This window comes from Lithobates pipiens, unplaced genomic scaffold, assembly GCF_037356315.1.
Source record: "Lithobates pipiens isolate NorthernLeopardFrog02 unplaced genomic scaffold, aLitPip1_a1.2 Scaffold_30, whole genome shotgun sequence".
NCBI lineage: Eukaryota > Metazoa > Chordata > Amphibia > Anura > Ranidae > Lithobates > Lithobates pipiens.
This window is the reverse complement of record NW_027507791.1, coordinates 40301786-40373874: the sequence shown is the minus strand read 5'-3', so window position 1 is coordinate 40373874 and position 72089 is coordinate 40301786. Positions and strand designations below refer to the sequence as shown.

The 72089-nt window shown below is 44.7% G+C and overlaps 1 protein-coding gene across 1 annotated transcript; it reads right to left on the bottom strand.

Moving 5' to 3' along the window:
- Nucleotides 1–14356: 14356 nt before the first annotated feature.
- Nucleotides 14357–63255, bottom strand: LOC143942675 (uncharacterized). The gene is made up of 5 exons (XM_077464054.1): nucleotides 63111–63255; nucleotides 28828–29160; nucleotides 27831–27860; nucleotides 18983–19297; nucleotides 14357–14519 (listed from the first exon to the last, which is right to left on the bottom strand). The coding sequence occupies exons 1-5, from the start codon at nucleotides 63160–63162 to the stop codon at nucleotides 14407–14409; spliced, it is 843 nt and encodes a 280-aa protein (XP_077320180.1). The 5' UTR covers nucleotides 63163–63255; the 3' UTR covers nucleotides 14357–14406.
- Nucleotides 63256–72089: the final 8834 nt, after the last annotated feature.

The following is a 72089-nucleotide window of genomic DNA, read 5'->3' as shown; positions in this document are numbered from 1 at the left end:
TTGTTTATTTAGCAAAAAATAAAAAAATACATTTTATTTGGGTACAGAATTTGGATGACTGAGTAATTGTCATTCAAAGTGTGACAGCGCTGAAAGCTGAAAATTGGTCTGGGGGGTGGGTGAAAGTGCCCGGTATTGATGTGGTTAACCATTAGTAATACAATACATGCTGTATACATTTTCTGTACTCTTAATAAACTTGAAAGAACACATTTTGGGTCGAGAATGGATACTAATTGACAAAAATTAAAAAATAACTTATTTAAAAAATGGTCAGGAACACTTTATGTTTCTTAAGATAAATAAGAAGGTGTCGGCAGACGAAAGTGTGCGCTCTTATCTTTCCTTGTGACATTCTGCGTGCCAGGAACGGGTGAGATTTTCACACTTCCCCTTATTGGATGGTGGCCACAATCTAAAACCAGCAACTCCTGCAATCTTCTCACACGCATGGGGCATCCTCTTCATTTCAAAGCGTTCACACTCACTTATCTAGATTTTTCTCCTATGATATTTGACTCACGCAATGGTCCATATATAGTCTATGTGTAGGCAAGTTGCCAATTACAGAAGTATTCATGAAAGTCAATATTTGACGTTTGCAATCATTCAGCTTAGATTCGGTCTGTTTTAAGAAGCTGTGTGTGTTATATCTACTTTATCTATCTATCTATCTATCTATCTATCTATCTATCTATCTGTGACAGACCTAGCTGGGACCGAGGCTCTTGGAGGGGACAGAATGCGAGCCTCTTGCCTTGTGATTATGGGCCCTGGCATTTGGGGGAATGGTGCTCTTTGTGAGCTGTATGCCTGGGGACCCCTGAGGTGGTGTTACTTGGATTCAGGTCCGTGCCCCCCTGAAGACACACAGACTCTGGATATGTAAATGCCATGTTAGCAATAGACTGAATCACACTATTGGGACACAAACTCTTATGCCGCGTACACACGACCGGACTTTTCGACATCAAAGGTCCGACGGAACGATTGCGGCGGACCATTCGATCGTGTGTGGGCTGCAGCGGACTTTTGATTTGCAAAAATCCATCAGACTTTAGAAATGGAACATGTTTCAAATTTTTCCGCCGGAACTCCGCCGGACCCAGTTCCTACCGAGAAATGCGCTCGTGTGTATGCTAGTCCGACGGACAAAAACCGACGTGAGGGCAGCTATTGGCTACTGGCTACGAACTTCCTTATTCTAGTCTGGTCATACGTCATCACGTTCGAATCCGTCGGACTTTGGTGTGATTGTGTATGGCCAAGTCCGTTCATTCGGAAAGTCCGTCAGAACTCTGTCAGAACTCTGTCAGAACTCCGCTGAAAGTCCGTCGGACCTAGTCCCTCGAAAAGTCCGGTCGTATGTACGCGGCATTAGATGCCAATATCATCACCTCCAGCCACCTGTCTGTGTCTTGTATAATGTAAATGAGTCTAGTCTGGCTTGAAACAGATTCTAAGGGCCGGTTCACACTGCAGGCGAGGCGAGGCGACTCCGACTTGCCTCGCCGCGACCTGTAGCGGCCTCGGCGGCGACTTGCAAATGACTTCTGTATAGAAGTCAATGCAAGTCGCCCCGAGGTCGCCCGAAAGTAGTACAGGAACCTTTTTTCTGAGTCGGAGCGACTCGAGTCGCTCCTCTCAGAACGGTTCCATTGTACAGAACGGGGGCGACTTGCGGGAGCGAGGCGAGGCGAGTCGTGTCGCCTCGCATCGCCCGCTGTGTGAACCGGCCCTAAAGAGTATTTCACCTATTGTTGTTTGTGCTAATTAACCTGCAATTGAAACGTTAGTGAGCTAGGAGCCAAAAAGTCTTATCCCTCAGTCAACTAGTCTGAGTGTTGATTTAGATAATTAGCTCATGCTAATTAGGTTAGGTTTTAGTCTTCTACTGTATTATAAATACTTGGCATTTTGGTTCTAATAAATCAGTCCATGTTGAGCAGCTAAGCAAGTTTTGGGCTTGTAAGCGGTTGGAATATCTTATTGGAGTCAGATTGGAGGAAGCGGGATATACTGAAGGAAGCACTCAATCGGAGTGTGGGATCGGTTCCGTCACACTATCTATCTACACTATATTTCCCAAAGCATTGGGACGCCGGCCTGTACACGCACATGAACTTTAATGCCTTGTACATACAGTTGGACATTCAACCACAAAATCCGTCGGATTTTTTCCGACGGATTTTGTCCGAAACTGGTGTTGCATACACACGGTCGGACAAAGTTGCTGGAAAATCCGATCGTTCGGAACGTGATGACGTTCGTTCGTTACGACGGGGCTACGTTTAGGCTGGTAGCCAATAGCTTTGGTCTCGTAATTTGATCGGAGCATGCGTGGCACTTTGTCCGATCGGAATTCTCTACAAGCGATCAGAAAAAGTCCGATCAGATTTTTTTTTGTCGGATTCTGCTCTCAAATTTTTTTTCCGCCGGAATTTCCCACGGAAAAAGTCCGATAGAGCCCACATACACAATCGGATTTTCCGACAATATAATCTGATCGGACCTTTTCCGTTGGAATTTTCGACCGTGTGTACAGGGCATATTGGCATCCCAGTCTTAGCCCTTGTACACACGGTTGGACATTCCGATGGACAATGTCTGATAGGACCGCGTTGTCGAATAATCCGACAGTGTAAGGGCTCCATTGGACTGTTTCCGTCGGAGTATCCGACGGACCAAGTTTTCCAGCTGGGCTATAAAATTTTCCGACAACATGATCCAATCGAACTTTGTCCGATCATGTGTAGAGAATTCCGATCGGACAAAGTGCCACGCCTGCTCAGATCAAATTCCTAGACCAAAGCTATTGGCTACTAGCCTGAACGTAATCCCGTCCTAACGAAATAACGTCATCACGTTAAGTACGATCGGATTTTCTGACAACTTTGTCCGACCGTGTGTATGCAACAGTTTTCGGATGGATTTGGTTGTCGGAATGTCCGACCGTGTGTACAAGGGCTTAGACCGTAGGGTTCAATATTGAGGTTGGCCCACCCTTTGCAGCTATAACAGCTTCAACTCTTCTGGGAAGGCCGTCCACAAGGTTTAGGAGTGTGTCTATGGGAATGTTTGACCATTCTCCCCGAAGTGCATTCATGAGATCAGGCACTAATGTTGGATGAGAAGGCCTGGCTCCCAGTCTCCGCTCTAATTCATCCCAAAGGTGTTCTATCGGGTTGAGGTCAAGAAGCCAGCCAAGTTCCTCCACCCCAAACTCGCTCATCCATGTCTTTATAAATCTTGCTTTGTGCACTGGTTTGCAGTCATGTTGGAACAGGAAGGGGCTGTCCCCAAACCCACAAAGTTGGAAGCATGAAATTGCTTTAAACAGGAGGGTGGTGCTTGAAATCATTGTTCTTCTTCATGGTTAACCATGATTACCTGCAAGAAAACATGTGCAGTCCTCATTGCTTTGCAATAAAAGGGAAGGATATTGCTGCTACTAAGATTGCACCTAAATCAATCTTCAAGTAGAGAGGTTCAATTGTTGTGAAGAAGGCTTCAGGGTGCCCACGAAAGTCCAGCAAGCACAAAAGACCATCTCCTACAGTCTATTCAGCTGTGGGATCGGATTACCACCTGTGCAGAGCTTGCTCAGGAATGGCAGCAGGCAGGTGTGAGTACGTCTACACCAGGGGTCTCAAACTGGTGGCCCTCCAGCTGCTGCCAAACTACAAGTCCCATGAGGCATTGCAAGGCTGACAGTTACAAGCATGATGGGACTTGTAGTTTTGTAAAAGCTGGAGGGCTGCCAGTTTGAGACCTCTGGTCTACACACACAGTGAGAAGAAGAAGGGCAGCAAAGAAGCCACTTCTCAGGAAAAACATCAGGGACAGACTGATATTCTGAAAAAGATCCGGGGATTGAACTGCTGAGGACTGGGGTAAAGTCATTTTCTCTGATGAATCCCCTTTCTGATTATTTGGGGCATCCGGAAAAAACCTTGTCCGCAGAAGAAAAGGTGAGCGCTACCTCCATTCCTATGTCATGCCAACAGGGCAGCCATCAGAAATTTTGGGGCCCCTTACACAGCTTCAGGCTGCCCCCCCCCCCCCCAGGCCTGACCATCAACATTTCATAGAGCCTACCCACTGGCTGTACCACTGAATTTGCTCACTGACATCCCATACCAAGTCCCACTCCTCCTTCCCTTGTCCTCTTCCTCCTCCTCCTCCTCCTTAAAGCCACTTTCACACTGAGGCGCTGGCTGCATTGACGGTAAAGTCCCACTACGGTGCTTTACCGTGTTTTAGCAGTGCTTTTCGGCCACTAGTGGGGCACTTTTAACCCTTTTACAGCTGCTAGAGGGGGGGATTAAAAGTGCCCCGCTAGTGGCCGAAAAGCTCCGCTAAAACGGCAGTAAAGCGCAGCTTAAACTAGTAGTGCTTTACCGTCAATGCGGCCAGCTCCTCAGCGTGAAAGTGGCTTTATTGCTTTTTGTCTCTGGTCTTCATGCTCACAGCTTCGACAGCGCTGGCCATTGTTTTCAATGGCAGGGGCGGGTTAGGAGCGGTGTATTCACTGCTCCCGCACCGCCGCAAAGATGCTTCTTGCAGGACTTTTTCCCCCCGTTCCCGCAAGCGCACCGCCCCGGTGTGAAAGCACTCAGGCTTTCACACCGGGTACTGCAGAAGAGGAAGTTTATAGGCCCTTTTCAGGTGCTATTTTTAGCACAAAACGCCCGTAAAATGTCTCCAGTGTGAAAGTGGCCTAACAGGACAAATTCTATAATTAGCAGACCCACATGAAAAGTTACCTGGGGGGAGATACATAAATTGTGAGATATCAAAGTATTTCACACACAACCTGTAACATAACATTTCACTTCACACAGGTACTCACCAGCATCTGCAGGGGGAGCCAGGACATTGTTGCAGAAAAGGGGTAGAAAGGAGCACGCTGATGACTGGAGGGGCGTGTCAGGGAAAGCTCTTCTTGCCAATCACCTCTGATCCCTCCCCAGCACCCCCCTCCCCATCTCCATCTGCTGCAGGGAGCTCTGTTGAATGTAAGCAATCTGTCTTCTCCTCCTGCCGCCTGATCTCCTCAATGTCTGCAGCTCTGCCACTTGTGATGTGAAGGAGATCAGGCAGTGGGGGAGCAGCGGGAGGAGAACATCAGATGACACCAGCAGGTGCCCCCCCCCCCCAGGTTTCAGTCCTGTTCCTGGTCACAAGAAGCTGTCCCACTATGGCTGTGAGACCCTCTATACTTTTGGCCGTCCTGCCACACTTCTTGGTTACCGGGGCAACGGCAAGCTCACTCCTCACAGGCGCCGCCGATTAGTAGCCTCCGAGTACAGCTCTGCTGCGATTGGTGGAGGAGGAGGTGGGCGGAAACTTTTCCACCCACCTCCCCCTCCACCAATCCCAGCAGAAGTACATCCCGAGGTGTCTAATCAGCGGCACTGTGAGAAGTGATCTTGGCGTTGTCCGGGCAACCAGGAAGTGTGGCGGAATGGCCGAAAGTGGCTGTCAATCATCCATCCTTCCAGGCAGCGGGTGAAAATACCTTGGGGGCCCGAGTCGCTTGGGACATCCGGGCCCCTTGGGATGCCAGGGCCCCTTACATGAGTGTGGGCTGTACCCCCCCTGAATGCGGCCCTGCATGCCAACAGTAAAGCATCTTGAGACCAGTCATGTGTGGGGTTGCTTCTCAGCCAAGGGTGTGGGCTCAATCACAATTTTACCTAAGAACACAGCCATGAATAAAGAATGGTACAAAAACATCCTCCAAAGGAAAAGTGATAACTAAGTGAGTGGCTTGGGGAGCAAAATATAAAAATTTTGGGTCCATGACCAGGAAACTCCTCAGACCTTAATCCCATTGAGAACTTGTGGTCAATCCTCAAGAGGAGGGTGAACACCCCCCCCCACACACACACACACACACACACACACACAAATTCAGAGAAAAGGATGCTCTCCTATAGCGTTAACAGGAGAGTGAAGAAGTCGAGTGGAGTTCTGCCATCTCAAGCAACTACATGTTATCAGAGTCTTTAGGGGCACAAATAGGGGCATCTATACTTCTCCTACTAACCCTGCTAACACATACATTGGTCCAAGCTGAAACAATGTGTAGTTGGTCCCAGGTATTTGGTATCCAAGTTGGAGTATATGCTCTAGGGGTAGTTCAACTGGGGAGATCCATAGTGGAGAAGGATCTGGGGATTTTGGTAGATCATAAGTGTAATAATAGCATGCAATGCCAAGATGTGGTTTCCAAAGTGAGCAAAGTCCTTTCCTGTATTAAGAGAGGTATGGACTCCAGAGAGAGAGATATAATTTTGCCCCCCTGTACAAATCATTAGTAAGACCTCATCTGGAATATGCAGTTCAGTTTTGGGCACCAGCTCACAAAAAGGATATCAGGGAACTGGAGAAAGCGCAGAGAAGGGCAACCAAACTGATAAGAGGCATGGAGGAGCTCAGCTATGAGGAAAGATTAGAGGAACTGAATGTATTCCCTATTGATAAGAGGAGATTAAGGGGGGATATGATCAACAAGTACAAATACATAAGGGGTCCATATACAGTAGTGAACTTGGTGCTGAGTTATTCACGTTACAGTCATCACAGGGGACAAGGGGGCTCTCTCTAGAGGAAAGTAGATTTCATCTCCAAATACGGAAAGGTTTCTTCACAAGAAGAGATGTGGAATAGACTCCCTGCAGAGGTGGGTCTGCTCAGCTTGGTAGATTGCTTTGAGAAAGGACTTGGATTCTTTCCTAAATGTACATAATATAACTGGGTACTGACGTTTATAGGTATAGCTGATCCAGGGAAAATCTGATTGCCTCTCGGGGGAACAGAAAGGATTTTTTCCCCTGCTGTAGCAAATTGAATCGTGCTTTTCACCTTCCTCTGGATCAACTGTGGGTATAGGATTGGGTATATGGGATTGTATGATATTATTTTTTATTTATTTATTTTTATGGTTGAACTAGATGGACTTGTGTATTTTTTCAACCTGACGAACTACCGTATTTATCGGTGTATAACACACACTTTTTCCCCCTTAAAATAGGGGGGTGTCATGGTTATGCAGTGATCTTCCTGTGTTTGCTTACCTCCCCTCATGTGTTCAGACTAAAGCCCCATACACACTATAAGTTTTTCTGCTGAGTTTTTCCTTCAGGTTTACCAAAACCATATAATATGAGGTCAAACCTTAGGAGTTTCAATTTGTATGCAATCAAGCAGGTCCTTCTACTACATGGTTTTGGTAAATCTGAAGGAAAAACTCAGCAGAAAAACTGATAGTGTGTATGGGGCTTAAGAGGCCAGCCACTTCCACCTGGTGGTTTTTATAACCTCTCCTCTAAGCATGGCTCCACCCCAGGCCCTATCAGGGAACCCTATATTAACCTGTGCACTGCAAGCCATTGGGGCTGACCAACCATTGTGTATTCATTGTATGTTTGGCTTCCTTGTTCCTGCTTGCCGTGTGCTCTATGTTTGACTCTGTTACCGACCTTGGCGTGTTCTCAACGATTCCTGTCTGCTTGCGACCTTGACCTTTTGCATGTTCCCGACCATCCCTGTCTGCCTGTGACCCTGAACCTTTGGTGTGTACTCTGTTGTTCCCGTCTGCTAGTTGCCCTGACCTCTGCTGTATCCCCTTACTATTCTTGTCGTCCCAGCCTGCTGCTTCCTTCTCCTGTAGTCTACTGTGAGCGTGAGCTGTGAGACCTTAGGGGCCACGACCTGGAGCCAGACTGCAGCGAAGTCCATCCTCACCACTGGAGGCTCTGGCGAACACCTGCTGGCTCTTAGACTCCGTGCCCTGGGGAATCTATGCTCCAGCTCCCATTAGGATCTGTGTTAGTGATCCTGTAGACCTGTGTCCTGAATCTCCCTGGGTACAATCCGCAGCAGTCAGTCCTAAGGTCCATTACCTAGCGGTGCACTTCTGACTCCTACGGAGTGCATCTGTCATCTGGTCTCAGGTGACCTGACAGGGGGAAATCGTGTGTGCGTGTTATATGTTGATATAGGCTGCCTCGGAGGGGAAGGAGGGAATGAGCGCGGCCGCAATCTCCTGTGTACTCGGCTCTGCTCAGCTCGCAGTCACACCCTGTCCTGCCCTCTGGACGGCTCCTATTGTTGATGTCCCAGCATTGGACCACTGTTATGTTCATCATAGGGGTTGAGCTAAGGGGCGGGACTGGTCGGGACTGGGCGTGACTGCGAGCCGAGCCAGGTACACAGGAGATCCGGCTATGTCTATCCCAGTATAGATAAGGCTACAGATGGGCATGAATCAGCCTGCAATTAGGGACAAGGCTGCAGATGTGCACTGATTAAGCTGCAATGATGAGCAAGGCTGCAGATGGGCACTGTTCTGGTTGCAATGACGGGCAGGGCTGCAGATGGGCACTGATCAGGCTGCAATTATGGGCAAGGCTGTAGCTGGGCACTGATTAGGCTGTAATGATGAGCAAGGATGCAGATGGGCACTGATCAGGCTGCAATTATGGGCAAGGCTGTAGCTGGGCACTGATTAGGCTGTAATGATGCGCAAGGCTGCAGATGGGCACTGATTAGGCTGCAGTGATGAGCACTGCTGCAGATGGACACTGTTCAGGTTGCAATGATGGGCAAGGCTGCAGATGGGCACTGATCAGGCTGCAATTATGGGCAAGGCTGCAGATGGGCAATGATCAGGTTGCAATTATGGGCAAGGCTGTAGCTGGGCACTGATTAGGCTGTAATGATGAGCAAGGATGCAGATGGGCACTGATTAGGCTGTAATGATGGGCAAGGCTGTAGCTGGGCACTGATTAGGCTGTAACGATGAGCAAGGCATCAGATGGGCACTGATTAGGCTATAACGATGAGCAAGGCTGCAGATGGGCACTTATTAGGCTGCAATGATGGGCAAGGCTGTAATGATGGGCAATGGCAAGGCTGCAGATGGGCACTGACCCTTATTTTGCTTCAAAATTCTTTATTTAAAATTTATTTTTCTTTCCTAAAACTTCTTAAAATTAAGGTGTGCGTTATATGCCGATACATACGGTATGTAACTATGTAAGGTGGCAACAGGGCATATAGAACAAGGCCAAATCTGGTACAGCATTATTTTAGAAAAGGTCTTGCAGAACACAGTCTCGGTATTATAGAAGACACTTTAGAAGGCTTACGATGCCCAACAACATCTGAATGAAGGAGGTGACTGAAGGCAGTATGGAAGCAAAGGCACCTGAAAGGTAAAAGGAGTTCCTATCTGGCAGCTCAGTTGTGCGATCCCTGCTCGGTCCATTCTCCACTGGAACCTCGCTTTATGCTATAAGCAGGGCTTTTCTTCAGCATGAACGTGGGGGAACGCAGTTCCGGTACCTTCAGCACTGAATGTATGTAATGGCAAGGGGTGCTGGGGTCTGCTGAAGGGTCTTAGTTGCTGGGGAGGGGGGGGGGGGTCCTATGTTTCCGGGTGGTCAGTTGTTGCTGGGAGGGATCTGTTGTTGAGGGAGGGGTCTATTGATGCTGGCTGCTGGGAGATCTGTTTTAGGTCTATAGTTATTGCGAGGTGGGTAGACGGTGGAACCATGGAACGGTGCCCGGTAGGGATGAGCTTAGAGTTCGAGTCGAACATTGCCTGTTCGCCTGTTCAGCGAACAGTGAACAATTTGGGCTGTTCGCGGCAAATTCAAAAAGCCGGAACACCCTGTACAAGTCTATGGGAGAAATCTAAAGTGCTAATTTTAAAGGCTAATATGCAAGTTACTGTCCTAAAAAGTGTTTGGGGACCTGGGTCCTGCCCCAGGGGACATGGATCAATGCAAAAAAAGTTTTAAAAACGGCCGTTTTTTCGGGAGCAGGGATTTTAATAATGATTAAAGTGAAACAATAAAAGTGTAATATTCCTTTAAATTTCATACCTGGGGGGTGTCTATAGTATGCCTGTGAAGGGGCGCATGTTTCCCGTGCTTAGAACTGTCCCTGCACAAAGTACCATTTCTGCAGGAAAAAAAGTCTTCTAAAATCACTTGCGGCTATAATGAATTGTCGGCTCCCCGTAATACAGAGAACACTCAATGAGTGTTCTCTGTGTATTATGGGAGCCGACAATTAATTCATTGATAAAAAAAAAGCGTGGGGTTCCCCTAAATATCCATTTTAGACCCTTCAGGTCTGGTATGGATATTAAGGGGAACCCCGCGTCAAATTAAAAAAAAAATTGACGTGGGGGTCCCCCTTAAAATCCATACCAGACCCTTTATCCGAGCACGCAACCTGGCAGGCCACAGGAAAAGAGGGGGGGACGAGAGAGCGGCCCGCCCTCCCTCCTGAACCGTACCAGGCCACATACCCTCAACTTTGGGAGGATGCTTTGGGGGTCTGTGACCCCTCAAGAGTATGAATGCTTTTAATCCTAAAAATCCACGCATTACATCAATAGACCTCGATACAACAGGACTATAGCCGCAAGGTTCAACCGGTTGGCTGATTTTTCATTCAGACATCCTCTGTGAAAAATGACAGCGTGTATCCACATCTAAAAAAACGATTTGTTTTCTTTCCAAAATCTACACCAGAACAAAAGATTGATAGGAGGAGACACAAACAGGAAAACAGTAGGGCTGTTACTGATTCAAATTTTCGTGTCCGATTAATCGATTTTTTCAAATCGATTAATCGACTAATTTCGATTAATTATAACGCACATGCAGATCCAACTACTTTTAGCTGATCTCCTTGCATTGCAACTCTGCATTAGTCAGTGGTAAATGTGGTATACACTGTATACAATCACCCGACACTAGTTAGTTTCCACAATCCATGACTTAACTTCACAGTTCACACAAATACGTTTTAAATTCAAACTGTAGCACTGACGTAAGTCATTTTTTTCCCACAGTAGCGTGACAATCCCTCCACCTCCGGTGTAACTAATCACCCTCACCTTATGTCATGGACCCCTGTGCCAACAGGTGGTCATGCAAGCGGGTATCAAAAGGGTTAACACGGACCATAAACTTCTCTCACGTCCCCTTAGATCTCAGCAAGGATGCCGGGTCATGGGTAGAAAGAAAAGATCTAAGTGCTCACCGCTTAAGTATAAGATTTTATTTTTTTTGTTCGAACACAAACTACTTACCTAAAGATGATAAAAAACACAGCATGTAAAGCCGACAATCGCGTTAGTTCTGTAGGGCAGCAGCGGGTGGCGTCATGCGTAGCTCCTCCCCCGTACGCGTTACGTTCAATCAGAACTTCAACGTCACCAGACTCCTCTCCCCTTCCCTTCGTTAGCAGACGGAGGCACTTGGGGAAGGGGGGGAGGAGTCCGGTGACGTCGATGTCCGTGACGTCACCGGATCTCCGACGGAACTCCCTGAAGACCCGGAAGCCGGCGGAGAGGTGAGCGCTGATCAAAATAATTTTGATCGATCAAAAAAATTAATGATTAATCAAGGAATTAATCTTTCATTTCCACAGCCCTAGAAAACAGCAATCACTCCTGCCATCCGAATGTGCCCCATCAGCAGTTATAACTGACATTGTACTAACATCTAATAATAAAACCAACACACCATCCTGAAAATTTATTGAATGTCACATTGACTATTTTTTATTTTTTTTTGGCACTTAATATCAAATTCTGCATTTTCTTGCCATTTTCTTGCTACAAAGTTACTTTCAGCACCACCAATTTTTTTTTATATTTTCTGAAAAGCAGAGATCCTGGACAATAACGTGACGGTAGTTGCAATTTTTTTTATTCCACATCATAGTTATCAAACACATTATTTCAGGAAAAAATACACTAAAAATATTTTATTGCAAGCAAGTAACCAGTTTTTTTTTTTGTAAAATATAAAAGATTGCGTTGAGTAAATAGATACCAAACATGTCAAGCCTTAAAATTATGATATCTCAAAAAACGACGCTACACAAAATTGTTCATAGACTTGAATTGTGTTGTGTACAGGGGTGAAAACAGAATAGAAATAGAAAGGAAAGGCAAAACACTTTTGTATATAAATAAAATTAGGGCTGCTACTGATTAAAATTTTCGTGTTCGATTCATCGATTTTTTTTTAAATCAATTAATCAATGAACTAATTTTGATTAATTATAACGCACATACAGATCCAACTACGATTTAGCACCGTTGTTATGGCAACGGCCGAAGCCAGACATAGCGGGGCATGGCTAGGACGTCACGCGTCATAATCTCAGCCTCACCGTGGCCATAATTGCAGCCTCACCGTGCCCATAATGCAGTCTCACCGTGCCCATAATCACAGCCTCACTATGCCTATAATGGCAGCCTCACTGTGCCCATAATCACAGCCTCACCATGCCTATAATGGCAGCCTCACTGTGCCCATAATCGCAGCGCCTCACCGTGCCTATAATGGCAGCCTCACCATGCCCATAATGCAGCCTCACCATGCCCATAATGCTATCTCACCCTGCCCAAAATGCTGTCTCACCGTGCCCATAATCGCAGCCTCACCATGCCTATAATGGCAACTTCACCATGCCCATAATGCAGTCTCACCGTGCCCATAATGCTGTCTCACCGTGCCCATAATTGCAGCCTTACTGTGCCCATAATGCAGTCTCACCGTGCCCATAATGCAGTCATCTCTGTGCCCATAATCGCAGCTTCACCGTTCCCATAATGCAGTCTCATCGTGCCCATAACGCTGTCTCAATGTGCCCATAATCACAGCCTCACCGTGCCCATAATGCAGTCTCACCTTGCCCATAATGTTGTCTCACCGTGCCCATAATCGCAGCCTTACCATGCCCATAATTCTGTCTCACTGTGCCCATAATCGCAGTTTCACCATGCCCATAATGCACCCTCACCGAGCCCATGCTGCAATCTCACCGTGCCCATAATGCGGTCTCACCGTGCCCATAATGCAGCCTCACCGTGCCCATAATTGCAGCCTCACCGTGCCCATACTGCAGTCTCACCGTGCCCATAATGCGTTCTCACCGTGCCCATAATGCAGCCTCACCGTGCCCATAATGCAGTCTCACCATGCCCATAATCGCAGCCTCACTGTAGTCAGTGCCTGGATTACACAGTCTGTGGGCATCTCCCGCTGTGTGTCTCCGAGCTGAGTGTGAAAACTTTGGCCGCGCTGTGTGAGAAAAGTCCTGCCCTCCTCCTAGATCAGCTCGTGTGATAGACAGAACACTGCGTCTATCACAAGAGATGATCTAGGAGGAGGGCGGGACTTTTCTCACAGCGCCGCCAAAGTTTTCACACTCAGCTCGGAGACACACAGTGGGAGATGCCAGCAGACTGTGTATGGCGTATAGTGGAGGAGGAGGATGAGGGAGCGGAGCGTTGCGCTGCAGCCACAGCTTGGCCCAAAGCGGCCCCAGGGAAGGCAGCCTACCGGTAGAGCTACTAATGCTCAAGGCGGAAGAAAATGTGCATGTGCAGGCACAATCCCGCAAGTGGCCATCGTGCCAGGCACATGAATGTGCGCATGCGCATGAATATTAGTGTACACGCATGCGCCAATGTGCACGCGCGTGCACCAATAGACGTTGCTGCCAAGTGCTATAAATAATGCTTTTCTGTACCAGTGTTCCTGAAACCTGATCCTGTTATTTCTGTGTCTGACCCAGCTTGTCTCTGACTCCATTGAACCCTGGCCTGAATCATCTGCTACTTGTCTTTTGCTCATCTGCCTGAACTCACGTTGCCAATCTCTGCCTGTACCCTGGCTATTCTTGGCCTGCCGCCTATGCCTGCATCTGATCATCCGTTAGCAACCCGGCTTGTCTGACCTGTGTCTCTGCTGCCTGGTCCCTACTGCCACCAGCCTAGAAATCTGTTGGCCTGCCAAAGCCTGCCGTTTAACCTTGTGGTCCACCCTGGTGACACATCCACCCCCACGGAAAACGATCCAGGCACCCATACACCACCACGCTCTTGCGGGCCCTGTTAAAACATGGGTGGTCCCCGAGCCGGGGGTTGTACGAGAGGCCTTCCCTCTGCACGTCAGGCTCAACCGTCAGGTACGTGAAAGATCATTGGAGGTGAGCAGGCTGGGTTCCCAGCACAGCTAGACAACTGATTACGCTGTGTGGTCAGTTATTAATAGGAAAGCAGAGGCACTGGCAGAGACAGCAGGATTTTCACACAGAGGAAGCAAAACAAAGAGAACAAGATACATTTCCATACATGTATATGGTGGTACAGCAGGCACATATAACATACAACTGGAGGTTGGAGGCCAGGTTTGTTTTAGCCAGTAACATCAAGAAATTAAATATTGCTCTAGTAAGTTATGTTTGGTCATGGCAATGTTTTTTCAAGCTTAATTTTTTTATATTTTATAATAAGTAACTATAACTTCATTTGTGTGGTTTTTTTTTTATTGTTTTTTTCAGACCATCTTGGAAAAACCTTCATCAGTTGGCTCTACACTCTGTCCTAATGTGGTAGAGTAATATAAGGACAAGAAGAAGGAGAACACAACCTGACAACGCCAGATAGATCACAGAAGACATTGTTGAATTTTTTTCTGGAAAAACAAAAACAAAAAAAGTTATAAAATAATGTCTATAAATACAATTTATGTAACAGATAATTTAGCTACATTTACTTGTGTTTTAATTGATTAGTACAATTGGAAACGTAAAATTAGATTTTCACCTTAAAGTAAACCCCAAAACGTATCAGCAGTGCTAAAGTGCAGAACCTTATGGTGCCTCAAGGGGGCCTGGCCTAGGTGGAGGTGGCAGGTTCCTGCTGGGTGTCCCTGTTGCTAGGCAGCGGGTCACTCCATATGCCAGCAGCCGCACGCCCCTGCCTCTGGCTACACTTCTCCAATTGTCTATGCTTCTCTAGAACCAGATTTAGGCATCACAAGCCCAAGGGTCCTGGGCTTGTGATAGCAACAGCTACCTAGCTCCCTGCCTGTCATGCCCAGCTTGATGTGCTACTTGCTGTTTCAATTGCTTCTTGCTGACCACTATCTTACACCCAGACTACTCTTTTGGATTGCCATCTCAATTTGACCTCGGAGTAATTACTGGATTACGCTTGCTCGCTGCCTGCCCTGACCTCAGAACTGTCCAGTGGATCACACTTGCTCAATTCCTGCCCTGACCTCAGAACTGTTTACTGGATTATGCTTGCTTTCTATCTGCCCTGACCTTGGTGCTGTCTATTGGATTATGCTTGGTTGTCCCCTTACCTTGACTTTGGAGCTGTCTACTGGATTATGCTTGCTTAATACCTGCCCTGACTTTGGAGCTGTCTATTGGATCATGCTTGGTTGCCCCCTTAACTTGACTTTGGAGCTGTCTACTGGAGTATGCTTGCTTGCGCCCTTCCCTGACCTTGAAACTGTCTACTGGACCATGCTTGCTTGCTCCCTGCCTGACCTTGGAGCTGTCTAGTGGATTACACTTGCTCACTTCAATCCCTAATCTCAAAACTGTTTATTGGATTACACTTGCTCTCTTGAGGCCCTAACCTTGGAACTGTATATTGGATTACACTTGCTCATTTCCTGCCCGGACCTCGGAAACTGTCTATTGGATTACACTTGCTCATTTCCTGCCCGGACCTCGGAAACTGTCTATTGGATTACACTTGCTCATTTCCTGCCCGGACCTCGGAAACTGTCTATTGGATTACACTTGCTCATTTCCTGCCCGGACCTCAGAGATTGTCTATTGGATTACACTTGCTCATTTCCTGCCCGGACCTCGGAAACTGTCTATTGGATTACACTTGCTCATTTCCTGCCCGGACCTCGGAAACTGTCTATTGGATTACACTTGCTCATTTCCTGCCCTGACTTTGGAACTGTCTTTTGGATTACACTTGCTCATTTCCTGCCCTGACCTCAGAACTGTCTATTGGATTACACTTGCTCATTTCCTGCCCGGACCTCGGAAACTGTCTATTGGATTACACTTGCTCATTTCCTGCCTGGACCTCAGAAACTGTCTATTGGATTACACTTGCTCATTTCCTGCCCGGACCACAGAACTGTCTATTGGATTACACTTGTTCATTTCCTGCCTGGACCTCGGAAACTGTCTATTGGATTACACTTGCTCATTTCCTGCCCGGACCTCAGAGATTGTCTATTGGATTACGCTTGCTCATTTCCTGCCCGGACCTCGGAAACTGTCTAATGGATTACACTTGCTCATTTCCTGCCCGGACCTCGGAAACTGTCTATTGGATTACACTTGCTCATTTCCTGCCCTGACTTTGGAACTGTCTTTTGTATTACACTTGCTCATTTCCTGCCCTGACCTCAGAACTGTCTATTGGATTACACTTGCTCATTTCCTGCCCGGACCTCTGTACTGTCTATTGGATTAAGCTTGCTTGCTTCCTGCCCTGACCTTTGAACGCTCTACTATAACACAGTTGTTCACTTCCTGCCTTCAGAACTGTCTATTGGATTATACTAGCTCACTACCTGCCCTGACCTCAGAACTGTCTACTGCATTATGCTTGTTCACTACCTGCCCCAACCTCGGCACTACCTACACTTGCTTGCTTCCTGCCCTGACCTCAGAAATATCTACTGGATTATGCTTGCTGCTGCCTATCCTGACCCAGTACTTTACTAGGACAACTAACCATAGTCATCCTCTGCCAGACCAGCCTAATGACTACAGGTACCTTTCCTTGTCTCATTCGCGTAGTCCTGGTTCCATCTGGCCTGAAACATCTGCCATGTGCCTTAAGACCTGTAAGCAACCAGGTAACGGTAGGCCTGCTTGTCTTAGGGGAAGAGGAAGGGGGTGATAAAGGCAAAAGAAACTCTTGGTGACTCTAATTCTTGAACTAGTCATCGGGCTGTTTGCCACACGTGGATTCTAAGTTATTTGATTAGCTCTTTCACTTTCCTATACCTATTGCAGCCTATCCTGTTTATCAATGTCAATGATCTCAACAGCACCAAATGCTCTGCTCATTATTTTGATAAGTATCCTTCCACAAATGGAAATTTTGACGTGTTCCTGAAAAGCAGAAGTCATTTATAACAGTTCCCCATTTTCCTTTGTTTTCTCTTTTTCCCCTCTTATTTAGAAACATACAAAGTTCCTGTTTTCATTTAAGCAACGCTCAAGAAAATTCTGCAAGAAAATGTGCAAGAAAAGTAAACCTCAGACATGAAATATGAACAAAGCATAACTCTCTATAGCAGGGATGTCCAAACTTTTTTCAAAGAGGGCCAGATTTGATGAAGTGAACATGCTTGAGTGCCGATCATTTTGTCTGACTTCTTTAAACCATTAAAATTTGGTCTAAGTGTGTTCCTCTGAGTACTAATACACGGCCCAACAAGAATTCTCTTGCCTTTGTACTGTGTGGTGAATAGATGAGCTCGGGGGTGTTATTTGGATATACCGTATTTAATCAGCTTATACCACGCACCTTCATTTTGAAAAGGAAGTCTCAGAAAAATCTTACATTTTAAATAAAGACCTGTGAAGCAAAATAAGGGTCAGTGCCCATCTGCAGCCCCCAGAGTTTTGCCATGAATGCAGCCCCCACCGTATTGCCATGAATGCAGCCCCCACTGTATTGCCATGAATGCAGCCCCCACCATGTTGCCATGAATGCAACCCCCAGAGTATTGCCATGAATGCAGCCCCCACCGTATTGCCATGAATGCAGCCCCCACCGTATTGCCATGAATGCAGCCCCCACCGTATTGCCATGAATGCAGCCCCCACCGTATTGCCATGAATGCAGCCCCCACCGTATTGCCATGAATGCAGCCCCCACCGTATTGCCATGAATGCAGCCTTCACCGTATTGCCATGAATGCAGCCCCCACGTATTGCCATGAATGCAGCCCCCACGTATTGCCATGAATGCAGCCCCCACGTATTGCCATGAATGCAGCCCCCACGTATTGCCATGAATGCTGTATTGCCATGAATAGATGTAGAGTAGAGAAGACTGCAGATAAACAGGTACAGTTTATGTAGGATTAACAATTAAACCTCCCTGTCACATCCAGTGGGCAGTCCCACTAATATTTCAGGTGACCAAGAATGCTTGAACCTCTAGTTGGACGCCATCCCCTGAAGAAGTCTGATATATCTTATAAAGCTGTATCCATAAAATCTTGTTGATCTGTACTCGCCAATTGTTGTGTCTTAATTTTTTATTTATTCTAAAATAAAAAAATTCTTATATATTATAGTTGTTACTACTTTTCAAATTAATACGCACATGAAAAATCCCAATCCCTCCTTCTACATTTAACAATTAAACCCCCCCTGTCACATTCAGTGGGCAATGCCACCCATCGAACGCAAACCCATTTAGGTAAATTTAGCCATACTGCAATGCACATGGTTTCAGTGCGGTGGTGTAGACTTTTAGGGGTGGCGATGAGACAGCATAATGCCCTAAGGCTCCATACCGCTGATAAGCCTTTAACACCTTTGTTAAGACAGAGAGGGTTGAAATCTACTCTACAGCAGCTCTGAGAACTCCAGCAACATCATGATTAAGCTCCTTGCCCAGTGAAATGCGTCGGGTTGTGTTCATCTTTGATGTAGTGGTTGTTTCATTGGACTGATGTGATGCATTTCTGAGTGAGCGGTTCTCTTTCTATTCCTGGAGTTGTTGTAAGGTTAATCCGATGACTATCAAGAACCTGCTCCTGTTATCGGTGAGAGTCAGGGGATAGGAACCTTGAGCAGAGCAAGTGTCTTCTGTCTATTAGAGTGCAAATCTAGTACCACCAATGAGATATCTCCCTGCACAGTACAGACAAGGGTAAATTATGGCAAACACAACTCCCCATCCCAGTCATAGCAAAGTTAGAATTGTTTCCTCCCTGGACATTCCATTAAAAGAGCATTTGAAAAAAGCAAGCTACAATTTGTATGCTATGTGAATCATGGGGACGTGTAGCAAATGTACAGTAAATAAGGTCTTATCCCAATTTGGCTGCAACAGTGGAAGACAAAAAAAAGTTACACGTCTTAAACTTACTTTGTAGCTTCACTTCAAAAAGCTGTGTGCAGTAGTGGACCCAGTAATTGGTAAAAAGCTCTGATCTGAAGACCCGTTCATCGTTGGCGGTTACCCGAGACAACCGCAAAGATCCGTCACTCATGACAGAAAGTCTCCCGGAGTAGCAATAACTCTGACGATCTATCTTACCCGGACTAGTGATTGCTAGGTGATCGATGTTATTAATATCCCAAACAATAGATGCTACTCCTGAACGACTGGGAGCTTGTAGAGTAACAGTGTCGCCAAGGCGGTGAAATAATTGTCTTGTGCCACTACATGTTTCTACAGGCTCTATTAAAAGACCACAAAAAAAGAGTTTAACCATTTGCCACAATTCTGACACTTCTCTCCTACATGTAAAAAAAAACATAATTTTTTTGCAAGAAAATTACTCAGAAACCCAAACATTATATATATATATATATATATATATATATATATATATATATATTTTTTTTTTTTTTTTTTGCATAGACCCTAAAAATGTGGTGGTGATTTAAAAAAAAACTATTTCATGAATAATAAAAAAAAAACAACAACACATATTTACCCAAATTTTTTTGTACAGTGTAAAAGATGATATTACACCGAGTAAATAGATACCTAACATGTCACACTTTAAAATTACGCACGCTCGTGGAATGGCGCCAAACTTCAATACTTAAAAATCTCCATAGGCAACACTAGTCCCGATAGATCACTTCAAGCCTTTTGCGGGGTATAGCTATTTAAACATTAAAAATACAAGGCTATGTTATTAGCTCAATGATCTACCAGAGCGCCCAGATCCTCCTCCATCTATCATCATATTATAAGTAAACATTCTGAAAAAATGACTAAAGAGCCTTATGCCCCGTACACACGATCAGAAATTCCACCAGCAAAAGTCCAATGAGAACTTTTGGTCGGAAAATTCCGACCGTGTGTATGCTCCATTAGACTTTTGCTGGCGGAATTTCGACCAGCAAAAGATTGAGAGCAGGTTCTCAATTTTTTTGGTCGGAAAAAGTTCTGTTCGGAAATTCCCATCGTCTGTACAAATTCCAAACGCGCAAAATTCCTACGCATGCTCGGAAACAATTTGACGCATGCTCGGAAGAATTGAACTTAATTTACTCAGCTCGTCGTAGTGTTGTACGTCACCGCGTTCTTGACGGTCAAAAGTTCAGAGATCTTTTGTGTGACCCGTGTGTATGCAAGCCAAGCTTGAGCGGAAATCCGTCGGAAAAACCATTCTAGGTTTCTCCGACGGAAAATACGCTTGTGTGTACGGGGCATGAGCCTCACCCAAACTGAAAGTTCAATTTCACAGTTTTTAGGGTACATATTATCTTTGCTAGGTACAGAAAGATTATTTTTGTTCATGCAAAGACACTATTTCCCACCATCCTCCATTCCATTCTTCTCCAGCCAAATATTTGTACTAAACCAGTGTATGTCTCACACTGGTGAGACATTCCGTACACCACGACTTTGAGAGCACATGTCGCATGACGTGTATAAATCAATGGTTCCCTATGAGAGCCGCCTTAACTTCGTCGGTCCGATTTGGAATAGGTTCCCACACTACTGGTCTGACTTTGGTCTGATTTCAGCCCACTAAATGTCATTGAAGTCGCTTCCAAGTCGGATCACCATCTTAACTATCCAACTATCTGTGACAGACCTAGCCGGGACACAGGCTTTTTGAGAGGACTGAGTGCGAGCCTCTTGCCGATCTATTATGGGCCCTGGATTTTAAGGGGCACAGGGTGAATGAGAACCCCACTATAATCTGTGCTAGTCAGATTCAATACTGTATATATGTATATATGATGTGTGTTGTCTCATGCTGTTGGGACACACACTGTCAGATGCTAATTTTTATTAACTCCAGACACCTGTCTGTTGTGTAAATGAGCCTAGTCTGGCTTGTAAGGACATTCCAAACGTTGTTGTTTGTGCTAATTAACCCTTTGTTTATGTTTATAGTAATGTTTATTGAATTGTGAGCTAGGAGCCGAAAAGTCTTATCCCTTCAGTCAAACTACTCTGAGTGTTGATTAGATAATTAGCTCATGCTAATTAGGTTAGGTTTTAGTCACCCCACTGCATATATATTTTGTGTGAGATCTCAAATAAAGGTCATTCCTGATGTCCTCCAAGGCTGATGTCGTCTAGCGCTTGCGGGTTCCTATAGTCAGATCCATTGGACTTGTGTTCCAGGACTTACGAAGCGGTATATAGACCGAAGCACTCAATCGGAGTGTGGGATCGGTTCCGTCACACTATCCATCTCAACTATCCAAAGGACAAGCCGGATTATCTCAAAGTTGGATCAAACTCGTATCCCGTTCATTAAAGTGGGATGGAAGTCGGTGTCAGGGTCGTTACCTGGATGGTCGCGGTGCTGCCCGTGTTGGTGCGCGCCGATGTCCTGCGGTGCATGCTGGGGTGCGTGTTCCTGTGCGTGCGGTGTTGCGCGCTCCTGTGGGCGCTGGTGCGCGTCAGTGTGTGCCCTCACGTGCCCCTGCTGGCGCTGGTGCGCGTCAGCGCGCGCCGTTGCGTGCTGTGGTGGGCACTTCGGGTACCGCTGGTGTGTCTGCCGGCGTTCGGGTGCGTGCGCGCGCGTCGACGCGCGTACGTGCGCGGTGCTTGGTGCCAATCGGCATATTTAGGTTTGCTACTGACATCTCCCAGGTGCTGCCTGATCAACAGCTTCTCGGTTCCTGTCCCGTTGTTCATATCCTGTGTTCCTGTTTGCTTATCTCCTGACGACCCGGCTTTCCTTTGACACCGCTGACCTCTGCCTGCATCTGACCTCGGCCTGTTTGACCTCTCTTTTGCCTGCTCCTTCTGTGCCTCTGCTGCCCGCCTGTTGCCGTACCCTGCCTGCACCCGGACCTGCCTGCTCTGCTCCTGCTCTGTACCCAGTTTGCCTGTGTCCTACCTACACACCTGCTGCCGGAAGCTTCCTGCAAGTTCCTGCTCCTGGAGCCATATCACAGGCTCTCTTACCACTCCGCACTCTCAGCCACCTGTCTGCTCTATCAGGGGTTGTAAGTCGGACACGTACGGGAGACCACCCTCTGCCCAAGCGGTCTCATCGGTTCGGTAAGTGCCAGCCTGACAGTATCAGGCAGCCATGACTGAGTCCGGGCAGGGGGCCTCCCCTATGGATGAGTTATGCAGACATTTGGCCGGTCTGACCCAAGCCGTGAAGAGTCTCCAGGATGGCTACTCAAGGTTGGAGGAGCAAGTCCAAGCCTTGTCCTCATCTAACCCTCAAGGAACCTCCCCCACCGGTCTTTCATCTGCACCCTCCGTAGTGATGCTTCCTCCAGAGCCAAGGGTACCTACACCCGAGAGGTTTTCCGGCGATCGCACCAAGTATCGTGCGTTTCGCAACTCTTGCGAACTGTACTTCGCACTGCAGCCCCGGACATTCTCTCTAGAGGCAACCAAGGTGGGCTTTGTAATATCCCTGTTGTCCGGCGAGCCTCAAACCTGGGCCCATCGCTTACTGGAGCAGAAATCTGGAACCCTGGATAGCCTTGACAACTTCTTCTTGGCCATGTCTCAGCTTTATGAGGACCCTCAGTTGACTGCGACTGCAGAAGCCGCACTACACTCTCTCCAACAAGGTCGCAGAGCGGCCGAGGACTATGCAGTAGAATTCCGCCGTTGGAGCTCCGACACGGATTGGAATGACGCCGCCTTGCGCCACTAATTCCGGATGGGACTTTCTGACCCCCTTAAGGATGAGTTGGCACGGGTAGGAATACCACAAACCCTGGATGAGTTAGTCAACCTCTCCATTCAGATTGACCGCTGGTTAAGGGAACGCCGGTCGGAGAGGTCCTCCAGCCACTTCCGTCCCACCTGGGTGCTCCCCAAGGTTCCCAGTTCTGCTGGTCAGTTCTCTTCTACCTCTTCTGCTCCCGCTCTGGAAGCTCCGGAACCAATGCAGCTCGGGTTACTTCGGCCCTCGTTGACCCCTGAAGAAAAGCAGCGCAGACGTACCCTTAACTTATGTCTCTACTGTGGTGAACCTGGGCACTATGTCAGGGCTTGCCCCAACAAGACACGTAAGTGTGTTTCCTCTTCCTTCATGTGTGCCTCTGTTCTACGAAAACCCAGTTCTCACCTTGCCCTTCTCCTCACTTTGCAGCTTCCAGGAGGGAGTTTTCCAGTGTCAGCCATCATTGACTCCGGAGCATGCAGCTGCTTTATCGATCTGACTTTCGCTGCCAACCATCACATCTCGCTCATACCTAAGGCTCAGGGGCTTGCTGTACATCTAGCCGATGGCTCCGCTCTTAGTTCCGGTCCTGTCACTCAAGAGACTGTTCCTTTGCTGGCTACTATGGGCACCTGTCACCAGGAGCACCTACGTCTGGATGCCATCTCCTCCCCCTTGTTTCCAATTATCCTGGGGATACCCTGGTTGCAGGCCCACAATCCAAGCATTAACTGGGCCACAGGGGAAATCAAGTTTCTTTCCGATTACTGTCAACAACACTGCTTGGCCCAACCAACATGCAACTCCTCTCAACTTCTCTGTTTGGATGTCGATCCGAAATTGCTTCAGACCGTTCCGGAACCCTACAAGGACTTTGTGGATGTTTTCAGCAAAAAAGGCGCAGATACTCTTCCCCCCCACAGGCCTTATGACTGCCCTATTGAACTGTTACCAGGTACTGAAGTCCCCTTTGGGAGAATTTTTCCATTAACGGAGCAGGAGTTAGGCACGCTGAAGGAGTATATTGACGAAAACCTAAAAAAAGGGTTTATCCGTCCGTCTACTTCCCCTGCCGGTGCTGGCATTTTTTTCGTCGAAAAAAAGGACCATTCCTTACGTCCCTGCATTGACTATCGGGAATTGAATAAGATAACTGTCAAAAACCGTTACCCTTTACCCCTAGTACCCGAGTTGTTCCAGAGGCTGGGGTCTGCAGTCATCTTTTCGAAATTGGATCTTCGCGGAGCTTACAATTTAATCCGTATCCGAGAAGGAGACAAGTGGAAGACAGCGTTTCGTACTCGTTTTGGGCACTACGAGTACCTTGTCATGCCCTTCGGGCTGTGTAATGCACCCGCAACCTTTCAACATTTTGTCAACGACATCTTTCGCGACTACCTGGATCTATACGTAATTGCATACCTGGACGATATCCTAATCTTTTCCTCATCATTGGAAGACCATCGTAGACATGTCCGTAGTGTGCTAGCTCGTCTCAGGGTACACGGCTTTACGCGAAACTCGAAAAGTGCGAGTTTGAACGCCAGTCCATCCAATTCCTGGGCCTGGTTATATCTGTGGAGGGCATCAAGATGGATCCCCAAAAAGTATCTGCCATCCTGGACTGGCCTGCACCTGTGGACAGGAAGGGCGTACAACGTTTCGTCGGTTTTTCCAACTTCTACCGGAAATTTATCAGGGGTTTCTCTGCAATTATTGCTCCCATCACCGAACTGACCAGGCAGGGTACCCGATTCTCTTGGACCCCTGAGGCACAGCTGGCCTTCGAAAAACTTAAGATGCTGTTCACCTCTGCCTCTATTCTAAAACATCCGGACCCAGCCTTACCCTTCGTTCTTGAAGTGGATGCTTCGGAAATCGCTGTGGGGGCGGTGTTATCCCAACGGCAGGGTGCCAAGGCTCTTCTTTTCCCGGTGGCGTTCTTTTCTCTCAAACTGTCGTCATCCGAAAGGAACTATGATGTTGGGGACCGAGAACTTCTGTCCATTAAGGCGGCTCTGGAGGAGTGGCGTTATCTATTGGAAGGTGCTGCACATCCCATCCTGGTTTACACCGACCACAAAAACCTGGAATATTTGAGAACTGCCAAAAGACTTAGACCACGGCAAGCCAGATGGGCTCTTTTTTTTTCCCGGTTTCAATTTCACATCACCTATAGACCTGGTTCTAAGAATGTCAAGCCGGATGCCCTGTCACGTATGTTTTCTATCCCTGAAGAGACTCGGGCCTCCTGATACAATTCTCCCTTCTGGGAACTTCTTGCTCCTCCAAGGGGACCTTATCTCCCGGATCAGACAGGCTTCGGTTGGAATGCCCCCGAGCCCCGAGGTCAGCTGTAGTGAGGGGTTGTTCTGGCATAAAGGCAAGATTGTGGTCCCTGAAGCCTTGAAGGTGAACGTGTTGGAACTCTGCCACGACCATAAGATGGCCGGACACTTTGGTACCCTGAAGACTCCCGAACTGATTCAGCGCACCTTTTGGTGGCCTCAACTTCTTAAGGATTGCAAGGACTATGTGGACTCGTGTAGCACTTGCGCCCGAAATAAAAACAGCCGGACACGGGCTTGGGGCCTACTGAAACCTTTGCCTGTCCCTGAGAGACCGTGGAAAATGATTTCGATGGACTTTATCGTGGAACTCCCCCTTTCCGAGGGGTTCTCTACTATCTTTGTTGTCGTAGATAGGCTGTCCAAGATGGCCCACTTCCTCCCGATGAGGGGCACTCCCTCGGCTATGGAGACGGCCAAGATCTTTGTCAAAGAAGTGGTAAGGCTGCATGGGATCCCGGCAAGTATTGTTTCCGATCGAGGCGCCCAATTCACCTCGAGGTTTTGGAGAGCGCTCTGCGGGTCTCTTGAAATTGAATTGGCTTTTTCCTCCGCTTATCACCCCCAGACAAACGGACAAACGGAGAGAACCAATCAGTCCCTGGAGCAGTACATCCGCTGTTTTTCTTCTTTCTCGCAGGATGACTGGGTCTCGCTACTACCCATGACGGAGTTTGCTTATAACAACTCCTTGCATTCCGCCATCAACCAGACACCGTTCTTTGCCAATTACGGCTTCCACCCAGCCTTCTTGCCCAGCTCAGTCCCAGAATGCCTTGTTCCGGCAGTTTCCGAGACATTGGACTTCTTTTCTAAAAACAACCAACTCCTAAAGGAAACCATGGTCCGGTCCCAGGAATGCTATAAACGCGCGTTTGACAAAAGGAGATGGGGAGAACTCGTTCTGGCTCCCGGCAGCCAAGTATGGTTATCTACAGTCAACCTTAAGATGGCCTGTCCTTCCAAGAAGTTAGGCCCTAAATTCGTGGGCCCTTTTTCAGTAAAGAGGAGGATAAACGAAGTTGCATATGAACTTAACCTGCCTGACTCTTTTAGAGTGCACCCGGTCTTTCACGTGACCTTACTGAAGCCCGTTACCCCAAATCCCTTTGCTGACCGCACTATTGACCCACCCGAACCTGTTATAGTGGACAATGAAGAAGAGTTTGAGGTTGAAGCAATCCTTGATTGCAGGAAGAGGGGTAATGTAACCCAGTACCTTATCAAGTGGAAGGGTTATGGACCTGAGGACAACTCCTGGGAACCCGAGGACAATCTACATGCTCAAGAACTTTTGCGGGCCTTCAAGAACCGCCAGGTTTCCAGATCGGCTCACCTGGGCAGCCGGAGTCTGCCCTTAGGGAGGGGGCACTGTCAGGGTCGTTACCTGGATGGTCGCGGTGCTGCCCGTGTTGGTGCGCGCCGATGTCCTGCGGTGCATGCTGGGGTGCGTGTTCCTGTGCGTGCGGTGTTGCGCGCTCCTGTGGGCTCTGGTGCGCGTCGGTGTGTGCCCTCACGTGCCCCTGCTGGCGCAGGTGCGCGTCAGCGCGCGCCGTTGCGCGCTGTGGTGGGCACTTCGGGTACCGCTGGTGTGTCTGCTGGCGTTCGGGTGCGCGCGCGCCTATGCGCGCGCCCGCGCGCGTCGACGCGCGCACGTGCGCGGTGCTTGGCGCCAATCGGCCTATTTAGGTTTGCTACTGACATCTCCCAGGTGCTGCCTGATCAACAGCTTCTCGGTTCCTGTCCCGTTGTTCGTATCCTGTGTTCCTGTTTGCTTATCTCCTGACGACCCGGCTTTCCTTTGACACCGCTGACCTCTGCCTGCATCTGACCTCGGCCTGTTTGACCTCTCTTTTGCCTGCTCCTTCTGTGCCTCTGCTGCCCGCCTGTTGCCGTACCCTGCCTGCACCCGGACCTGCCTGCTCTGCTCCTGCACTGTACCCAGTTTGCCTGTGTCCTACCTACACACCTGCTGCCGGAAGCTTCCTGAAAGTTCCTGCTCCTGGAGCCATATCACAGGCTCTCTTACCACTCCGCACTCTCAGCCACCTGTCTGCTCTATCAGGGGTTGTAAGTCAGACACGTATGGGAGACCACCCTCTGCCCAAGCGGACTCATCGGTTCGGTAAGTGCCAGCCTGACAGTCGGATCGATGTCAGGCCGAAGTCACAGGGCAAAGTCAGATGGACAGTCGTACAACCAGTGGGAGCCGGGCCTAAAGCCCCGTACACACAACCGGACTTTCCGACAACAAAACTGTGCAATTTTGTTCGAAGAATGTTGGCTCCAACTTGTCTTGCATACACATGGTCACGCAAATGTTGGCCAACAATTACGAACATAGTGAGGTACAAGACGTATGTGATATCTCAATTATGAACGCTAGTTTTACAAGACTGAGAGCTTCCGGCTTGTCCTTGATTCCAAACATGCATGTTTGTACTTTGGACTTTTGTCCGATGGACATGTGTACACGCGATCGGAAAGTCCGACAATACACATTTGTTGGCGGAAAATTTGAGGACATGCCAGGCAACATTTGTTGGCAGAAAGTCCGACAACAATTGTCCGGTGGAGCGTACACACGGTCGGACTTACCGCCAACAAGCTCACCTCCAACATTTCCAGTCGGAAAATCTGATCCTGTGTACGCGGCATAAGGCTTTATTGGAAGTGGTTGTGAAGGACTGTTTCAAGAATGTAATTAAAAGTAACACAATTTATAATGCCTGGTATTACTGAATATTTTACTTACCTGCAATGCTTGGAGATACCCCATTATTACCTGTAGATTAGAATGATATGAATAGTCATTATTGCAAGTAATCCTTTGCAGCAAATTGTTTGTGTTTTATCTGAAAGAGTCCAATATGTTGGCAAAATATTTTTGATGCAGTTATTGGGCTGGTTAAATGATTTGTGGAAGGGTTGTGAAGGGATTGCGGGTGCTGGTGCCCCCATGTCCCCTATGTGATATCGATGAAAAAATCACCTGGAGGAAACAAGACCAGCACTTGACTCTACCACTTGGATTGTGCTGGCTATAGATGCCTGGATATTGAAGGCACCTAAGCTACAGAGGCATAAATATATAGGTAGGTGCACCTACCCACCTTGTGGGTCCGTAGCCTATTCGTTTTAACGAGACACAGACAGGTGTACTGTAACTCTAAAATATTTCCTACTCTCATGCCTACCAATCTACCCTTCTTATATTCCCCAATCCATCCTACGAGGTGGGACGAGAACAATCCCTTCTCTCCTACTATTCTGCCCTATCCCCCTTATTATCAAGCCCCCTCCCCCCCCCATATGCCTGAACCCACATTTTCCATGACTTTCCTTCCCTACTGTATATCAATATCCCCCCAACCTTACCTATAACACCCCTACTACCCTTGTTTAAGCATATCCTTACCTTCTCACGGTGGTCCCCTACACCTACGGGAAGATAATTCCTTCTATCTGCTTGGCCTTACAATTGATCCTGAAGCCTTCACTGCTCTACAGCTCCCATGTACTGACCTTGGACATTACGTGCAGCTTCCTACTTGCCTAAGTTTTTATTTAGGCTGTTACTTGTTTCTCTCACTTGAATGCATATGCATATACCACCAATGTACAACAGTACTAATATAATAAATCAATAAAACATTATTGATTAACAATAATGTGTCCAATTGTGTAAGCAACGTAATTTTGTAGATATATGAAGTAAATGTAAAGCCATTGACATTTTTTTTTTAACTTACCGGTAATCCTCAGATCATATAACTGAGCACAGATGTATTTCATTTCACTATTATATAATTCAGCTCGGTAAATCCGAATGTCATTGGAAGACAAAGGCCTGATAATTAATGACCCATCCTTTAAGTTGGAACCTAGTCTCCCGGTATAGTCAGAGCCATGATCACCCATCTCCAGTGGTTGGCCTGGCTTTGTGGTGGCAATAACAAACTTTTGATATACCCAGGTGGCAGAAGTGAGAGAGATATTATTCAGGTCCAGTTGTAGAACGACTTCTTCACCCTCCTCAACAGAAAGACTTTTCATGGGGCCACAGGGCTTTAATAAGGAAGCACCTACATTAAAAAGAATCATATGTTGAAGTGTTGTCAATGTGGACTTTCAAGTCAAGTCAAGTCAAACTTTTTTGTCATTCTACTACACATAAGAACATACAGTAGATTGAAATGTCATATCTCATAGGACCATGGTGTTACATACAAATTAAACATAATTATATATATAATTATAAATATACAGAAAATAAAAAGCACCAATAAAAGAAAACCTATACACATCTGGGAACTACATAACTGTACATATACTATATGTTTCACCTTCTCTACAGAATATTACTCCTCAACCCCCTCCTGAAAAAAAAAAATAAAAAAAAAAAAAAAAAAAAGTGGTGGACTTGTCCAACTATACATGCACTTTGGGCCAAGATATTCAGACTTCTCGCGGCAGTCATGGGGACAGGGCTCCCTACCACTGCTGGAATGTCCATTCTATCCCTGGGAATTAGGGATGAGCTTCAAGTTCGAGTCGAACTCATGTTCGACATGTTCGCAGCAAATTCGAAAAGCCGGAACACCCTATACAAGTCTATGGGAGAAATCTAAAGTGCTCATTTTAAAGGGTAATATGCAAGTTACTGTCCTAAAAAGTGTTTGGGGACCCGGGTTCTGCCCCAGGGGACATGGATCAATGCAAAAAAAAGTTTTAAAAACGGCAGTTTTTTCAGGAGCAGTGATTTTAATAATGATTAAAGTGAAACAATAAAAGTGTAGAATTCCTTTAAATTTCGTAGTTGGGGGGGTATCTATAGTATGCCTGTGAAGGGGCGCATGTTTCTGGTGCTTAGAACTGTCCCTGCACAAAGTGTCATTTGTGCAGGAAAAAAAGTCTTTTAAAATCACTTGCGGCTAAATTGTCGGGTCTCCGTAATACAGAGAACACTCAATGAGTGTTCTCTGTATTAGCCGACAATTCATTCATTCATTGATAAAAAAAAAAAAAAAAAAAAGCGTGGGGGTTCCCCTAAATTCAATTACCAGGCCCTTCAGGTCTGACATGGATATTAAGGGGAACCCCGTGTCAAATGTAAAAAAAAAAATTGACGTGGGGGTCCCCCTAAATATCCATACCAGACCCTTCAGGTCTGATATGGATATTAAGGGGAACCCCACATCAAATTTTAAAAAAAATTGGACGTGGGGGTCCCCCTAAAAATCCATGCCAGACCCTTTATCCAAACACGCAACCTGGCAGGCCGCAGGAAAGAGGGGGGAACGAGAGAGCGGCCCCCCCTCCCTCCTGAACCGTACCAGGCCACATACCCTCAACATTGGGAGGATGCTTTGGGGGTCTGTGACCCCTCAAAGCACCTTGTCCCCATGTTGATGAGGACAAGGGCCTCATCCTCACAACCCTGGCCGGTGGTTGTGAGGGTCTGCGGGCGGGGGGCTTATCAGAATCTGGAAGCCCCCTTTAACAAGGGGACCCCCAGATCCCGGCCCCCCCCTGTTTTAAATGGTAAGGGGGTACAAGTGTAAAAATGGTTAAATAAGACAAACACACTTTTGAAAAATTCCTTTATTAAAAATAAAAAAAAGATTCCAGCGGTGCTAATCCACTCTTGCTATCCAGCGACGAATCTCCGGGGTCCAGCGATGGATGATCATATCCAGCGACGGGGTTCTCTCAGTCCAGCGCTGTCCATACATCCGTCTTCTGTCTCCACTCTGGAGACACTGCGGAATCCCAGCGCTGACGTTTCTTACATTAGGAGGGCGGGGCCACCCGTCACCTGACCCCACCCCCTCTGACGCTGGTGAAGGGAGCCAGGGGTTCCCCAGTGACGTATGGGTGACCCCACCCCCTCTGATGTAACGGAAACCTGCGTTACATCAGAGGGGGCGGGTCACCCACACGTCACTGGGGAACCCCTGGCTTCCCTCTCCAGCGTCAGAGGGGTGGGGTCAGGTGACGGGTGGCCCCGCCCTCCTAATATAAGAAACGTCAGTGCTGGGATCCCGCAGTTTCTCCGGAGTGGAGACAGAAGACGGATGTATGGACAGCGCTGGACTGAGAGATCCCCCGCCGCTGGATATGATCATCCATCGCTGGACCCGGAGATCCGTCGCTGGATAGCAAGAGTGGATTAGCACCGCTGGAATCTTTTTTTTATTTTTTTTATTTTTAATAAAGGAATTTTTCAAAAGTGTGTTTGTCTTATTTAACCATTTTTACACTTTCTTTGTGAAATGGTAGGGGTACTTTTGTACCCCCTTACCATTTCAAACAGGGGGGGGGGCCGGGATCTGGGGGTCCTCTTGTTAAAGGGGGCTTCCAGATTCTGATAAGCCCCCCGCCCGCAGACCCTCACAACCAACGGCCAGGGTTGTGAGGATGAGGCCCTTGTCCTCATCAACATGGGGACAAGGTGCTTTGAGGGGTCACAGACCCCCAAAACATCCTCCCAATGTTGAGGGTATGTGGCCTGGTACGGTTCAGGAGGGAGGGGGGACCGCTCTCTCGTCCCTCCCTCTTTTCCTGCGGCCTGCCAGGTTGCGTGCTCGGATAAAGGGTCTGGTATGGATTTTTAGGGGGGGACCCCCCGTCAATTTTTTTTTTAAATTTGATGCGGGGTTCCCCTTAATATCCATATCAGACCTGAAGGGCCTGGTATGGATATTTAGGGGGACCCCCACGTCAATTTTTTTTTTATTTGACACGGGGTTCCCCTTAATATCCATGTCAGACCTGAAGGGCCTGGTAATTGAATTTAGGGGAACCCCCACGCTTTTTTTTTTTATCAATGAATGAATGAATTGTCGGCTAATACAGAGAACACTCATTGAATTTTCTCTGTATTACGGGGAGCCGACAATATAGCCGCAAGTGATTTTAAAAGATTTTTTTCCTGCACAAATGACACTTTGTGCAGGGACAGTTCTAAGCACCAGAAACATGCGCCCCTTCACAGGCATACTACAGATACCCCCCAGCTACGAAATTTAAAGGAATATTACACTTTTATTGTTTCACTTTAATCATTATTAAAATCACTGCTCCTGAAAAAACGGACGTTTTTAAAACTTTTTTTGCATTCATCCATGTCCCCTGGGGCAGGACCCGGGTCCCCAAACACTTTTTAGGACAATAACTTGCATATTACCCTTTAAAATGAGCACTTTAGATTGTGAACGTTCGAGTCCCATAGACTTTAATAGGGTTCTAAAGTTCACATGAAGTTTAGGTCTGTTCGCATGTTCTGGTGCGAACCGAACTGGGGGGTGTTCGGCTCATCCCTACTGGGAATAGAATCCATTCGGGTAGCATCAAGAGTTATAGTGACGCATATCCTTCTAAGCCCTTGTACACACTGTCGGATTTTGTCCGTCGGATTTTGTCCGTCGGATCTTGTCTGAAACTGTTGCATACACACGGTCAGACAAAGTTGTTGAAAAATCCGATCTTTCAGAACGTGATGACGTAATTTCGTTACGATGGGACTACGTTCAGGCTAGTAGCCAATAGCTTTGATGTAGGAATTTGATCTGAGCATGCGTGGCACTTTGTCCGATCGGAATTCTCTACACATGATCGGAGTATGTCCTATCGGACCAGTTTGTCGGAAAATATTTCCAGCAAGTTGGAAAATTTGGTCCGACAGATATTCCGATGGAAACAGTCTGATGCATACCACACACAGTCGGATTATCCGACAACACGGCCCGATAGGACACATTCCGACGGATTCTCCGACCGTGTGTACAAGGGCTAAGTGCTAGACTGTCCATTATGAGACACTGGAAGGATATTAACCCACCCTGACCCAGATATTAGAAACAACTAATGTCCATGCTACCTATGAACTGATGTGTGCATCTACACAAGGTAATTACCAAAAAATGCACTCTAAAGGGAAACCATGGATAGAATGGTACAACAGAAACAATCAGGAAAGTATCAAGCACTAATTTGTTGTCCACCAAACCCTTCAGCCTAGAGAATGTATATAGTCACCACTAAATCTCTTCCTACTTTCCCCCTTCCCACTCTCTTTACTCACTCCCCATCTCTCTCCTTTGTTTCTTTCTTTTCTACTCCCAACCTTCAGTTTAATCGAGTTGATAGTATGACTATGTTCTCAAGTTGTACTCCGTTTTGAATATTTATAAGCGAAACATGATGATTGAATACAATGCAACCGCATTGAAAATTTTGAATCCAATACGATAAGCTTCAGCATTATAAGTACGAAATAATATTGATGTATCATAATAACGTTTTATGTTACAAATGTTTGTTAGCCCTCGTACACACGGTCGGAAATTCCGACAGAAAATGTCAGATCGGACCGTGTTGTCGGATAATCCGACCATGTGTGTGGGCTCCATCAGACTTTTTCCTTTGGAATGTCCGACCAACAAAGTTTGAGAGCTGAATATAAAATTTTCCAACAACATGATTCCGATCGGACAAAGTCCGATCGTTTGAAGAGAATTCCGATCGGACAAAGTGCCACGCATGCTCAGATCAAATTACGAGACCAAAGCTATTGGCTACTAGCCGCAACGTAGTCCCATCTTAACGAACGAACGTCATCACGTACTGAACGATTGGATTTTCCGACAACTTTGTCCGACCGTGTGTATGCAACACCGGTTTCGGACAAAATCCCTCGAAAAAAATCCGACGGATTTTGTGGTGGGAATTTCCGACCGTGTGTACAAGGGCTTAGACTTTGATGTAAACTGTAAACCTCAATCTTCAATAAAAAACTATTGGAATTAAAAAAAAAGGTGTATCTATCTATCTATCTATTGATCTTTATATATATATATATATATATATATATATATATATATATATATATATAAAATTGGAGATGCAATCTCAGTTTAAGTTGAATTCCTTTAATTCAATCTTCATGAATACAAAAGTTACAAGTGACTGCACAGTTTCGGACAGCACATGTCCTTCATCAAGCTGCATATAGTAAATACGTTTTTTTTTTATATAACTGGTTTCAAATGTGCGGAGTTCTCATCTAGGCAGTCAGGGGTGTTGCTGGGTCTACAAAAGATCTGGGGCTAGAGCCCATAGCAGTGTAGTAAAGAAAGTCATACACTTGGACGGACATACACATGTATATGCAGTAATATATGTGTGTGTGTGTGTATATATCCCCAAAGAGCCCCCCATTTACATCCGGGTCCCCAGAGACCACCTCCTTACATCAGGGTCCCCAAAGAGCCTCCCCCTAGCATCAGGGTCCCCAAAGAGCCTTCCCCTTGCATCAGGGTCCCCAGAGAGCCCCCCACTTACATCCGGGTCCCCAGAGAGCATCTCCTTACATCAGGGTCCCCAAAGAGCCTCCCTCTTGCATCAGGGTTCCCAGAGAGCTCTCCTTACATCAGGGTCCCCAAAGAGCCTCCCCCTTGCATCAGGGTCCCCAAAGAGCCTCTCCCTTGCATCAGGGTCCCCAGAGAGCCCTCCACTTACATCCGGGTCCCCAGAGAGCCCCTCCTTACATCAGGGTCCCCAAAGAGCCTCCCCCTTGCATCAGGGTCCCCAAAGAGCCTCCCCCTTGCATCAGGGTTCACAGAGAGCCCTCCTTACATCAGGGTCCCCAAGAGCCCCCCCCTGCATCAGGGTTCCCAGAGAGCCCCCCCACTTACATCCGGTTTCCCAGAGAGCACCTCCTTACATCAGGGTCCCCAAACAGCCTCCCCCTTGCATCAGGGTTCCCAGAGAGCCCTCCTTACATCAGGGTCCCCAAAGAGCCCCCCCTTGCATCAGGGTCCCCAGAGAGTCCCCCGCTTACATCTGGGTCCCCAGAGAGCCTCCCCCTTGCATCAGGGTCACCAGAGACCCCCCCCCACTTACATTACTTACATTAAATTTCACATTTTATTGCTTCCTTAATTTTGGAGTTGGGGGTTTGAACTGAACATGGGTTTAATACAGTTCAAACACTTGCTATTGGCTAACTTTCAGGAACGCATTTGATTTTATTTCTTTAGAAGTTTAACCACTTCAGGACCGCCGTATTGCCAATGTACGTCAACACAATGGCACAGGCAGGCACAATCACGTAAATGTACGTGAATGCCTTCTAGCGGGTGGGGGGTCCCATCGGACCCCCTCCCGCTAGATACGGCGGTCCCTTTCGGTGCCGGAGCGATCGGCGATGAGGGGATGGCCGTTGGTTTCCGCCCATCCCCTCTCGATCGCTCCTGGCCAGTGACGAACTTCCTCCCCTGTGAACCGGACAGCGAGGAGTGAAGACGTCCAAGTAAGTGCACCAACAGTCCACTGACACATAGGTACACACAGGCACACATTTCACCCCAGTCACCCCCCGATCACCCCCCCGATCGGCCCCCCGCCCCCCCCCAGTCACAGTGTCACTAATGCAGTGTTCATTTATTTATTGATCACTACATTTAGTGTCAGTTGTGACTGTAAAAAGTGTCAGGGCAGCTAGTGTTAGGCCCCTTTAGGTCCAGGGTAGCCCCCTACCCCCCCCTAATAAAGGTTTAACCCCTTGATTGCCCTCCCAGTTAACCCTTTCACCCTCTTTTACCAGTGTCACTAAGTGATCGTTTTTCTGATCGCTGCAATAGTGTCACTGGTCCCGCTAGGAAGCTAGTTTTTTTTTAGGTTCAACGCCAGGTTTTTATACCGTTAGGTACCCCGATATGTAACCTAATAAAGGTTTTAACCCTTTGATTGCCCCTAGAGTTAACCCTTTCACCAGCGATCGCTGCATAAGTGTCACTGGTGACGCTGGTTAGCCAGTTAGTTATTTAGTTATTTAGGTTCCCCGTCAGGTTTTTATAAAGCTTCAGGTACCCCCATATAAATACCCAATAAAGGTTTTAACCCCTGATTGCCCTTAGTTAACCCTTTCACCAGTGATCACCGTATAAGTGTTACGGGTGACGCTGGTTAGGTAGTTCGCTTTTTATAGCATCAGGGCACCCGCCATTTATTACCTAATAAAGGTTTAACCCCCTGATCACCCGGCGGGTGATATAAATTTGGTTTTAGGGTCAGAAAGGGTCTGCGTCGCCCCAGGCAGTGCTAGATTAGTGCCAGCACCGCTAATACCCACGCGCAAAGCATACACCTCCCTTAGTGGTATAGTATCCGAACAGATCAATATCTGATCTGATCAGATCTATACTAGCGTGCCCAGCAATTTAGGGTTCTAAAAAAACGCATTGTTAGCGGGATCAGCCCAGATACCTGCTAGCACCTGCGTTTTGCCCCTCTGCCCAGCCCAGCCCAGCCCACCCAAGTGCAGTATCGATCGATCACTGTCACTTACAAAACACAACACACATAACTGCAGCGTTCGCAGAGTCAGGCCTGATCCCTGCGATCGCTAACAGTTTTTTTTTGTAGCGTTTTATACAGTCGCTGACAGGCTAGGTGCTTTTTTACCTGTGAGTCTCACTACTGTACCCCTAAATTTAGAGCCCAAAATGGCAAAGCGAAGGTACACTAGTGAAGAGGCCTACACGTTTCTGAGCATGACAGATAGTGAAGAGGAAGACACTGATCTGTCAGATTCAGGCTCAGAATACGAACCTGTAGAGGACAGCGCCTCCATGTCAGATAGCTCTGACGACGAAGAAGAGGTCCCTGCTATTGTCAGGCGTACCCGACCCCGATTTTCTGATGTTGTTGAGGTGCAGGAACCGCAAGTCCCTCGTATGGAGTATAGAGCCAGTACTAGCGCCGCTCATCCTTTTGGTGAACTGGCAAGCACCAGCGGCCTAGTACACCCTGGACGTACATCCAGCACTGCAGTATCACGTGGTGAGGTGGCGAGTCCCATAAGTGCAGTTCAAGCTGGCGAGGTGGCAAGCACAAGTAGTGTCCCGCTGCCACCAAGAAGAAGAAGACAAAGACAGGCCCGTCGTACCCATAGTGCCCTTCCTGCAGAATTCGCCTATCCCAATTGGGTGCCCACCACTTCTGCAGAACCCGTACTTCCCCCATTCACTGCCCAACCCGGTATTCAGGTGGATACAGATGATTTTACGCCACTCGATTTTTATTCTCTGTATCTCACGGAAGATCTCTATAGATCTATTGTGGACCAAACCAATTTATATGCTGGTCAACGCATCGCCGCTAATCCCCAGTTGCCGTCTCTTGCCAGAGATTGGAAACCAGTTACGGTTTCCGAATTTAAGACGTTTTTGGGCCTTTCCCTCAACATGGGCACACATAAATTTATGCGGATGCGGGCTTATTGGTCCACGCATCCGGCTGACCACATGCCCGTGTTCTCTAACTCCATGTCCAGGAAACGATACGAGCAGATCTTGCGGTTCTTGCACTTCAGTGAAAAATGAACTTTGTCGTCCACGTGGAGACCCTGAATACGATCAGCTCTACAAAATTCGGCCCCTCATAAACCACTTCAACCAACGTTTTGCAGACTTGTTTACTCCCCAAAAAGTTGTCTGCGTTGATGAGTCCCTGGTTAAGTTTACTGGTCGCTTGTCATTCAAACAGTACATTCCCAACAAGCGTACCAGATACGGGGTCAAGCTCTATAAGTGCTGTGACAGGGCCACAGGCTATGCATGGAGCTTTATGGTTTATGAGGGTAAAGATAGTTACGTAGAGCCGGAGAACTGCCCTGATTACATAGGAAGCGCTGGCAAGATAGTGTGGAAATTGGTGTCACCCTTATTCGGAAAGGGGTACCACTTGTACGTGGACAACTATTACACCAGCGTGCCACTGTTTAGTCATTTATTTGATAATCAGATTGGAGCATGTGGCACTGTGCGACCTAATCGCCGGGGCTTTCCCCAGCGGCTTGTAGATTCCCGTCTTAGGCTGGGGGAGAGAGCCTGCTATCGGTGTAATAATTTGCTCGCTATGAAGTGGAGGCATAATAAGAATGTTTTCGTTCTTACCTCCCTTCATGCAGACATGACGGTCCAAATTTCTACGGCGACTGGTATTGTGGAGAAACCCCTCTGTGTCCATGAATATAACAAAAATATGGGAGGGGTGGACCTCAATGACCAGATGTTGGCGCCGTATCTAACTTCCCGTAAGACCAGACGCTGGTACAAAAAAGTGTCTGCTTACTTATTTCAATTGGCTTTGCTGAATGCTTTTGTGCTATACAAAACTTCAGGCGGAACATTAACCTTTCTTTTCTTCCAAAGAGAGGTTGTCACAGAGCTTCTGTTTCCAGACGGTTCTGTACCTCACCATTCCCAACCAAATGCAGTAAGCCGGCTGCATGAGAGGCATTATTCTTATGTCCTCCCGAGTACCCCTACCCAACGAGCCCCCCAAAAAAGATGTCGTGTCTGTAGCAAGCGCGGATATAGGCGTGACACCCGTTCTTATTGTCCACGCTGTCCTGGCAAGCCTGGTCTTTGTCAGGGTGAGTGTTTTGAACGCTACCATGAACTAGTGAAGTATTAGCGTAGGGTACAGCATTTCACAGCCTAGGCACACTAACACAGAGTCTCCCAAGATGCCATCGCATTTTGAGAGACCCGAACCGTTACAGTTACAGTTTACAGTTCAAAAAAAAGTGTATAAAAAAAAAAAAAAAAAAAGTAAAATAAAAAAAACCAAAAAAAATATAAAATATAAAAACCAAAAAAAATATAAAATATAAAAACCAAAAATAGTTGTCGTTTTATTGTTCTCTCTCTCTCTCTCTCTCTTCTCTCAAATTTTTTATACTTTACTGTTTACTGTGTTATTGTTAACCATTTTTTATGTTTTCAGGTACGCCATTCAGCTGCAGCGTGGATTTATTTATCTTGACAGCAACAGCATTTGCTCCCACGATACATAAAGCCGCGACTCCAGTGCTGTAGGAGGTGATTTCACCACCACAGTTAAAAAAGAGCATATATGCCGAAGCATGGGGGCATAAGGGGTGGAGGAGCGATTTTGCTCCTAATGCCGCGTACATACGGTCAAAATTCCGACGGAGGGCTTGCCCGTGGAAAAGTTTGAACGTATGTACGCAGCATAACTTTTTTGCGGGAGGATGCCCCCATGCTTCGGCATATATATATTTTAGGCACAGGTTGTGTTAAAAAATGTTTTATTTTTTACTGTTTTTTTTGGCAATTGCTTTGCAGGTATGGTATGGTAAGGTTTTACTGGGATGTTACTTTGTTTTAACGTTAACCATAATTTGCTTAGCAGGTACGCCATTCAGCTGCAGCGCGGATTTATTTATCTTGACAGCAACAGCGTTTGCTCCCACGATACATAAAGCCGTGACTCCAGTGCTGTAGGCGGTGATTTCACCACCACAGTTAAAAAAGAGCATATATGCCGAAGCATGGGGGCATAAGGGGTGGAGGAGTGATTTTGCTCCTAATGCCGCGTACATATGGTCAAAATTCCGACGGAGGGCTTGCCCGTGGAAAAGTTTGAACGTATGTACGCAGCATAACTTTTTTGCGGGAGGATGCCCCCATGCTTCGGCATATATATATTTTAGGCACAGGTTGTGTTAAAAAATGTTTTATTTTTTACTGTTTTTTTTGGCAATTGCTTTGCAGGTATGGTATGGTAAGGTTTTACTGGGATGTTACTTTGTTTTAACGTTAACCATAATTTGCTTAGCAGGTACGCCATTCAGCTGCAGCGCAGATTTATTTATCTTGACAGCAACAGCGTTTGCTCCCACGATACATAAAGCCGTGACTCCAGTGCTGTAGGCGGTGATTTCACCACCACAGTTAAAAAAGAGCATATATGCCGAAGCATGGGGGCATAAGGGGTGGAGGAGCGATTTTGCTCCTAATGCCGCGTACATACGGTCAAAATTCCGACAGGGGGCTTGCCCATGGAAAAGTTTGAACGTATGTACGCGGCATAACTTTTTTGCGGGAGGATGCCCCCATGCTTCGGCATATATAAATGGTGCATGTATGTCCATCATTAGAAGTGGGTGGATGAAGGGAGGTATCTAATGGTGGGCATACCCACCGATCAATCTCTTTTTTTTCGTTCAGACAACATGACTCTCAGTAAATAGCTTGGGGTGTCTACTTTCCAAAATGGGGTAATTTGGGGGGGGTTTGTGCTATTTTGGCATTTTATGGCCTTTGCACCCTTAGAAATCCTGAAGGTGGTGATTGGTTTGGGGTGCCGTACGCGACTAGACTCCCAAAAAGTCCCACACATGTGGTATCCCCATACTCGGGAGAAGTAGCTGAATATATTTTGGGGTGCAATTCCACATATAACCATGGCATGTGTGAGCAATATATCATTTAGTGACAACTTTTTGTAAAATTTTTTTTTTTTTGTCATTATTCAATCCCTTGGGACAAAAAAAAAAAATATTCAATAGTGTCAAGATGGCCCTCGGCAAATAGCTTGGGGTGTCTACTTTCCAAAATGGGGTCATTTGGGGGGGTTTTGTGCCATCTTGGCATTTTATGGCCGTCAAAACTGTGATAGGTAGTGATAGGTAGTGAGGAGTAAAATAAAAAAATTATGCCCTTAGAAATCCTGAAGGCGGTGCTTGGATTTCGGGGTCCCGTACGTGGCTAGGCTCCCAAAAAGTCCCACACATGTGGTATCCCTGTACTCAGGAGAAGCAGCAGAATGTATTTTGGGGTGTCATTTCACATATACCCATAGCATGTGTGAGCAATATATCATTTAGTGACAACTTCGTGCAAAAAAAAAAAAGTTTGTAATATTCCCGCAACTTGTGGCAAAATATAAAATATAAATATATATATATAAAATATTCCATGGACTCAACATGCCTCTCAGTAAATAGCTTGGGGTGTCTACTTTCCAAAATGGGGTCATTTTTGGGGGTTTTGTGCTATTTTGGCTTTTTATGGCCTTCGAAACTGTGATAGGTAGTGAGGGGTGAAATCAAAAATTTGCACCCTTAGAAATCCTGAAGGTGGTGATTGGTTTTCGGGATGCCGTGTGTGACGGACTGGGGTTTATATGGTCACAAAACAGACACCCCAAAGCAAAGTATATATTCATTTTTTTTTATATATTTCTAAACATCTCCCTACTATTCTATTAATAACCAGTAGATGGCAGAGAAGGTACACAAACAGAGTCTATATAAGGCCACACACCATGTGACTGGAAATTAAACTACTTCCAGCCACAAAGTCAGTGGTCATATCTCATGCTGTTTGTGTGATTCTTTGCAGGTATGTACTCTAAATTGTTCCTAATCTGTATTAACCTGTGATAGAAAGATTCCTAAACATCTTGAGCAGATGCAGAAAAAGTCTCAGCAGATTTTATGCTATAGTTTTGCTGTAATTAGAAGTTTAGAACAGCATGTGTCAGAAACAAGTGAAAAGTGCATAAGAACATGAAAATACTGCATTAGTCAGAACAAATGTCTATGATAAATAGTGATGGCCGAACGGTTCGCCCGGCGGTCGTTTCGCGGCGAATTTCCGACTTTCGCCGTCCGCGGGTTCGAACGCCTTTTTCCGTCGTTCGCCCCGGCGGACTTACGTGTTTAATGTATACAAGAACTTTAACCTTTCGTGACACGTTTATCATGTGTTACAGGACAACCAATTGAGACATGACAGCTCATGGACACTTGGACATTCCCCCTAACCTATAAATACACCCGATCCGGTGGCCATTTTACATTCTTTCTTCTGTCACTGTAGGGAAAGGATCCTGTGTGGAGTAGGGACAGAGAAAACGCTAGCTATTTGGTACACAAAAGTTCTTTTCAGGACTGGTATAGGTGTTAGGTCAGCAGCCTGAGTTTCTTTTGTCAGTTTAGATAAAGGGACAGAGCGCTGTATGCTGCTATTTTAGGGACAGCTCAGCCAGATTAGTCTTTCTTCATCATCATCATCATCATCATCATTAGCTGTTACTATCAGGTCCACAAAAGAGCTGTTCCAGCTAATCGTTCCAGCCTACTCTTTTTTGCCAATTTGTATAGGGACAGGCAGGAAGCAGTGTGTCAGGCAGTGAGGATAATTTTAAAGACTTGCTGTTACTATTAGTTCCACAAAGGTTCTTTTCAGGACTGGTATCAGTGGTACGGTAATAGGCTTGTACACGTATAATATTCTTTCTTCCAAATATAGAAAGAATATTATACTTGACTGCTGCCCTTCTGCTGCAGTCTGCTAATCATTCACAACTCACTTGTTCCACAAAGCTCTTTATCAGGACTGGTAACTTGGTCTGTCTAGGGTGCTACGGTACATAGGCTTGGGTGCGGTACAGTCTGCTGTTCTGTAAGGACCGCTATCGGTCCACAATACATAGGGTTGCCGTGCACTACTGCTGACCGCTGCCCTATACTGCAGCAGTCCTTCATTGGTATAGGGACTGACGTACAGTCTGCTAATCACTAACACACAACCTGCTTGGTCCACAAAAGTTCTTATAAGGACTGGTAACTTGGTATAGGGTGCTACGGTACATAGGCCTGAGTGCGTTACAGTCTGCTGTTCTGTAAGGACCGCTATCGGTCCACAATACATAGGGTTGCCGTGCACTACTGCTGACCGCTGCCCTATACTGCAGCAGTCCTTCAGCGGTATAGGGACTGACGCACAGTCTGCTAAACACTAACACACAACCTGCTTGGTCCACAAAAGTTTTTATAAGGACTGGTAACTTGGTATAGGGTGCTACGGTACATAGGCCTGAGTGCAGTACAGTCTGCTGTTCTGTAAGGACCGCTATCGGTCCACAATACATAGGGTTGCCGTGCACTACTGCTGACCGCTGCCCTATACTGCAGCAGTCCTTCATTGGTATAGGGACTGACGTACAGTCTGCTAATCACTAACACACAACCTGCTTGGTCCACAAAAGTTCTTATAAGGACTGGTAACTTGGTATAGGGTGCTACGGTACATAGGCCTGAGTGCGTTACAGTCTGCTGTTCTGTAAGGACCGCTATCGGTCCACAATACATAGGGTTGACGTGCACCACTGCTGACCGCTGCCCTATACTGCAGCAGTCCTTCAGCGGTATAGGGACTGACGTACAGTCTGCTAAACACTAATACACAACCTGCTTGGTCCACAAAAGTTCTTATAAGGACTGGTAACTTGGTATAGGGTGCTACGGTACATAGGCTTGAGTGCGGTACAGTCTGCTGTTCTGTAAGGACCGCTATCGGTCCACAATAGATAGGGTTGACGTGCACCACTGCTGACCGCTGCCCTATACTGCAGCAGTCCTTCAGCGGTATAGGGACTGACGCACAGTCTGCTAAACACTAACACACAACCTGCTTGGTCCACAAAAGTTTTTATAAGGACTGGTAACTTGGTATAGGGTGCTACGGTACATAGGCCTGAGTGCGTTACAGTCTGCTGTTCTGTAAGGACCGCTATCGGTCCACAATACATAGGGTTGCCGTGCACTACTGCTGACCGCTGCCCTATACTGCAGCAGTCCTTCATTGGTATAGGGACTGACGTACAGTCTGCTAATCACTAACACACAACCTGCTTGGTCCACAAAAGTTCTTATAAGGACTGGTAACTTGGTATAGGGTGCTACGGTACATAGGCCTGAGTGCGTTACAGTCTGCTGTTCTGTAAGGACCGCTATCGGTCCACAATACATAGGGTTGACGTGCACCACTGCTGACCGCTGCCCTATACTGCAGCAGTCCTTCAGCGGTATAGGGACTGACGTACAGTCTGCTAAACACTAATACACAACCTGCTTGGTCCACAAAAGTTCTTATAAGGACTGGTAACTTGGTATAGGGTGCTACGGTACATAGGCTTGAGTGCGGTACAGTCTGCTGTTCTGTAAGGACCGCTATCGGTCCACAATACATAGGGTTGCCGTGCACTACTGCTGACCGCTGCCCTATACTGCAGCAGTCCTTCATTGGTATAGGGACTGACGTACAGTCTGCTAATCACTAACACACAACCTGCTTGTTCCACAAAAGTTCTTATAAGGACTGGTAACTTGGTATAGGGTGCTACGGTACATAGGCTTGAGTGCGGTACAGTCTGCTGTTCTGTAAGGACCGCTATCGGTCCACAATAGATAGGGTTGACGTGCACCACTGCTGACCGCTGCCCTATACTGCAGCAGTCCTTCAGCGGTATAGGGACTGACGTACAGTCTGCTAAACACTAATACACAACCTGCTTGGTCCACAAAAGTTCTTATAAGGACTGGTAACTTGGTATAGGGTGCTACGGTACATAGGCTTGAGTGCGGTACAGTCTGCTGTTCTGTAAGGACCGCTATCGGTCCACAATAGATAGGGTTGACGTGCACCACTGCTGACCGCTGCCCTATACTGCAGCAGTCCTTCAGCGGTATAGGGACTGACGTACAGTCTGCTAAACACTAATACACAACCTGCTTGGTCCACAAAAGTTCTTATAAGGACTGGTAACTTGGTATAGGGTGCTACGGTACATAGGCTTGAGTGCGGTACAGTCTGCTGTTCTGTAAGGACCGCTATCGGTCCACAATACATAGGGTTGCCGTGCACTACTGCTGACCGCTGCCCTATACTGCAGCAGTCCTTCATTGGTATAGGGACTGACGTACAGTCTGCTAATCACTAACACACAACCTGCTTGTTCCACAAAAGTTCTTATAAGGACTGGTAACTTGGTATAGGGTGCTACGGTACATAGGCTTGAGTGCGGTACAGTCTGCTGTTCTGTAAGGACCGCTATCGGTCCACAATAGATAGGGTTGACGTGCACCACTGCTGACCGCTGCCCTATACTGCAGCAGTCCTTCAGCGGTATAGGGACTGACGTACAGTCTGCTAAACACTAATACACAACCTGCTTGGTCCACAAAAGTTCTTATAAGGACTGGTAACTTGGTATAGGGTGCTACGGTACATAGGCTTGAGTGCGGTACAGTCTGCTGTTCTGTAAGGACCGCTATCGGTCCACAATAGATAGGGTTGACGTGCACCACTGCTGACCGCTGCCCTATACTGCAGCAGTCCTTCAGCGGTATAGGGACTGACGTACAGTCTGCTAAACACTAATACACAACCTGCTTGGTCCACAAAAGTTCTTATAAGGACTGGTAACTTGGTATAGGGTGCTACGGTACATAGGCTTGAGTGCGGTACAGTCTGCTGTTCTGTAAGGACCGCTATAGGTCCACAATAGATAGGGTTGACGTGCACCACTGCTGACCGCTCACCTATACTGCAGCAGTCCTTCAGCGGTATAGGGACTAAGAGTTTTGTCACAGGGTCATTTAAAAAATGACATGCAGAGGAAGAGGCAGGCCCTTCCGCAGGGGTGGTAGGGGTAGGGCAGGAGCAACAGGCTTGAGCCAAAGTGGGAAGTTGCAGAAGGTGCGTTCAATTACTTTAAAGGATGCACCAGACTTGGTTGAGTGGCTCGCTCAGCCTTACTCTTCTGCACCCTCCTCATCCTCTCGATCTGCACCCTCTTCTTCACTCTCTGCTATGTGCACCCCCAAAGACACTACCACCAACAACACGACCACCACCACCACCACCACATACCTTCCGCTTGAGTCACTGGAATTATTTTCCGATCCATATCAAGAGGACATTTCTGATGCGCAGCCACTCTTGGTATTGGATCAGGAAGAGGAGGTAGCAACAAGCGCTACTCAGCAGTCTGACGCCAGTACCCAGATCAGCCCAAGGAGGAGGTTGGTCCCCGGTGTTGCTGCCTACTCTACTTATAGCGGTGGGGAAGGTGACGTTGATGATGACGTGTCTAGTGATGTCACGTGGGTGCCCACAAGAGAGGAAGAGGAGGGGAGTTCAGAGGGAGATATGGACCAGCAGATAGGGAGGAGAAGCAGCAATGACTTACATTGCACAGCAGGGACAAAGCAGACTGCAAATGTATCAGGAGCGAGTCATCGACCATGTACGGTCACATCTGGCGCTCCCAGGACACCGGCACATGGCTCCGCAGTGTGGGCTTTTTTTAACGTGTCCGCTGCTGACAATAGCGTTGCCATCTGCAATCTTTGCAGTCAACGCGTTAGTCGCGGTAAGCCCAATACTCACCTAGGGACGACCGCCTTAAGAAGGCACATGAGCAGCCATCACCGAGCCCAGTGGGAGCAACGGAACACACAAAGCCACACTGCAGGCTCTCACCGTCCAGCCTCGTCTTCTACTTCTCCTTCTCCTCTCTCCTCACAATTGTCCTCCACTCCACCTTCCATCACGCCAAGCTCACATTTTTCTGCAAAAAGGCAGGCTTCCGTGGGCCTAATGTTTGAGCGTAAAAAAATGATGACGCCGGATAACCCTCTTGCCCAACGGTTGGCGGCTGGCTTGTCAGAACTCATAGCCCGCCAACTACTGCCATATAAACTGGTGGACTCGGAGGCCTTTCGCAAATTTGTGGCCATTGGAACACCACAATGGAAGGTCCCAGGAAGGAAGTATTTCTCAGAGAAGGGCATCCCAGAGCTATATGGCCATGTTCAGCGGCAAGTGAATGTATCTCTGGCACACAGTGTCGGTGCCAAGATACATCTGACCACAGACACGTGGTCTAGCAAACACGGGCAGGGAAGGTATATCAGTTTTACTGCCCACTGGGTGAACCTTCTGACGGCCGTCAAGCATGTAACCCGTGGCACCCGTGTAGATTTGGTTTTACCGCCACGGATTGCATGCAGGCCTGACTCTTCTTCTCCTCCTCCTACTCCATCCTCCTCCCTCTCCTCCTCAGCTGCCTCCTCCTTTTCCGCTGCTAGCGTCTCTTCCACTGCACCGCCCAAGCTCCCCAGAACCTATTCCACATGCCAGGTGAGACGTTGCCATGCCGTGCTGCGTCTGTTGTGCCTGGAAGCAAAGAGCCACACTGGCCCGGCACTCCTTTCAGCTTTGCGTTCACAGGCAGATGAGTGGCTAACACCGCTCAATTTGACAGTTGGTAAAGTGGTGTGTGACAACGGTGCCAATCTGCTTAGCGCATTGAAACAGGGCAAAATCACGCACGTGCCGTGCATGGCACACGTCTTAAACTTGGTCGTGCAGCGATTCCTTGTCAAATACCCTGGGGTCCAGGACATCTTGCGGCAGGCAAGGAAAATCTCGGCCCATTTCAGAAGATCTTACACGGCCATGGCTCGCCTTGCTGACATTCAGCGGCGACACCATCTGCCGGTCAGACGTCTTATTTGCGATTGCCCGACGCGATGGAACTCAACCTTCTATATGCTTGATAGGCTGCTCCAGCAGAAACGTGCAGTTAACGTCTACCTGTATGAACTCTGCGAAAGAAACGGTTCTGGGGAGCTGGGTTTTTTTTCACCGCGCCAGTGGCTGCTCATGCGCGACACATGCAGACTTCTGCGGCCATTTGAGGAGATCACCAAACTGGTCAGTCGCAGCCATGGCGCCATCAGTGACATGGTACCTTATGCCTTCTTTCTGGAGCGTGCATTGCGTCGTGTCATTGATCAGGCTGTGGAGGAGCAGGAGCGGGAAGATGAGGAAGTCGCAATGCTGGATGAATTCCCAGGGGGGGCTACTCTATCTGAGACAAGTCAACAACAGGAGTCTGATGAGGAGTCAGAGGAGGATGGTGCCGGGGCGGATGAGCAGGAGCAAGAAGAGCATGCTTTAAACCTTTCTGGGATCCCTGTTGTGCGAGGATGGGGAGAGGAGAATGAAGAGGACGACATTATCCTGGATGATGAGCAGGAGCCAGGCCACCACACCGCTTCCACTTTAGTGCAAATGGGGGCCTTCATGCTCCAGTGTTTTAATAGGGACCCCCGTATAAAAAGCATGAGGGTCAAGGACCAGTACTGGGTGGCAACGTACTTAGACCCCCGGTACAAACACAAAATGGCGGAAATGTTACCGCCGTCGCAGAGGGCTGTCAGAATGCAGCACTTCCAGGCCTTGCTTCGAGAAATGCTGCATTCTGCTTTTGCGTGCGCTGGCAGAGGAGCAATTCCCACTCCCAGAGAAGGATTTGCGGGTACCAATCCAACAGCGCCTGCAAGAAGAGGCCGGTTTGAAGATGTGTTGGTGACTTCGGATATGAGGTCATTCTTTCAGCCGACCCATCGACAGGTGTCATCCGGATCCAGCATCAGGGAACGCCTAGACCGTCAGGTGTCCGACTACATTGGGTTAACGGCCGATGTGGACGCTCTGAGGAGTGATGAACCCCTAGACTACTGGGTGGGCAGGCTTGACCTCTGGCCAGAGCTTGCCCAATTTGCAATCGAACTGTTGGCTTGCCCCTCATCCAGTGTCCTGTCCGAAAGGACGTTCAGCGCAGCAGGGGGGATTGTGACCGATAAGCGTACTCGCCTAGCTCACCACAGTGTTAACTACCTCACATTTCTAAAAATGAATGAGGCATGGATCTCGGAGGAATTCAACACATGTGATCAGTAGACCATGTATATGTCTATAAACAATTTTTGGAATCAAGCACACAGACCTTCTTAATTCATTTGGCTCACTTCCCTGACCCAAAAAAGCACACCGTACTATATGCCCCTACCCTCCTCTTTGAAGAGGTTGAGCGGTGTCATATTTCTACTGGGGCTGCTTATTATGAGGGGTTCCCACCATCCCTGTGCTGTGCTGACTTCCTCCTGGGTGTTCTTATTATGAGGGGCTCCCACCATCCCTGTGCTGTGCTGACTTCCTCCTGGGGGTTCTTATTATGAGGGGATCACACCATCCCTGTGCTGTGCTGACTTCCTCCTGGGGCTGCTTACGGTGCTGCTGTCAGCGCTGTATGTCACGGAGCTGCTGTCAGCGCTGTATGTCACGGAGCTGCTGTCAGCGCTGTATGTCACGGAGCTGCTGTCAGCGCTGTATGTCACGGAGCTGCTGTCAGCGCTGTATGTCACGGAGCTGCTGTCAGCGCTGTATGTCACGGAGCTGCTGTCAGCGCTGTATGTCACGGAGCTGCTGTCAGCGCTGTATGTCACGGAGCTGCTGTCAGCGCTGTATGTCACGGAGCTGCTGTCAGCGCTGTATGTCACGGAGCTGCTGTCAGCGCTGTATGTCACGGAGCTGCTGTCAGCGCTGTATGTCACGGAGCTGCTGTCAGCGCTGTATGTCACGGTGCTGCTGTCAGCGCTGTATGTCACGGAGCTGCTGTCAGCGCTGTATGTCACGGAGCTGCTGTCAGTGCTGTATGTCACGGAGCTGCTGTCAGCGCTGTATGTCACGGAGCTGCTGTCAGCGCTGTATGTCACGGAGCTGCTGTCAGCGCTGTATGTCACGGTGCTGCTGTCAGCGCTGTATGTCACGGAGCTGCTGTCAGCGCTGTATGTCACGGAGCTGCTGTCAGCGCTGTATGTCACGGAGCTGCTGTCAGCGCTGTATGTCACGGAGCTGCTGTCAGCGCTGTATGTCACGGAGCTGCTGTCAGCGCTGTATGTCACGGAGCTGCTGTCAGCGCTGTATGTCACGGAGCTGCTGTCAGCGCTGTATGTCACGGTGCTGCTGTCAGCGCTGTATGTCACGGAGCTGCTGTCAGCGCTGTATGTCACGGAGCTGCTGTCAGTGCTGTATGTCACGGAGCTGCTGTCAGCGCTGTATGTCACGGAGCTGCTGTCAGCGCTGTATGTCACGGAGCTGCTGTCAGCGCTGTATGTCACGGTGCTGCTGTCAGCGCTGTATGTCACGGAGCTGCTGTCAGCGCTGTATGTCACGGAGCTGCTGTCAGCGCTGTATGTCACGGAGCTGCTGTCAGCGCTGTATGTCACGGAGCTGCTGTCAGCGCTGTATGTCACGGAGCTGCTGTCAGCGCTGTATGTCACGGTGCTGATGTCAGTGCTCTGTATTACGGTGCTGCTGTCAGTGCTCTGTATCTCCTGCACCCTCTTGTTTGCCTACCCTGGTCCCTGACCTTCCCTCTCCTCCATTGCCTTCATTAGCTCCATAGTCCTGAATTGTCAGAACAATTTCCCAAATAAAAAAAAAATGCTTGTAGTTATCGATCCCAAATTCACCTCATACATGTATTATGCTATTGTCCAGGTGGTGGGACTACGTGCTACCCCCTAATAATTACCCCGTGGCCGCAAATTCGACCTAAAGGTTTGCGAAATTCGCCTCCCATTGAAGTCAATGGAGCCCGCGGCGAACGGTCGTTTTCGCGAACGTTTGTGTCCGTTCGCGTTTCGCGTTCGCGAAACGTCCCGTCGGAAGTTCGTCCATCACTAATGATAAACACTAAACCTTTCTAAATAGGTATATTTAAACCTGATTTATTGGAAATTGCATAGATTTATAGAAGCACATGTTTTCTGTTATTTAATATAGAAAAAACCTATTGTATGTAAAGCTTATGTATTGCATCATACAGACATGCAATGTGCACCATCTAGTGGTTAAAAAAGAGTACTAACATGAAAATATTTGTATTAAAGCAATGCATTGTTAGTATGATTATTGCACACTTAAAGTGTACCGGAGAGATAAAAATAATTATCTATAACACTGAATAACAGGGATATATATGTTATTAAAATATAATAATGTTCATTGTTGTAACTACGTTTTAAAATACTTTAGTTAAAATCTGTATTATATATATTGTTAATGGTTATAAACATGTGACTATAAAAATGTAAAAGATGTATTGTTATGTAAAAATTAAACTACTTCCAGCCATAAAGTCAGTGGTCATATCTCATGCTGTTTGTGTGATTCTTTGCAGTCCACGCCAAGCTGATCACCTTATCTCATCGCGTCTACAATCATCGGCTCTCTTAATTCACATTTTGAGGCCGGTAACATTTTGGGGGCTCGTGTGCCGGGATTCGTTGTGTTACCAGTGAGAAGGAAGCGCGAGACAAGCGTGAGCCTGCTACAGAGCTACAAGGAGAGTCGTAAGAGTTGTCTGCCTCGTGAGTGCAAGTCTTCAGATTGCAACAGAGATGGCATCTCCTCATCGTGCGCTGATGTGGGATATCCGGAAACAAATTCATCTGCTTAATGAAGAACAGCTGCATAGCCTTGCTATTACGCTGGGAGATGAAAGAGAAGTGGACGTTCCATCAGTGACTGGTACCAACGAAATGGAACTTGTTGAATTTATTGAAGACTACTTGAGAAGTGATCAGCTGGAAAAGTTGGAAGATCAAGGTATGTCTTACCTACTCATCATCCAAGACAAGATCAATGAACTAAAACTTAACAAGGAAAGTACACCAACTGTGGACATTGCAACTGCTGCAAAAAAAATAAGTAGTGGAACTGCAAGGACTGAACAGGTATCGGAGGTGGTGAGATTAACTGATGTTGTTGCTTTATTGACACTTAGAGAATTTAAAATGCATGGTGGTGTAATTTCAGATCATGGTTCGGACATGAGTTACAGTAGCGTGTGCAGACAAATTGACGAGGGTCTAACAGAAAAATTCCCTGAATCTGAAATTATACGCACAGTGTTGAGAATAATCAAACCTGGTAATTTTAAAGATATGTTGACTGACAAAGATGATCTGACTGTTGTTGAATTGAAAAGGTTTTTGAAGTCACATATGAGAGAACGAAGTGGTAATGAGTTATTTCAGGACCTTAGCAATGCTGCCCAGCAAGAAAGAGAAACAGCACAACAATTTGTTTACAGGCTAGTGGGGTTAAAACAAAAAGTTCTGTCTACATCACAACATGATAGGCAAGAGTTTAGCTATGACAAAAAACTGGTGCAAGGCATATTCCTTCATACACTCTATCAGGGACTAAATGAGAAAAATTCTAATGTTAGACGAGATATCAAGCCTTATGTGTCTGATTTGACAGTAACGGATGACTTTATTATAGAGCAAGTCACCAGATCAGTTGATGAGGAAACAGAAAGGCAGAGACGCTTAAACAGTGCACCTAAACATAAACCTCTTACTGTTCATTCATCCCAGACACCAGGGAATAGCGAAAAAGACACCTTCCAAAAGAGAGTGGAGGGAGATGTTAGAGCAAATCACACTGCATTAATGGAACTAACAACACAGGTCTCTGCTCTCACAAAGAACCTGGAAAAGATGATGAAGCTAACTCCTATTGTTGGAAACCAAATGACTAAGCCACTAACCAATGTTCAAGTTCCAGATACAACTCACTGCAAGCCCAGGTGTGATGATTGCATTAAACGAGAGAGTCAGAACTGCTACCATTGTTTCTACTGTGGTTGGACAGGACACAGAGCGGTTGATTGCTTGAAGAAAAGAAGGCAGTCGGGAAACGACAGACGGTCACTGGGAAAGGGACAACCAGTGACCACCTCAAATGATCTGTCCCATGCTAAGGTAAACAGGGTATTCACCCACCGGTCAACTAGAACACTCCCAAAAGAGAATGGATTCTCCAAACAACACGTAGCACAATTAATTGGAGGAAAATGCCTACTGTCATGTCAGATGAATGGTGTACCGGTTGACATGTTGATGGATACAGGAGCTCAGGTCAGCATTGTCGGGAAGGCATGGTTAGAAAAGTTTCTACCCAGTGTCTCCATTAGGCACATACAAGATTTACTTTGTGATGACAACTTATCCATTACAGCTGCAAATGGTTCTATCATTCCATTCATCGGGTGGATTGAAGTCTGCCTGGAATTCGAAAGTAGTGGACATGGAAACTTAGCCATTTATGTGCCAATGCTGGTGAGTGACTGCTGTAATGACAATCCAATTCTTGGGATTAATGTTATCGAAGAATTAATCAGAGAAAACCGTGACCGACCAAACAGCACCCAAAACCTGACTATCTTGCTGAGTGAAGCTATGAAAATAAGACAGAGTGTAGCGAATAACATTGTCAATGCTGTCAGTCAAGCAACTGACCCAGGAGAAATATTCGATAGTCGTATGGTCAAAGTGGGGAAGAAGGGACTCCAGATTAAAGGAGGCGAGCTCTGTGAAGTCAAATGCAGAATTAGAGTGTGGCCGAAAGGAGGAATCATGTAATTTGAACCACTTCCCGAATATCCAATTGAGGAAGGACTTGAACTATTTCCTTCAGTGGTAGATGTGCCAAATGGGTTCTCTAAACTGGTGAAGATACCTATACTGAACCGTGCTCAACATGACATCTATCTTCCACCCAGAACAGTATTGGGTACCATTTCTCCAGCAGCTGAGATTCTACCATTGTCTCCAAACAAAGACGATGGAAAGAGAATTGACCAGAAGAAAAGGGTGTTTCATGTAAACCAGTTGAATCAAGTGGACACTGGAAATCAGCTACCCACTAACAAATCTGTTAAGTGGCACCCACCTGTCAATTTGGAAGATCTCTCAGAAGAAGAAGAGGAGATAGCGAGACAAATGTTATATGATGAATCAGATGTCTTTGCTCGAGATGAGGGAGACATAGGATGCATCCCTAACCTGAAACTGAGGATAAATCTGAAAGATGAAACTCCTGTCCAGAAACGCTACAATTCGATACCGAAACCCCTATACAAAGAAGTGAAAGAATATATCCAAAACCTTCTTGACCGAGGTTGGGTAACAAAATCTTCTTCCGCGTACTCATCACCAGTTGTTTGTGTTCGAAAGAAGGACAGTAGCCTACGACTATGTGTTGACTTTAGGGAGTTAAACCGAAAGACTATCCCAGATAGACATCCACTACCCAGAATACAAGATCTGCTGGATAGCTTAGGAGGATTTACGTGGTTCTCAATCCTGGACCAGGGTAGTGCGTATCATCAAGGCTTTTTGCATGAAGACTCCAGACATCTGATGGCTTTCAGCACCCCCTGGGGACTCCTGGAGTGGAACCGTATTCCATTTGGATTAACGAATGCCCCAGCAGCTTTTCAGAGATGCATGGAGAATGTATTAGAGGGCATCAGAGACAAATGTTGTTCTCCATACTTGGATGACGTACTTTGCTACTCCAAAACTTTTCAGGAGCATGTCAATGATATTAGGCAAGTGCTTAGTCGAATGCGTGAGCATGGTATCAAACTTAGACCGAAGAAGTGTGAACTCTTTAAACGACAGATTCGATACCTTGGACGAATGGTGTCAGAAGAAGGCATAAAAATGTACCCAAAAGATCTTGAAGCGGTATTACATTTGAAAAGGAAAGAACCAAAAACAGTGGGAGAAGTCAGATATTTGTTAGGATTCCTGAGCTACTACAGGTCCTTCATTCAAGATTTCTCTCGACTTGCTAAACCACTGTATGAACTTTTGCAGAACACTGAGAAAGAATCTGCTACATCCATCCCCAAAAACAATCGGAGGGAATCTACAAAGAAAAACGGGAACAAAGCACAAGTGCCATCTAAAACACTGATTCAATGGACACCCAAACATCAAGCTGTAGTATCCAGACTGGTGGACATGCTAACCAATCCACCAATTCTAGCATACCCTGATTTTGACTTACCCTTCGTCTTACACACTGATGCTTCCAATGAAGGCCTAGGTGCTGTACTATACCAACGACAAGGAGAAAAACTTTGTGTTATTGGGTTTGGCTCCAGAACATTGACTCCAGCAGAGCGCAATTACCATCTTCACTCTGGTAAACTTGAGTTTTTAGCTCTCAAGTGGGCAGTCTGTGACAAATTCAGAGATTACTTGTACTACGCTCCAACATTCACCGTTTACACAGACAACAACCCATTGACATATGTATTGAGTACTGCCAGACTGAATGCTGTGGGTCATCGTTGGGTTAGCGAGTTGGCTGATTTCCACTTCGATATCAAGTACAGGCCAGGTAAACAGAATGCAGATGCAGATACACTGTCACGATTTCCGGTGGAACTCACGAAGAATCTGAGTGAGTACACAGAGCTTGTACCATCTGAGGTTGTGTCAGCTATGTGGCAAGGGAGCAAAGCTGTTGACGAAGAAGAGGCATTATGGGTGGCTTCATTGACTCTTCACTCAGAAAGTGATGTGGCCGAAGAATTGCTGAAAGGACAGACAATCTGCCCAATGACTCAGGAGAATATCAGAGCATTACAACAAGACGATACCAACATTAGAGAAGTGGTCTGGCTTAAGGAGAACGACTGGATTCCAAACCACAAAGAAAAGGAGAGTATGACCAGCAAAACAAGACGTTTGATACATGAATGGAATAAACTCAGAGTCGATGAAGGAATCCTCTACCGACACTCTGGAACCCGAAAACAGCTAGTTCTACCAGAAAAGTTAAAACCATTGGTCTTAAGAAATCTTCATGATGACATGGGTCACATTGGTACTGACAAGGTAACCCACCTAGCACGTGAACGATTTTACTGGCCATTTATGCAAAAAGACATTGATGAATATGTGCTGAAGAAGTGCAGCTGCATCAAACAAAAGCATCCAAATATCACCGAAAGAGCACCTATGGGTTTGATTACTACCAGTTCACCTTTGGAGTTAGTATCCATTGATTATCTTCACTTGGAGAAAAGCAAAGGAGGATATGAGTATATACTTGTAATAGTTGACCATTTCACACGCTTTGCACAAGCGTATCCAACTAAGAACAAATCTGGAAAAACGGCGGCAGAAAAGATCTTTCAGGATTTCATACCACGTTTTGGCTATCCAGAGAAACTCCACCATGACCAAGGAAGAGAATTTGAAAACAACTTATTTCAGACATTGCAACGATTGGCAGGGATTTCTCATTCAAGAACTACTCCATACCATCCACAGGGTAACCCAGTGGAGAGACTGAACCGTACTTTGTTACAGATGCTTCGCACCTTAGAGGAAGAGAAAAAGTCAGATTGGAAAGAACATCTTCCACATATGGTTCATGCATACAATTGCACCAGGCATGAAGCCACAGGATACTCGCCATTCTTTCTATTGTATGGAAGATCTCCTCGTTTGCCAATTGACCTAATGCTCAACCTAAATTTGGAAAAGGAATCAGAAAGTCAACCAACATTTACTCAGAAATGGGCATCTAGAATGCAAGAAGCTTACAAAATCGCATCCGAGAATAGCAAAAAATCATCTGCTAAAGGGAAGAAGTACTATGACAAACAGATAAAAGGAGCACCTCTTCAACCGGGTGATCGGGTCTTAGTACGAAATCTCTCTGAATGAGGAGGACCTGGTAAACTTTGTTCATACTGGGAAGAATCAGTACACAAAGTGGTTGAAAGAATCAAAGATGGGCCTGTGTACAAAATTCAGCCTGAAAGTGGTAAAAAGACTATTCGAGTACTGCACAGAAATCTTTTACTACCAGTAAATGACCTACCAATTGAAGGACACATTCCAAGAGTACCGATGAAACAAAGACAATCAAGTAACAGAAAGGATACCAGAATGGATGTGGACCAGGAGGAGGAATGTTCAGATGAAGAAAGATGGTATTATCCTTATATACCAGAGACTACAGAAAGTCATGATTGTATTGTGTCTCAACCAAACTCTCAAAACGTACAGAAAATCCCATTAAGAGTTTCTGCTGAGGAGTTCTATCCTACAACTACCACACCCAATCTTGAACAAGAGCAAAATGATGGAACAGTAGTTGGCGACCAAATCTGGGCTACAGACATGGTGGGACTAGACACTGCAGAATTACCCTCATTAAGTCAAGACTTACCTGTGAACCAAGATATGCAAATGGAAAATGATGTTGATGAAGAAGACTCAACTCCTGTCAGAAGATCTACCAGACAAGTTAAGCCTAAAGAGATCTTTACATATGACACACTAGGTCAGCCAAGATACATACCAAGTCAGATTCACACCATACAAACTCCTACAATGCTAGCTACTCCCAGGACATGCCAAGTAGTTAACGTAGCTCCTTGGTGGCAACAAGTACCTATTTGGGTTACTTAAATCACTAAATAGTGTTCAGATACCAATTGAGTTTAATGTCGGGAGCCATTAACTGAAGGAGGGGAGAGTGTGACGGACTGGGGTTTATATGGTCACAAAACAGACACCCCAAAGCAAAGTATATATTCATTTTTTTTTATATATTTCTAAACATCTCCCTTCTATTCTATTAATAACCAGTAGATGGCAGAGAAGGTACACAAACAGAGTCTATATAAGGCCACACACCATGTGACTGGAAATTAAACTACTTCCAGCCACAAAGTCAGTGGTCATATATCATGCTGTTTGTGTGATTCTTTGCAGGTATGTACTCTAAATTGTTCCTAATCTGTATTAACCTGTGATAGAAAGATTCCTAAACATCTTGAGCAGATGCAGAAAAAGTCTCAGCAGATTTTATGCTATAGTTTTGCTGTAATTAGAAGTTTAGAACAGCATGTGTCAGAAACAAGTGAAAAGTGCATAAGAACATGAAAATACTGCATTAGTCAGAACAAATGTCTATGATAAACACTAAACCTTTCTAAATAGGTATATTTAAACCTGATTTATTGGAAATTGCATAGATTTATAGAAGCACATGTTTTCTGTTATTTAATATAGAAAAAACCTATTGTATGTAAAGCTTATGTATTGCATCATACAGACATGCAATGTGCACCATCTAGTGGTTAAAAAAGAGTACTAACATGAAAATATTTGTATTAAAGCAATGCATTGTTAGTATGATTATTGCACACTTAAAGTGTACCGGAGAGATAAAAATAATTATCTATAACACTGAATAACAGGGATATATATGTTATTAAAATATAATAATGTTCATTGTTGCAACTACGTTTTAAAATACTTTAGTTAAAATCTGTATTATATATATTGTTAATGGTTATAAACATGTGACTATAAAAATGTAAAAGATGTATTGTTATGTAAAAATTAAACTACTTCCAGCCATAAAGTCAGTGGTCATATCTCATGCTGTTTGTGTGATTCTTTGCAGTCCACGCCAAGCTGATCACCTTATCTCATCGCGTCTACAATCATCGGCTCTCTTAATTCACATTTTGAGGCCGGTAACACGTGCGCGACTAGACTCCCAAAAAGTCCCACACATGTGGTATCCCTGTACTCGGGAGAAGTAGCGGAATATATTTTGGGGTGCAATTCCACATATAACCATGGCATGTGTGAGCAATATATCATTTAGTGACAACTTTTTGTACATTTTTTTTTTTTTTTTTTTTTAGTCATTATTCAATCCCTTAGGACAAAAAAAATAAATATTCAATGGGCTCAACATACCCATCAGCAGTTTCCTTGGGGTGTCTACTTTCCAAAATGGGGTCATTTGGGGGGGTTTTGTGCCATCTTAGCATTTTATGGCCGTCAAAACTGTGATAGGTAGTGATAGGTAGTGAGGAGTAAAATAAAAAAATTATGCCCTTAGAAATCCTGAAGGCGGTGCTTGGATTTTGGGGTCCCGTACGCGGCTAGGCTCCCAAAAAGTCCCACACATGTGGTATCCCTGTACTCAGGAGAAGCAGCAGAATGTATTTTGGGGTGTCATTTCACATATGCTCATAGCATGTGTGAGCAATATATCATTTAGTGACAACTTTGTGCAAAAAAAAAAAAGTTTGTAATATTCCCGCAACTTGTGGCAAAATATAAAATATTCCATGGACTCAACATGCCTCTCAGTAAATAGCTTGGGGTGTCTACTTTCCAAAATGGGGTCATTTTGGGGGGTTTTGTGCTATTTTGGCTTTTTATGGCCTTCGAAACTGTGATAGGTAGTGAGGGGTGAAATCAAAAATTTGCACCCTTAGAAATCCTGAAGGTGGTGATTGGTTTTCGGGATGCCGTGCGCGACTAGACTCCCAAAAAGTCCCACACATGTGGTATCCCCGTACTCGGGAGAAGTAGCGGAATATATTTTGGGGTGCAATTCCACATATAACTATGGCATGTGTGAGCAATATATCATTTAGTGACAACTTTTTGTACATTTTTTTTTTTTTTGTCATTATTCAATCCCTTAGGACAAAAAAAATAAATATTCAATGGGCTCAACATACCCATCAGCAGTTTCCTTGGGGTGTCTACTTTCCAAAATGGGGTCATTTGGGGGGGGTTTGTACTGCCCTGCCATTTTAGCACCTCAAGAAATGAGATAGGCAGTCATAAATTAAAAGCTGTGTAAATTCCAGAAAATGTACTCTAGTTTGTAGACGCTATAACTTTTGCGCAAACCAAAAAATATACGCTTATTGACATTTTTTTTACTAAAGACATGTGGCTGAATAAATTTTGCCCTCAATGTATGACTAAAATTTAGTTTATTCGATTTTTCTGATAACAAAAAGAAGAAAATATCATTTTTTTTCAAAATTTTCGCTCTTTTTCCATTTATATCGCAAAAAATAAAAATCGCAGAGGCAATCAAATACCATCAAAAGAAAGCTCTATTTGTGGGAAGAAAAGGACGCAAATTTCGTTTGGGTGCAATATTGCATGACCACGCAATTACCAGTTAAAGCAGCGCAGTGCAAAATTGTAAAAAGACCCCTGGTCCTTAAGGTGTTTATTGGTCCGAGGCTGAAGTGGTTAATAAAAAAATAAAATAAATGTTGCTTCCTGTTTTCTGGAAGAAGCAAGGAAGTTCAAATAAGTCGGCAAGCTTTCTTGTAAATCACACTTTGGCTGGTAAACTAAAATTCAAGAAATGTACTCATGGTGTACGAGATAGTGGGGGAAAAAAATCTGCCTACATTCTCAGATACAGGGAAATTGAAATATAGAGTTTACCCACAAATAATATTAATAATGCCGCATACACACGACCGGACTTTTCGGCAGACTAGGTCCGACGGTCTTTCCGGCTGACTTTCGGTGGAGTTTCCGACGGACTTTCCAAACAAACGGACTTGGCCACACACAAGCGGACTAAGTCCGTTCAAAAGTCTGTTCGTTTTGAATGTGATGACGTAAGACGGGACTAAAAAAGGAAGTTCAATGGCCAGTAGCCAATAGCTTCCATTGCGTCGTATTTGGTCCGTCGGACCAGCATACAGACGAACGGTTTTCCCGATAGGAATTGAGTCCGTCGGACAGATTTGAAACATGTTCTATTTCTAGGTCTGTCGGATTTTTAAGATGAAAATTATCGGATTAGCCCACACACGATTGGATTGTCCGACGGAATCAGTCCGACCTAGAACCTAGTCTGCCGGAAAGTCCGGTCGTGTGTACGCGGCATTACATTTTCTTGGGAACAATAAGAAATCGCTAACACGATTGACAATTCTGTTCTTGTCCACCTTGGAGTTTTAGGCGTTGCTACCCAAATTATTCAAATTTTTTTTTTTTTGGGGATGTTGAGATACAAAGGAAGAAAAACCTCTCTTAGCAAGTTGTCAGTGGGGTGATTCCCCCTATTGGAAGATTCCTCCCTTAACCCTGTTCTAAGGAAAACACAGAGATTTGGATTTTTGTTTCTCACTTACTGTCCTGGTGACAACGGAGAGGGTGAAGCTTCCCCACAAGGATAAAGACAGCAATAAAAACTTGACCAAAAAAAAAATATATATATTTCTTATATTTGTGTATGTATATATTTATATATGTATATATGTGTATATGTGTATATATATATATATATATATATATATATATATATATATATATATATATATATATTTTTTTTTTATTATTATTTATGTTTATATCATGATATAAATCATGCTCATGAAGTATGTGAGGTGATGGAACACACAAAATACCCTGGTGGCTAGCTAGGAGGAGAGAAACTACATAGTTTTGAAGATACATACAATTACAATAGAGATACAGTGCCTTGCAAAAGTATTCACCCCTCTTGGCTTTTTACCGATTTTGTTACATTACAGCCTTTAATTCAATGTTTATTTTTTTATCTGAATTATATGTGATGGATCAAAACACAATAGTCTAAGTTGGGGAAGTAAAATTAGAAAAATATATACATAAAACTATTTTTCAGAAATAAAAAAACTCATGGTTGGCATGTGCGTATGTATTCACCCCCCTTTGTTATGAAGCCCATAAAAATCTCTGGTGCCACCAATTACCTTCAGAAGTCACATAATTAATGAAATGATGTCCACCTGTGTGCAATCTAATTGTCACATGACCTGTCATTACATAGACACACCTTTGTGAAAGGCCCCAGAGGCGGCAACACCTAAGCAAGAGGCACCACTAACCAAACACTGCCATGAAGACCAAGGAACTCTCCACACAAGTAATGGACAATGTTGTTGAGAAGTACAAGTCAGGGTTAGGTTATAAAAAAAAAATATCCAAATCTTTGATGATCCCCTAGGAGCTCCATCAAATCTATCATAACCAAATGGAAAGAACATGGCACAACAGCAAACCTGCCAAAAGACGGGTGCACACCAAAACTCATGGACCGGTCAAGGAGGGCATTAATCAGAGAGGGAGACCTAAGGTAACCCTGAAGGATCTGCAGAGTTCCACAGCAGAGACTGGAGTATCTGTACATAGGAGGACAATAAGCCGTACGCTCCATAGAGTTGGAATTTATGGCAGAGTGGCCAGAAGAAAGACATTACTTTCAGCAAAAAAACAAAATGGCACGTTTTGAGTTTGTGAAAAGGCATGTGGGAAACTCCCAAAATGTATGGAGGAAGGTGATCTGGTCTGATGTATGGAGGAAGGTGATCTGGTCTGATGTACAGTATGGAGGAAGGTGACCTGGTCTGATGTATGGAGGAAGGTGCTCTGGTCTGATGTATGGAGGAAGGTGATCTGGTCTGATGTATGGAGGAAGGTGATCTGGTCTGATGTATGGAGGAAGGTGATCTGGCCTGATGTATGAAGGAAGGTGCTCTGGTCTGATGTATGGAGGAAGGTGATCTGGTCTGATGTATGGAGGTAGGTGATCTGGTCTGATGTATGGAGGAAGGTGATCTGGTCTGATGTATGGAGGAAGGTGATCTGCTCTGATGTATGGAGGAAGGTGATCTGGTCTGATGTATGGAGGAAGGTGATCTGGTCTGATGTATGGAGGAAGGTGATCTGGTCTGATGTATGGAGGAAGGTGATCTGGTCTGATGTATGGAGGAAGGTGATCTGCTCTGATGTATGGAGGAAGGTGATCTGCTCTGATGTATGGAGGAAGGTGATCTGCTCTGATGTATGGAGGAAGGTGATCTGCTCTGATGTATGGAGGAAGGTGATCTGGTCTGATGTATGGAGGAAGGTGATCTGGTCTGATGTATGGAGGAAGGTGATCTGGTCTGATGTATGGAGGAAGGTGCTCTGATCTGATGTATGGAGGAAGGTGATCTGGTCTGATGTATGGAGGAAGGTGATCTGGTCTGATGTATGGAGGAAGGTGATCTGGTCTGATGTATGGAGGAAGGTGATCTGGTCTGATGTATGGAGGAAGGTGCTCTGATCTGATGAGACTAAAACTTAACTTTTTGTCCATCAAAGAAAACGCTATGTCTGGTGCAAACCCAACACATCACATCACCCAAAGAACACCATATGGGGATGTTTTTCAGCAGTCAGGACTGGGAAACTGGTCAGAGTTGAGGGAAAGATGGATGGTGCTCAATACAGGGATATTCTTGGAACAAAACCTGTACCACTCTGTGTGTGATGTGAGGGTAGGACGGAGGTTCACCTTCCAGCAGGACAATGATCCCAAACACACTGCTAAAGCAACACTTGAGTGGTTTAAGGGGAAACATGTAAATGTGTTGGAATGGACTAGTCAAAGCCCAGACCTCAATCCAATAGAAAATCTGTGGTCAGACTAAAAGATCGTTGTTCACAAGCGCAAACCATCCAACTTGAAGGAGCTGGAGCAGTTTTGCCAGGAGGAAGAATGGGCAAAAATCCCAGTGGTAAGATGAGGAAAAACTCATAGAGACTCACCCAAAGGCCACTTGGAGCTGTGATAGCCGCAAAAGGCGGCTCTACAAAGTATTGGCTTTAGGGGGGGCGTGAATAGTTATGCAAATTGGCTTTTTCCGTTATTTTGTCCTATTTGTTGTTTGCTTGACAATAGAAAAAAAACATCTTGAAAGCTGTGGGCGTGTTCTGTAAATTAAATGATGCAAATCCTCAAACAATCCGTGTTAATTCCATGTTTATATATATATATTATATTCTTTTAAAATAATTTATTAAAAAAAGAAGACAACTTACATCCCTGTGGATATATCACAAGGCACCAGCAGATGAAAATCCAGCCTCCCATCGTTTCTTGTGATGTTGTGACTGCCGGGGACAGCTGAGGTTTTCACACTTCCCCAAAGGATGGTGGACACAGATATGCAAAAACTACAAAATGTACACACAATTTTAGCCCCTAGCCAACATCCTGTTTATTTTAAAGGCCCAGTCTTCACACCCACTCTTAAAGGAAACGTACTTTACTTGGACCCTACCATATTTGTATTTGCAACCAAAAAATAAATTCACTTCAATGTAGGCCGGCATTCGACATACATTCTTATTAAATGTCATTAAATAGTTAATTTACATTATTTAAATCGATATTAAAATAATTTGAAAACCTGCTGAGTAGAGTTAAAATTCAGATGGAATTTGTCATGGCCCACATTTTTTTTTACATTTTTTTATGGAGACTGGTTCGGACTTCCTTTGACTTCTGTTGAACTTCCCTTTAGTGGTACCTCCCTTTGGATGTTGGCCAATTAAAAAAAATTAAAAAATGGCTGAACTACGACTGATTAGAATTTTTTTTCGTAAGGCCACTCTTCCTTCTTACCGAAATCATTAAAAAACTTCAGAAAAATCAATATATAAACATTTAACAATTGATGAGAAAAGCTTATTTAACCACTTGCTTACTGGGCACTTAAACCCCCCTCAGTCCCAGACCAATTTTCAGCTTTCAGCGCTGATGCACTTTGAATGACAATTGCGCGGTCATACAACACTGTACCCAAATGACATTTTTATCATTTTTTTCCCACAAATAGAGCTTTCTTTTGGTGGTATTTAGTTACAGCTCGGAGTTTTATTTTTTGCTAAACAAACAAAAAAAGATGCAAAAAAAAAAAAAAAAATCATGTTTTAATAGTTTGTTATAAAATTTTGCAAACGGGTCATTTTTCTCCTTCATTGAAGTGCGCTGATTAGGCGGCACTGATAGGCTGCATTGGTGGGCACTGATGGGCTGCATTGGTGGGCACTGATAGGCTGCACTGGTGGGCACTGATAGGCATAGTTAAGGCGGCACTAATAGGCACAGATAAGGCGGCACCGATGGGCACAGATAAGGCGGCACTGATGGGCAAAGATGGGCACAGATAAGATGGCACGGATGGGTGGCACGGATAAGTGGCACGGATGGGTGGCACGGGTGGGCACTGATAGGTACCGCTGATAGATGGGACTGATGGGCACTGATAGGTGGCACTGATAGGTGGCTCTGATAGGTGGCACTGTTGGGCACTGATGGGCGGCACTGCTGGGCACTGATGGGTGGCACTGCTGGGCACTGATGGGCGGCACTGGGGTGCAGCACCTTTGAGGCAGATTGTGGGCACTGTGGGTGGCACTGTTGGTGGCACTGCTGGATGGCACTGTGGGTGGCACTGTGGGTGGCACTGTGGGCACTATGGGCACTGCTGGGTGGCACTGATGGGGGGCACTTACTTTTATTCAGGATGGCACTGCGGTGGGCAGGTGGGCACTGGCAGGGGGCAGGTGGTCGCTTGTATTGCTGGCCGTGATCAGGACTAATGTCCCGATCACGGCCGCCGGTGATCGGCTTTTTTTTTTCTCCTCGCGCTGTCAGCGCGAGGAGGAATAATAGCCGATTACCGGCTCTGTTCTATCACATGATCAGCTGTCATTGGCTGACAGCTGATCACGTGATAAGGGGTCGGGATCGACCCCTTGCACGGATCGGTGATCAGGCGAGTCTCATGGACTCGCCGATCACAGAGCGCGCCGCACGCGCCCCTCAGGGGGCGCGCAGGGCGCTCGTACACGGGACGACGTCAATAGACGTAGTCCCGAAAAAGTAGATCCGCGCTAATGCCGTCATTTGGCAATAGCGCAGATCCCAAGTGGTTAAAACTGAATAGACTTGGACCAGATTCTATGTATTTACAGTGCTTTGAAAAAGTATTCATACCCCATTGAAAGGTTCCACATTTTGTCATGTTACAGCCAAAAACGTAAATGTATTTTATTGGAATTTTATGTGATCGTCCAACACAAAATGGCAACATAATTGTGAAGCAGAAGGAAAATGATAAATGATATTCAAACTTTTTTTTACAAATAAATATGTGAAAAGTGTGGAAGGGGGGCATTTGTATGGAGCCCCTTTTATTCTGATACCCCTAACTAAAATCTAGTGGAACCAATTGTCTTCAGAAGTCACCTAATTAGTAAATAGAGTCCACCTCTGTGTAATTCAAACTATTATTTAATATTTATTATTAATTAAATTATTATTATCATTTAATATTAATTAATTCAAATATAAATACAGCTTTTCTGTGAAGCCCTCAGAGGTTTGTTGGAGAACCTTAGTGAACAAACAGAATCATGAAGGCCAAGGAACACACTAGACAGGTCAGGAATAAAGTTGTGAAGAAGTTTAAAGAAGAGTTAGGTTCTAAAAATATATCTACGCTTTGAACATCTCACGGAGCTCTGTTCAATCCATCATCTGAAAATGGAAAGAGTATGGCCCAACTGCAAACCTACCAAGACATGGCCGTCCACCTAAACTGACCGGGCCGGGCAAGGAGAGCATTCATCAGAGGAGCAGCCAAGAGGTCCATGGTAACTCTGGAGGAGCTGTAGAGATCCACAGCTCAGGGGGGAGAATCTGTCCACAGGACAACTATTAGTCGTCTCTCCACAAATCTGCCCTTTATGGAAGAGTGACAAGAAGAAAGACATTGGTGGAGGAAAGTCATAAGAAGTCCTGTTTGTAGTTTACGAGAAGCCATGTGGGGGACACAGCAAACATGTGGAAGAAGGTGATCTGGTCAGATGAGGCCAAAATTGAACTTTTTGACTTAAAAGCAAAACGCTATGTGTGGGGAAAAGGAACAACGCACATCACCCTGAACACACCATCCCCACCGTGAGACATGGCGGTGGCAGCATCATGTTGGACTTGATGGATTTGTGTCTTTTTCCGACTTCACCTACTATGTAACTATATGTAACTATGTTGTGGGGATTCTTTTCTTCAGTAGGGACAGGGAAGCTGGTCAGAGTTGATGGGAAGATGGATGGAGCCAAATACAGGACAATCTTAGAAGAAAACCTGTTAGAGTCTACAGAAGACTTGAGACCGGGGCGGAGGTTCACCTTCCAGCAGGACAACGACCCGAAACATCCAGCCAGAGCTACAATGGAATGGTTTAGATCAAAGCATATTCATGTGTTAGAATGGCCCAGTCAAAGCCCAGACCTAAATCCCATTGAGAATCTGTGGCAAGACTTGAAAATGGCTGTTCACAGATGCTCTCCATCCAATCTGAGAGAGCTTGAGATATTTTACAAAGAAGAACGGGCAGAAATGTCCCTCTCTAGATGTGCAAAGCTGGTAGAGACACCCCCAAAAAGACTTGCAGCTGTAATTGCAGTGAAAGGTGGTTCTACAAAGTATTGACTCCGGGGGGCGCCATACAAATGTACCCCCCACACTTTTCATTTGTTTGTAAGACGTTTTGAAAATCATTTTCCTTCCACATCACAATTATGTGCCACTTTGTGTTGGTCTATCACATAAAATCCCAATAAAATACATTTACGTTTTTTGGTTGTAACATGACAAAGTGTGGAAAGTTTCAAGGGGTATGAATAGCTTTATAAGGCACAAAGGGGTTTTGATGATTGTATACCTGGGGGGGAAAAAAAAAAGTCAAAACAGAGAACTGAAAATTTTTCGTCGAGCACAATTATAATTCTAAACACTGGTACCTTCGATGTTGACATCTTGTTTTGCAGTGTCCACACTGCGGTTTAGCATTGCAAAGAGGATTTGCAAGAAAAACGACAAGAGGAAGGAATGAAAAAGCTCTTTTATTAAAATTTTATTTTAAGAATTAAAATTAAATTTTTTTATTAAAAACTATTTTAATTCCAAATTCTCCAGAAGTGGTCATTGATCATTGCGAAAAAGTTGTAGTCCATTGGCTGGCTCAAGTTATTAAAAGACGGGAGCTTTCAGTTTCCCTTCCTCCTAGAATTCTTTGAGGAAGGCATCCCTTTTTTCAATAGAAATTTGAACCAGGCTCCAAAAGTTTTGTATTAGAAAGCAGAAAATATTCAAAATAGTGCAAATTTGGTTTTGGAAACCCCCTGGCATCTCCACTTGAGAAAATGGATATTTATATATATATATAATTATATTATTATACAGGATTTATATAGCGCCGACAATCTACGCAGCGCTTTATTAATATATATATATATATATATATATATATATATATATATATATATATATATATATATATCTCTCTCTCTATATATATATATATATATATATATATATATATATATATATATATATATATATATATATATATATATATATATATATATATATATATATATATATATATTTATAGATATATATATATATATATTTATAGTTACATATACATGTATAAATATGATTAAAAAATATATATATATATATATATTTATTTTTTATTTTATTTTTCTTATATTTATACATATATATTAATATATATATATATATATATATATATATATATATATATATATATATATATATATTAATATATATATATATATATATATATATATAAAATAAAAATATTTATTTATTTTGTTTTGTTTAGCATAGACTCATAGAAAAAAAATTTGGTGGTTGTTGCAATTTTTTATGTCACACAATATTTGTGCAGCAAGTTTTTAAACGTTTAAAAAAAAAAACAACTTCATGAATAAAAAAAAAAAACACATATTTACCCCAATGTTTTTATACTTTGTGAAAGATGATATTACACCGAGTAACTAGATACCTAACACATCACACTTTAAAATCCATGCGCGCTCGTGGAATGGCACCAAACTTCAGTACTTAAAAATCTCCATGGGCGACATTTGAATTATTTTTTTACAGGTTACCAGTTTAGCGTTACAGGAGGAGGTCTTGTGCTAGAACTGTTGCGCTTGCTCTAACGTCCACGGGCAATACCTCACATGTGTGGTTTGATTTATTTATAAAACAATAAATAAAAATAAGTTCTGATAGATCACTTCCAATTCCACCCCAAGGGGCCTGAGTAGGTTGCCAACCCCAATTTTTATATAAAAAATAAAAAAATACCCCCCAAAGTAAGTATTTAGGGACTTTGCAGGCAACACACACAAAAAAAGAGATTTTATGAAAAATATTTATTTGTAGAAAATATATAAAATTATTGAGGTGCAAAGCATCACCAAGAATAAAAATTCATAAAATAAAAAAAACTGCAAAATACAAAGAGGAATCATTAATGGGTGCTAATTATAGATATTCAACCCGACGCATTTCAGGACAACGGTGAAGTCCTTTCATCAGGGGCATTCAGGATAAGGTGCAACTAATCATAGCACATTCTGAGAACAAAAACAAACAAAATATAAAAGACAACAGCAAAAAAAAGCAAAAAAAACAAAAACAGCATATGCTCATCATGAACAAGGACAAGGAGAAGAGGAGAATCGTTAAGACAGAGATTAGGGAGTCGCCTACCGATCCGCTGGCCCTTGCACTGACATACGCCTCCGATTGAAGTGCCGGTTGGTATAACGCGGCCTAAGAAAGAGACACACAAAGGTTGCCGTAGAGAGGGTATATGGGATGGTTGTGGAATGAATCATTTGAGTTTCCAATATTTCTTATGGGGAAATTCGCTTTGATGTAAGAGTGCTTTGGATTACAAGCATGTTTCCGGAATGAATTATGCTCACAATCCAAGGTTTTACTGTACACTAATTATTATTAGTAGTATTATTAGTAGTTGCCATTGTATCACATGTATTATTAGTAGTATATGACTTATTATTATTAGTAGTAGTAGTAGGGGTAGTTTCATATTTATTTTTTACTAGTACATTCATTATTATTATTATTATTAATAATGTTAATTGTTGTAGTGGTAGTTGTAGTAATAATAGTAATAATAGTAATAGTAATAGTAATAATGGTAATAGTATTATCATATGTGTTATTAATATCATTAATATTATTAGATGAAGATAATTGTTATTATTGCTATTAACAGTAGGACAATAATGTATTTTTTTTTTTTTAATACACAAACTACTTTTTATATAATAGTATTATTATTGTTTTTTTTTTTTTACACTCACCATAAAATCTATTTTATTTTTTTTACATTTTTTTCTACATTCCCTGGAGGAGACGACTGCTATAAAGAGGGTCAGTTCCCAGGCAAAATCCTTTTTAATCTTTTCTCCACTATTTTCAGCAATCTCTAATATCACCACAAGGCGGAGCCACTTATTTTCCATTCCCTTATTCACTACACTTTCTTCCACAGCTGACAACAGTTTCATTATTATTACATTTAAAATTTCAGTCAAAGAAAAAAAAAAAAAAACAATCTAGATTTTAGCGGCCCTGTAGTATTAAATATACTCACCGATTTTAAAACGGCAACCGCTGAAAACAAGCGTGTAGTAAATTTGGTTTATGTTTAGCATTCTGTAGAAAGTAATCGCTGGAAGAAAAAGAAACATTTTATAGGTAAAATAAATTCTACGTAAACACTCTACAGCAACTTGCAAAATAAAATAGACAGATGTTGGGTTATATCAATAGAGCACTGTCTCTATTACATGATGAATTGTTTATTTTGATTTTATATATATATATATATATATATATATATATATATATATATATATATATATATATATAAAATGAAGACTAACAGCAGCGCTCACAACATTGTACACACACATATACATATTATTATTATATTATTATTATATATTATATATAATACATATATTTTGGTATTTCTCTTTTATTATTATTATTTTTTTTTTTTTATGGAAGGGAGCTTAAATCCAAGATTTTAAGCTTTTATCAGAATAGTACTAGAGGGAGGACCTTCCAGTAGGGATGTTTGTTTAATGTCCAAATGTCTCCCCTTTGGAGAGAATAAGGGGAATAAAGGAAACAACAAGAAAAAATATATGCAATAACCATAATAATAATAGTAATAATAATAATAACGCTTTTTAACCCTTCCCTACTGTATAACAAAAATGGCTTTAGATATACTTAGTCAGGTCTGTGTAGAAACATTCACTCTCTGTGTGGTTAATTGATTTTATCTAATCGTACTTATTGCTGTGATGACAAAATCACCCGACTGTATTAGGGTTGCTTTATCAGATATCTGTTTTTTTTGCTGGTTTTGGGCTGGTTTTTATGTTGCTTTTTATGCTGTTTTTTGTACTGTTTCTTATGATGGTTTTTATGCTGTTTTTTATGCTGGTCTATATGCTGTTTTTTATGCTGTTTTTTTGCTGGTTTTTATGCTGTTTTTTGTGCTGGTCTTTATGCTAGTTTTTATGCTGGTTTTTGTGCTGTTTCTTATGATGGTTTTTATGCTGTTTTTTGCTGGTTTTGATGTTGCTTTTTATGCTGTTTTTTTTTTGCTGGTTTTATACAGTTTTTTTGCTGGTTTTTATGCTGTTGTTTTGCTGGTTTTTGTGCTGGTTCTTATGCTGGTTTTTATGCTGGTTTTATGCTGTTTTTTTCTGTTTTTTATGCTTTTTTTGCTGGTTTTTAATGCAGTTTTTTTGCTGGTTTTTATGCTGTTTTTTGCTGGTTGTTATGCTGTTTTTTTGCTGGTTTTATACTTTTTTTTTGCTGGTTTTTATGCTTTTTTGCTGGTTTTTGTGCTGGTCTTTATGCTGGTTTTTATGCTGTTTTTGCTGGTTTTATGCTGTTTTTTGCTGGGTTTTGTGCATGTCTTTATGCAAGTTTTTATGCTGTTTTTTGCTGGTTTTGATGTTGCTTTTTATGCTGTTTTTTTTTTGCTGGTTTTATACAGTTTTTTTGCTGGTTTTTATGCTGTTGTTTTGCTGGTTTTTGTGCTGGTTCTTATGCTGGTTTTTATGCTGGTTTTATGCTGTTTTTTTCTGTTTTTTATGCTTTTTTTTGCTGGTTTTTAATGCAGTTTTTTTGCTGGTTTTTATGCTGTTTTTTGCTGGTTGTTATGCTGTTTTTTTGCTGGTTTTATACTTTTTTTTTGCTGGTTTTTATGCTTTTTTGCTGGTTTTTGTGCTGGTCTTTATGCTGGTTTTTATGCTGTTTTTGCTGGTTTTATGCTGTTTTTTGCTGGGTTTTGTGCATGTCTTTATGCAAGTTTTTATGCTGTTTTTTGTGCTTTTTTTTGCTGGTTTTGATGTTGCTTTTTATGCAGTTTTTTGTGCCGTTTCTTTTTTTTTTCACAATAGTTTTATTGTTGAAAATAAGTAATAACAAAGGTGACAGGTAGGTAATATGAACATAAAGCGAATTGAATATGCATATGAGTTTTGACATTAAGCAATATTACAATGTGCAACAATATAAATGCAAGTCAGGTTTTAATGCAGTCATAATAATCTTGAAATAGATATATTAATACTAATATAAAATAACATGAGGACAACTTAATACCAGAGATATAGACCACCAGATACCCGAATCATAGGGAATGGGGCATAGAATTGGAAGGACAGGGATCGATTAATCTGTATAGTTTAACCAAGTTTTAAATCTCGGAGGATTATTTGACCAAGATCGTGTAGGTGTTGGATGAGGTAAAGGAACACCAAGGTTCCTGTGCCATTTCTTATGATGGTTTTTTAATGCTGTTTTTGTGCTGGTCTTTATGCTGTTTTTATGCTGTTTTTTGCTGTTTTTTTATGCTTTTTTTGCTGGTTTTAATGCAGTTTTTTTGCTGGTTTTTATGATGTTTTTTGCTGGTTGTTATGCTGTTTTTTTGCTGGTTTTATATAGGTTTTCATGCTGGCTTTATGCTGTTTTTTGCAGTTTTTTTTGCTGGTCTTTATGCTGGTTTTTATGCTGTTTTTTGCTGATTTTTGTGCTGGTTTTTATGTTGGTTTTTATGCTGTTTCTTATGA

What these genes read in the sequence shown, in the direction of transcription:
- LOC143942675 (XM_077464054.1), bottom strand. Translation starts at nt 63,162, where the DNA reads ATGGGAGGCTGGATTTTCATCTGCTGGTGCCTTGTGATATATCCACAG. An exon ending in GGTATCTCCAAGCATTGCAG is followed by an intron (nt 19,298 to 27,830) that starts GTAAGTAAAATA and finishes GTCTTTTAATAG; the next exon opens with AGCCTGTAGAAACATGTAGT. An exon ending in TTTTGAAGTGAAGCTACAAA is followed by an intron (nt 14,520 to 18,982) that starts GTAAGTTTAAGA and finishes TTGTTTTTCCAG; the next exon opens with AAAAAAATTCAACAATGTCT.